Below are 72,089 nucleotides of genomic sequence, written 5' to 3' on the forward strand. Positions count from 1 at the left end.
TCTAAAAAGCACTTGGAGGGTCCCACAAAAAGTGTCAGGGGCACCATGCTGGGGAATCTTGGTATATGTCCTTGACTTCGGAGCATTAACTCTTGGAATGAGGAGTCTTTCCTCTTAACATCCGACCACTGATTTAATTGGTATCTTTTGCGAAGAATTAACTACTTCTACACTTTTGAGATTACATTTCATAGTAAGTAACTTTTTAGAGACTGCTAGGGTTCTAAATTCAGAGAACTTTTAGATATTTTGACAACTAGTCCTTTCTTAGTTCGCTGTAACCACCGCATATTGCATCTGGTTGTTTTTCCGTTACACGTTTTTAATAAACTGTGGCTTCCCACCCATTACTTAACTCTCTTCTGATTGGTCTTCACTCTCAGGGGTTTTCTAGGACAACTCTGGCTGCAAACTACAACCCATTTACTTTGGAGCCATGCTACTGGAATCAATGGTTCTGTTCCAGAAAGACAGAACTGTGGATTGTGGCCTTTGCAATTTTCAATATAAATCTACTATTAAATCCCCCAAATCCAGTAGCAGAAGATACTCATTATAGACACCCAAAAAATCTGCTGCGATGTTGTTTATATCACCACAATTTTTATTAAAACAAGCATCATACACAAACAAAACAGAACTGGAATGTTTGTTATTGGTTTCCAAATAAGCTTCCAGTAAGGTGGCTAAAATTTGATCATAAGCTAAGGGGGAAGTTCTTCTTACCATGCGAGTGTGTGTGTGTGTGTAAAAAGTATTGTTCATATAAAATGTGTCATCATCCAAACAAAGGGAATCATTGTATAGTTTCATAGACACAAAGGGTCCATTGTCCTTCTCATACTAGAATATCTTACTGTTTATTTCAAAAACATAAATGACCAAAAAAGACCTCCAGTGACTCTAAATCATATATACTGAGCCAAATAGCTTTTTCATGAACATTAATATCTTGCCTCCCTTTACCATCTAAACAGCTCTTAAATAAAATGTCTTCTTTACATGAGTTTGGATCCAGATTAAATTTTCAACCAGCAGAACAGAACTGTCATGTCTTCCCTCCTGTCTCCCCCAAATGTTGTTTCCTCAGAGGCCCCAAGGAACAACGTGAGGGAAGCAGGAATAGGTGGAAACTTCCAGTTTATCTGGATCCATCCCATGATCAGGATTACCTACCCTAGGCTGTTTCAAGCGTAGCAGGGCTCAAGGTTATTATCTCATAAAATTTATCCTCTCTAACCAGGCTGAGATATTAGAGACATTTCAGCTACAATCCTTTGGTTTCTTTCCTGGGAGGTACACCAAGACTGCTTTGTGTTTACAGAGGGGACATTTAAGATGGGACATACCAGAGATAACAGCTAACCCATGGTTTACATAGTCATTTCTAATATTTGGATTGAAAGATCAAGTTTCCAAATTTGCTGATTCTTTAAATCTCATTCAATTAACTTCACCCACTGTGAACACAGAATCACATTGGAGACTAAAGTAAATTCAGGAGTTGTTACACCCGGATAAATGACCATCCTGCTATTCTTCTTTGTCCTCAGGCCCGGTGTGTCCATGGAGGCAGTGCCGGCAGCCATCTCGAGCGCTGAACTGTAAAGGAGGCGCCATGCCAGCCCTCGATGACCCCCCCCCAACCCAGAAGCGGGCTATGTCCCCGCTCGCCTCTCTGACCCTTCGCTGTTGCCACCTGCCTCGGCTCAGCTCTCAGCGAGCCGGACACCCAGGCAGCACAGCAGCAAGCCAGAGCACGTGTGCACTTTGCACACACGCACAGGCAGGGGGCGCATCTCACCTCAGGCATCAGAAACCCTGGCACTAGCCCTGTTTGTCTTAATGCTGATTTCTTAAGTCACATCTGGTTCAACCCTCCAAACCCAGTTTCCCCTTGATGTAAATACTAATATTGCTTTTAAAGAAAGGTCTGCTGGAGTATAGATACAATTTTCCTTAACATTTGGGCACCAGCTGTTAATCATTGGTTTCCCATGTGAACTGCCCCTTGATAAGTGGTCATCTGCTTTCAGCCTCTGCCCTCAAAGCAACTGATAGCAAGCCAATCCTCCCTTCCTTTTTACAGGTGAGCAGATAGTGAATTGCTTCCAACTAGATTTTCCACTACTGAAAAAGGGACCACCAAAAAAGTTATGCTGATGTCTGTGACAACTGTATGGACAAATATCACACTGGGTTGAGAGGTCTGTACCAAGTAGGCAAATTAGGTGAGAAAAAGTGGAAGAAAAAATGGTTCTTTTAAACTCTGTGGCGCTTAAGAGATAGCATCTAAGGGCACATGCATCATACCAACAGATTAGGGTTGCCAGGTCCCCTTACCCTCATGGCGGGAGGAGGACCGGTGTTTACATTCTTCATTCTCCTGGGACTCTTTGCAAGTGTGATCCCATACTGGCGTGACGACATCACTTCCAGGAAGTGATGACATTGTGCAAGGTGGGGAGCACCAGCCCACTTCTCAGCGGACCAATTTGGGCCCCAAACACGCATGCTGTCAGGGCAACATGATGACGTCAGTAACATTGTCGCACCAACCTCGGGAGCATGCCCAGGGGGCCCATTCCCCGCCCTTTCTCCCTGCTGGCCAGGTAAGTGGTGGCGAGGGGCAAAAGGTGAGAGTGGACGATCCCTATACTAGGTCTCGTTTCTCTTTATGGGCATTTTCAGATCCTGAGAGAGATTGTGCTCTCAAAAAAAAATGAATCCTGTCTGTAGCTGCTCAGTTAGTTAATTGATATAGAATGTAACAAGCTTTATTCTTATGTTAAGGGGTGGAAACCATTGTTCAGACACTTTTTGAATACCTTGATGCCTTTCAGTTAATTCAGGGTGATGGTGCAATACAATGAGGATATAAAGAGTGTTCTCCCATCAGACAAAACTAGATTAATTGGATGACAACAGAGGGGGGAAACATGTAAATAAAATAAATGCTTTGTTACATGGACAATTTCACAAGCAGCGTGGTATGATTTTTTTAAACATAAGATTACTACCAAAATGGCTGTGTTCAAGATCAGGAAAGATAAACACTTTTTTCATTAAAAATAAAGCGGTAGAGTAATTTGATTATAGCTACAATCAGATACTACATTCTAGAGAAGAACAATGTCTTGGAAACGACACAAATCTCTGGCTACATAACCGTGATTTGCACATTTCGAATGATAAATTTAAAGCTATCAATAGTAAATCAATTGCAGGTATAGCAGATAAAACTGGAATAATTCATCATATCGCTATATTGAAAACACAAAGAGGACAGAGAGGTAATGGAAAGCTTTGACTGTAATTTGAAATCTGGTTTTAGGTTTTTCAAGGACAATCCTTTCTGCAAAAGTTTAACATATACATTAAAAGCCATCCATCAGCACATCTGATCCAAATATACTAATGATTTTTATTGGTCAGATCTTGAAAGAGAGGTTTATTTTAATGGAGTATGCATTAATTAACCCAGCATGTATTATCTCACAGCATATCTGGCCAAAAACTTTCATTTACACATGTTTATTGTGAAATGTTTGCATTCCCAACATTTGAAGCCCACACACAGATATTTCATACTTCTCTTCTGAGCACTTAACAAAAGTTAAAAGAAGTTATTGTTTTTGATTAATGCCTTTTTTTAAAAAAAAGTTTCAAAAACCAGATGCTCAGAAGAAATACATTCTTCATTAAAACATTGAAGCAGCATTCATATGAAAATGAAGTACTTAAAACAGAAGTTATGCAGGACTGATTTTTGATCACTCGAGGTATTCCATGGAGAATGAACTTCGTTAACTTCTCCACAGAACTCACATTAGTGTTTTCGTACTATTTTTTAAACAATATAGCAACTAATTTTACTTTATCAATTTAAGAAAAAGAAAACCACAGTAGAAATACAGATACGTGGGGTGGTGTGTTACAGATGGCAGTTCTAAGGCTGCGGTTGTCATCTTTTGATTAAGAAAAGGAAATGATTTCACTAAAAAGACATCCCTCTTGTGTTGTTTTGTTTTAACTGAGTTTGTACTTTCCACCGTACTGGACATATTTATTGAGTCTCATAAGTTACTTCACGGTTACCAACATCACTGTAATCTCAACAAACTATCTTTTTTCTTGCCAATTATCTAAATATCATAACTATAAAATATCTTAAAACATTCTCTGTCGTGTAAACATCTTAGCTACAAAGTCTTAAGTGTAAACAGTACACGGCATCAGAACAATTTTAAGTGATGTTATAAAAAAAAACTGCTCTTAAAAACTAAACAAAAATGTAAAGCTTCCATCTGGTTTATGATTTTTCCACTGCATAACTGCTGCTGTGTGCCAGTTTACTGAACCATGGCTTGCTAAAGAGATTGCTGGGGTCACAGAGAAAAAAAACCCACAAAGAACAAGACGTTAATGGCTGGATTTTCCTCCCTTTTTTCACTCTCGGTACCCTGATGTGGCTCAAACAGAATGAAGAGAACAGCATAGAAAAGACAGAACATTTTTTAAGAATGTTTTCAGGCAGCCCGTTCAAAGAAAAGCCATTTGCACAAAGATTAATGTTTTGCAAAAAGGTGTCATTTAAGCAATTACAGTCAGTTACTTTGCAACGTTATACCTGCACCACCACCACTACCAAACTAGAGCAACTTTATGCCCTTTTACAATCTCTATACACTTGCTGAAATATAGACAGTAAATTGCAGACTGGAGAAGGGGGGGAGAGTGAAGGGAGAGAAAGAAAGGAGAGGGGAGGAATAACTTTTCAGGCTCCCTTCACAGAACCTGACTCAAGTCTAAGGGGATATTAATTTAGAAATCCCACGGACTTTTCCACTGATCTGAAAGGCCAAGGGAAGCCACATTACACATTTAACTTTTCTGCAGGGAGCTGTTACGAGGAAACGTGACGTTTAACTCAGTTCGGGCAGCGAAACTGATTACCTAGTAGCCCAATCTTAAGACTGCTGCAATAGAGAATAAATGCATAGGTTGGAGACAAATCGAGGGCACAAAATCACAAACCATGACATGACACCACTGTTTGATGGATATGACCCAGCACTGTGAGCTACTATCCCAGTGCAAATATAGCAAACAGTGGAGCCAGGCACATCTGCCGTAACTGTGGAGATTTAAGGTATTAGGGAAATGATACCTTAGACTCTAGGAAGCAGACCCAGTCCCTACCGTTAGCGACACTACTATATTTGCCTAACTGAAAAGTGAGCCACTGGTTTATTCTCTTCTTTGTTTAGCCACCCCTACTGGGACTGGCCAAAAGGCAGTTCTATATAGTGTTGTGCACAAGGACATACTCGAGTCGAAATTAAACTTGAAATTAGCTGTTTTGGGTTAGTTCATGGATATCCAAAATTTCCCAAATTGCTCTCGGAATTCTGGGAGTAACAAAAGTTTATCTCCCAAAATTTCAGGAGCGTTTCGGTTTCAGGGAGACAGAGGAAGCTGGCCCACCAGACAGCTATTACTTGGCATCTCTGTCCCTTTAAAATGCAAAGGGACAGAGAAGCCCCAGCTAACAGCTGATGCAACTACCACTTGATGGTTGGTTAGACAGGTGGTCAGGTCTACTATCACTAGAAATAATAGGTCTGTTATTTCCTAAGTATGCAAAAGAGGTCAGCTCTACCCACAGAAAATAATGGGGCCATTCTTTACTCTGGGTAGACTTGGTTTCTAGACAGCCCATAAGAAATAATGGCTGCCATGATTTCCAACAGCAAGTAGAGCTGGCCTCTGGGTCCACCAACTTAACTGGCCAGCTTTGAAAAATAGTGGACGGGCAGCTGGGCGAGGAGGGGCTCTGCACTCCTATTAGGCTTCACTGCCTTCCAGATCTGCCAGGGGGTCCTGTATTCCCACAAGGCTAGGCTTTTCAGGCAAGGCTTCTTAATGTCCAAGAGTCTACCTGCTAATCCTGTGGAGCAGTGAAGACTCACAGGTGTTTGTCTGCCAGCCCAGCCATTTTACAATTCCCCCGAGGAAAGCACCCCTTTTACCTCTCTATCAACTGTGCCCAATCTCGAGAAAAGTGACTCGATCTACCATCCATTAGAAATAACGGGGATGTTATTTCCTATGGACTGTAGAGGCCAAGTCTACCTAACAGCCCCATTGCTGGTTCCCCATTTGTATCTTTCCATTTCCTCATCAAAAAGTTGAGAATCCGTGCGTGCCCCCAGAGTCTAGGAAATTCAGAACCCAAAACATGACACCAGGGCAAATCAAGGTAGCATCGTCTTACCTGGAGCATACAGAAAGTCGTGGTCTCAGTAGTCTGTACACATGATGAGAAGGGCCAGATGTCCTCTGAGAAAATCCTGGGTCAGAGAAGAACATAGAGCAGGTTACTTAATCACTCTGCCTCAGTTTTCCCCATCTGTGAAAACAGAGAAATAAATTCAGCGGAGACAAAGAGCTCTTGCACACCTATTAATGCAGGTTATCAGTTCCATTATGCTGACAACCTCCCAATGGTTATATGACTTTCCATACTTCAACACACCAATAAGAATATTCTTAAGGACAATCAATACAGAACAACACGGTGACTCCTGGGGATAGCCTCTGAGACATCTCTGTCAGGCCTGTACAACATAAGACCTCTGGGACAATGATGGTCTTTGCCCTCATTATTGGCAGTCCCCTGGCAGAATTTTTTTTAAAAAGTGTTGTCTTCAAGCCTTCGGTACCTCTCTGCCAAAACAAAGGGAGAGAATACCTGTACCATGTTTTGTGCCGCTTTTCCTCTCTCGGGATTCAGAGCTGTGCTATGCAATTTTTCTAGCTTGTGGCAGCCTGCCAACATCTGATAATCCCCCAGAGAAGCCTATTCACACATTATACTTTTTTGAGTGTAAACCTAAAACTGTATTGTGTGAATTCACAATATATACTTCATACCAGCACATTCAGAGACAGCTCGGACTGGCTGTATCTGCCAGAAGTACAATTGCTTACAAAACCCGAAAAAACATGTGGCCTTCATGTGTAAACTGCCTGTTCAGGTGTAGAAACCCATAGGCACGGGGAGCGGGGGAGAGAAGATAGGGATTGAAGAAAATAGGATGTGATAGAAATGGAAGGTAAGAGATTTGTGGAGTAGAGAAAGTGGGTATAATGAGTGGGGGTTCAGAGCTCTACAAAAGGGTGAGTTTTAGTAACAAGAGCTGACACAAAGGTCTGGCTTCTAAGGCACTGATAAAGGAGTAACAGAAATAGGGTTGCATAGAATTGTGGAGGAAAAAAGAGAGGGGTTACAAAGTGACTTCTGAAAAAGAGAGGCGGAGAGAGTTAGCACTAGAGAGGGGAACAAACTGGGAAAATTTCGAACCGTGCGGTTTGTGGCTCATCACATTTCATGAACCATGAACTTCCACAAACTTTCCCCAGTTCGCGAACCAGTTCATTTGATTCGTGAAAACGTCACTTCTGGGTCAGCAGGAAGTCTGCAGAGAGCCCATTCCCCCCCCCCCGTTGCCTAGGAAAGTGATTGATTGGCACCAGGCTGTCTGCAGTGACAAACCAAAATATGAACCAAACGAACCAGCCAAAAGTTCGTGGCGGTTTGTCAGAAATGGGCTCTGATGAACCAGTGGTTCGCGAACCACAAACTGGCCCAGATCATGACAAACTTTGGTTCATATTTCACTTCATCCCGGCCTCTAGTTAGCACAGATGTATATACAGAAAGAAAAGTGTACTGTAAGATGCAGAGAGAAAGGGGGTGTTGTTGTTGTTGTTTTAAGGCTAAAATGAAAACACCGGTTAACCATGTGGCAAATATTCTCTCTGTAACTGTTGTATGGTTAGATTCTATGATCTCCTCATGCAAAGTGAAGAGTCTTGTTCTAGAGGAAAAGAATGCTTCCTCTGGAAGGAGATTTCTCTTTTAATGGAAAGAAGTTGTAGGTTCCAACCTACAGTGTTGCAGTCTTCTTTAATTAATAAACATTTTAAAGTGGTCTTCAGAGAGATTTGAGTGTTTGCTCCGACTAACGTGTGCAATTGGCCCAATGTACCTGAATATTGTATACACAGGAGAGAGAGTGAGAGGATGTTGTTTGTAGGGGCAGAATAGGAAGCCGTAAATTACCTCCAGAAATGCAGAAGCAAACGCACCATATTAAGTTTTACCACATTACTTGTACTTCAGACAGTTTACACATCTTAAGTTTACATCACTTGATGAAGCCCCAGAAATCCTTGTTTGAGGCCAACCCAGGGCTTATTTCACAAGCAGCAAAAGTATCTTTTTTCCCCTTTTTAACTAGCTTGTGGAGCATGCAAGCAAGCTTTCCTTGCTGGCAGTAGATTTTAAGGTCATGTGCTTGGACATTTGCGAAAGTCACAATTCAAACAGTGTACTGCATTGCAATCTGCAGTTCACAGTCTTAGCTAATTGCACAAGCCATCCAGTCAGGGAACAAAAACAACACTTGACAGAATGGATCAAAATGTATATAGATGAATATACAATTCAGAATTTATGCTGTGTTTGTTACTTCTAAGAGTTATGTGCCATTGTTTTGTACTCGTGATTGGATGACTAACTGACCGACGCAGCAGAAATTCTGAATTGTATACTCAAGTTGTCGTTCATCTTGCTCTCTGCACGGCATTGGAGAGCTCCCCCATACACCCAATGGCGGGGTTGGGGGGGGGGGGAGATGCATGCAGTTCACATAACCAATCATTAAATAGGATCATTTGTCAAGTTTCTACAAAATTAAGAAGTATTCACTGCGGAAGATTTTGCAAGCAAGCAAGTAGAATGACAATCTCATGATCTGACTGTGGATGCGTAACCAATGTGTGGGGGGAAGTACTGTACAAATATTTATTTATTTATTTATTTATTTATTTAAACATTTAACCCTATCTTTCCATGTGGTGGTTCAAGGATGCTTAAACGTAAGGAATATTAAAAAATACCTACAGTTGAAATTAGAATAAAATAACCTCAAATCCCCACCCCCTCACCCCGCTCTTAAATGACACGTGCCATTCCGAGCCAGTCAAAGGCCCTGGCAAACAGGCAAGCCTTGCAGCACCTCCTGAAGATCTCCATGGTGCAGGATCCCTTCACCTCTTTATGGAGCCCATTCCACAGAGCAGGGGCCACAATGAAAAAGGTCCTGGCTTCTGGCCAATGCCAAACTGGCCACCTTAAGAAGAGGGATCGCTAACAACCATCTGCCTGAAGACAATAGTTGGTGCATAGGGTCATGTGGAAGGAGACAGCCCTCCAAATAATTGATTCTTTAGTATGATAAGGAAAAGAGGGCCCTCAGGCCTTACTAACAATCCCATCCTAAGCAGAGCAACAGCCTTCTCAGCTCATTGATTTCAATAGAAAATGGCCAGTTTACACATTACAGCTGGGTTTGGGGTCCCCGCCAAATCACAAAGCTTTGATTTATTAGGCATACATCTGGTCAAATACTGCAAACAGCTATGCATGTTATGTGGCTGCCCCTTCTCCCAAAGTCGACCAGAGTGCAAAATGACTTCTTTGAGTGATCCGAGCAGAACAGGAACATGTTAACACACAAATCTCAAGGAAACAAAAAATTAATTTGGCAGTTTTATAGTCTGATTTCTTATTCCAGGTATTAAAAGTGAGTTGCCTTGGGTATCCAAAACAATGCAGGAATGAGAGGGCAAGGGAGAAAAATTCACAGGCCGAAATCATAAGCCAAACTCATAAGCCGAAATCAGCGAACAAAAAACAAAAACACGTTCTGAAATAGTGTCAACTTAATATCCACAAGGAGACAAGTTTAAAGGTTTCAAAATCTGTACACTAGAAAAGCAAGCAGTTTCCTTCCTTGAGTGCAAATAATTTGTGTAAATCTAGCTGATACTCCTTTTTACTTAATTTGCTAATAAAGTTTGAGCGGGACTTTTTTGCCCTTCTTTTTGCAATGCCCCTTTCTATGTCGCTATTGTCACTTTCAGCTCTCAAACGCAATTGGGAGTTATAATTACATTTTTTTAAAATAGCATTAAAATGACATTAAGGGTCATAATTGGAGCTTCTTATACTCATGCACAGACCTTCTAAGATTAGCAGCAGGTCTCTCATATGGTTCATTTGGTAGATGCCTTATTAGATACCTAAATATTATACATTCGAATATTCATTCCAAACATTGGTAACTATCTTCATTCTTCAATTGGACTGAATTGGTCCACAGGCAAAAATAAGGAGACAAAGGGTTTTCATCTGGTGACTGGAGAAAAGCAGAAAAGCAAACTGCTCAACTTTTTCAGTTACATTCCTTCAAAAAAAGCCCTTAAAATACAGTCCTACCTTAGTATAACAGTCAAAATTTGGAATCCAAGCTGAAGCTTGAGGGAAAACAAAGCTGTCTTATTTATTTAGAACATTTTTATTCCAACTTTCCACCCAACTTACTGTCCTCAAGACAGCGAACAATCAGAAGCATTAAACAAGGTTTTAAGAATACACGTTATAAAACAAATTAAAAACAATTGAAAAACACATACACAGTTCAAATAGGAATGAGGGGTCAATGAAGGAATGCCAAACAAAACAGTTAAGTCTTTCACCCGCTGGCGGAAGACAATTATTGTCCCCCTCAATCTCCAAGAAACAACAAACTGATGTCTCTGAGAAGTGGTCCTTAATTATATAAGCTATTCTTGGCAACTTTCAAGAGACTGCTTATAAATATTAGTTGCCCAAAAAGGCAATGGTTGGTTGGTTTGTGCCTAATGCGTTTTTCACTTGGATTTACAAAAACTAATAACGTTTAGCAAAAGGATCAGAAGTACCTTACAAGATCGTGCCGGGTAGGCAGAAACTATCTTTAACAAGAGAAATAAACATTGCAACATCTAATCACTCAGCCAATATATGCACAGCGCAGACAAGGTGGAGCGATCCTAGTTGTCAATGGAAGCCAATAACCACTAACTTCAAAGCCCTTAATAGCACCAAAGCCCCACTTCGCATGCTATTCTTTATGGAAGGCCTTTGACATTGTCAGGTCCATAACCTCTGGCCCTTTCTTCCTCCGGCTGGCCTTGCCCACAAAAGAGATCTGGATCGAAAATTCTACACGCTTTGCAACTCAGCGCAAACTCACCCAAGATCTATGAACCACCCATATTTCAAAGAAAACATAATCAAACAGGATGTTAACATGTAGCCAGAGGGTATTGGGAAAGGAGTAAAGACCTGAGCTGATGGAGCGGAGGATTCATTCCACGCAGCATCTTCAGTTCTCTTAACCACTAGCCAGGATTTATGTGCAGTCTAAGTGACTTTTTCAGAAAATTAAAAACCCATACCTTTCCCTTGAGCATTGCACTTGCTCAATCCAGTGAAGTTAATAGTATTAGATACTATCTTTATGTAAAGGGATCAGAGTAGCTGCACACTGCATAACTCCGGAGTACAGAGTCAATTCAATAACGGACAGGGGAAATGTTCTTTCTTGCAAGAATTTAAAGGTCTTTCACATCACCTATTTCCAGAGTCTTTAAACTGGAAATGCCGGGAATTTAATCAGGACCTCCTGTATGCAAAACAAATACTGTGTCACCGTCCCGTCCCAACTGGAATTTGTAGATTACTAACTGTCCAGAAACAGTGAGAGTGCCTGGTTTGGACTCAGATCTGTTGCCTGAAATCTGTGCAGACAACTTACTATAAGCCTCTGCTTTACTCCCTTGCTCTACTTCGTTGGCTTTTTGCCTTCCCTTTCTTGAGTGATATACATTGCACTGTGCATGCTGAGAAAGCAGGCATTTGGAATATTTGAATGTGATTGTGGGCATACGAGAACGTGATATTGCGGCTGTATGGCTGATATTTTCATGATTGCTTGAGTATACCCAATCTATCTCTAATTCAAGCCTTTTCAAGGCTTTAGTACTTCTTCCGAACGTACGACAGGAGTTTCATCTCTTTGACAAAAGACCCCTTTCTGGGCATTAGCGCATATGATTGCCCAGACTGCGTGCATTTCTTTAATGAATTAATGAAACCCTGCCCCCAAGTCATAGTTGACTTATGACGACTCCTGGAGGGGTTTTCATGGCAAGAGACTAACAGAGGTGGTTTGCCCTTGCCTGCCTCTGCAGCCCTGGTCTTCACTGGAGGTCTTCCATTCAATTACTAACAAGCCAGGTGCAAAATCTAAGCCCAAAAGCTCCTAGAAGTGAAAGGCAGTGAATGGTCGGTTTTCCTCCTTATTCTCAATCTATTTCAGTGTGTCACTGGGACCAAACTGGAAGGTGGGCCTCATTCATATGGACACGTAAGTCGAGTTGCCAACCTCCAGGTGGTGGCTGGAGATCTCTCAGAATGAGAACAGATCTACAGGAAACAGAGATTAGTTCACCAGGAGAAAAATGGCTGTTTTGGAGAATGAATTGCATGACATTGTGCCCTGCTGAGGTCCCTCTCCTCCTCAAAGCCCACCTTCTTCAGGTTCTCCCCCCCCAAAAAAATCTCCAGGAATTTCCTAGCCTGAAGCTGGCAACTAGTAGGTTTGAGAACGTAAGAGCCTTGCTGGATCAGACCAGCGGTCCCGCATCCAGTTCCATGCAAGTGGTCAACCAGTTACTCTTGAGGGCCAATAACAGGGAATAGAGGCCAAGACCTTACCCTGATGGTGCCTTCTAGGACAGGTATTCAGAGGTTTTTTGTCTCTGAACATGGAGCGTCCCTTTAGTGACCATGGCCAGTATCCACTGATGGACCTAACCTCTGTGAATTTGGCTACGCTCGATGGTTAAAGTTTCCTACTTTGGTCCCTTTGGGGCAGGAAGCATCTTGAACCACGTTGGCTTTACCAGCCAGGCTTTAACATTAAAGGGCGCCCTGGGTGGAATGCAGACGGTGAGAGACTGGTTTTGAAAAGTTGGATGAAGGAACCTTGGGCTTTACAATCCCCGTCTAGCAGACAACTCCAAAACCTATTTTTAAAGGTCATAAATTAGGTAGTCTCTTAAATGTAATTCAATCGTCCACCGTGATAGTAGCTAGATTCTATTAGTTGTCCCATGCATTTGACAAAAACAGAGCTCCATTAACATTATTCACTTATAGCTTCCTTCTATAAGTAGATATTCTGCTCAACTGGCTTTAAATAGATTCCTTTTTTTCCTCCCCCCACCCCTAAAATTGCTATTAAGCATATTTTTACTGCAAGGACAAAGTAGGCATGGGATTATGCCTGACTCCATGCAAAGGATAGATTTTCAGCAAGCAGAACCGCATTCCTATGAAGTAAAAATACTCTATATAAGCCGATTGTTTCTATCTTTGCTCAGTAAGGGCTCTCCCCCGTCTGATCTTTAAGAAATTACACCGAGATAGCCTCAGCGGACGAACAGGGCTGTTCGGTTAGCTAGTGCACTCTGCATCCAGTGTCCTTGCCTTTGGAAAGTTTCAGTTACACCTCAAATTTAGGTGCCTTCCACATTTCCGTCTTAAGCCAGTTATCTGTTGCTGCCTCAACTGTGTGTAAAGCCATATGGGGGTGGCTTTTCCCGACAGTATTTATATATCTGTTTATGAACCAAATGTGAATTGCTGTAGCCATTTCAAGCACTGCTGCTTTTTCTGGCACTGCAAGTGGTTGCCCTCCATCCCAGGGCTAACACAGCTATTGCATTTTTTAAAAAATCAGCACAAAAATATTGCTAAAGCATTGTGATGATAGACACAGCAGGTTCTCTGATTTCCCAACTTTCATTTTTTTTAAAAAAAGTCTCTAGCAGAGGTAGGCAATGGCAAACTACCTCTGTTCATCTCTTGCCATGAAAACCCCTTGCCATGAAAACCCCAGTTTTCATGGCATACGTCAGCTGTGACTTGAGGGCACTCTCCACCAACAAATCTCTAGCATCTTCCATTGAAGAGATATAATGGAAAAGCCTTGTCTCCACAACGGAAGCTGCTAGAGGCTAACTTTTTTTAAAAAAATGAAAGCTGGGAATTCAGAGAACCTGCTGCACATTGTTACAATGCTATAACACTACAGCACTAACGTTAGGGTTGCTAGCCTCCAGGTAGTGGCTGGAGATCTCCCGGAATTACAACTGATCTCCAGGCCACAGAGATCAGTTCACCTGGAGAAAATGGCTACTTTTGGGGGTGGGCTCTACGGAATTATGCCATGCCAAGGTCCTTTCCCTCCCCAAACCCCACTTTCTCCAGGTTTCTCCAGGTTTCACCCCCCAGATCTCCAGGAATTTCCCAACTTGGAGCTGGCAACCCTAACTAACGTACATGCATTCAAAAAAAGACGCTGGAATTGGGTGGGAAAATTAAAAAGGCAGCACTGCCAGAAATGTTACAGACATTTCAAACAGTACTCCACATTGAATGGGAAGCGCATTGCAAACCTGAGAATGGGAAAAACAGGATTTTTTTTAAAAGGCTCAATCTTGCAAGTTTTACACAAGTGGCTTTGAATGAAAAGGTAAACAAAAATCACGTTTTGCTTGTGGCTCACTTCCTGACCCTGTGCCACACCTTCAACTGGGTCAAAGAAGAAAAATTTCCCGTGCGTTGACAATGTCTCCTCAGTCTCATTAGACAATCAACAATACATATGTTAATTAATTATATATTTCAACTTGCTTCTTATTATATAACCCAGAACCATACCACATATTAACGATGCAAAATTATACAGGCATCATATATACTTCCAAAATCAATCAATTAAAGTTTACCATTCCATGTTAGTTTCCAATTTGTCTTGGGAATTTCTGACAACTGTGTTCTTTGAAAAAGATCTTTGGAAACGGACCTTATGGGGATCTGGACCGTCCGTTAGAGAAATGTGGTCATAGAACTATCAATGTATACCAAAGGAATATAACAAAGGTCTACTTGTGATCTGTGACTTCAAAGTGTCTGGGATTACTCTTGGACTATACCCATATTGAATTGAACTGGAATATAAGGCGAATCAACTCCATATATGATAAATTGTGTCAGGTGGTGCCAATAAGCATTTGCACTTTAACAATAACTACAGCACTTGGAGCACGGGACACTTTAATTGATGTGAAAACCCCTCCAGGGGTCACCATAAGTCATCTATGACTTGAGAGCATTCTCCACCACCCCATTAATGACATCACATCCTCCCCAAACTGCCCTACCCCAGGCACCATCCCCCAAATTTCTCAGCATTTGCCAAGACAGTGTAGGGAACCCTACTTCTTGAATATCCTGAGATTGTTCCAAAGTGGACACAGCTGCTGATCTCACCGAAGGACTCTAATTCTCAGCCTTCCCTACTATGTTCCTATATATTTTACCAGTGCTTAATTTGGTGTTATGTTTTTTACATAGGTAGAAAACAGTCATATTCAACAACTCATTTTCAAAAAATATTAAAGAGCTATTTTCCCGTGGGTGAGTTGGAAGAGTACTGTTTTTCCATTATGGTTCCCATTGTTTTAATTTTATATATTGCGCACATGTGTTCTCGCAGAGACGCACACTTAGTGATCAGAAACATCTGGGGTGCCTATGCTGTGGAGAAGGTCAGCTCTGCTTCTGCTCCCGCTGCCTGTCTTTATGAATTTATTAAGAACTGATTTGCTGGTGGTATGCTCTTGGAACATTGTTGGAGGGCACAGGTTATATTCAGTAGCAATTCTCCCCAATTACTGGTACCGATCGCCCTGTAGATGCTATAGGGAATACCTCTCCTTTCTCTGCAGAACTACAACACGGGGAAAAGTTACAGAAATATGAATGCAAGATTGGAGTAAAAAGTGGCAAAGAGATACAAACTACAAGTTTAAAGAGATGCAAACTACAAGTATGCTGCTTTAAAAAAAACGGATTTTTGCTTAAACTATTGGAGTGGTAACCAACTCTGTGAAGTTTCCTTATTGTGACTAAGGGCCAAGCTAGAAGTGACGAGTTACACTTGAATGGCAGTGGAGTGCAAGTGGAGCGCAAGTGAACAGGGAGTTATACATGTGAGGGCCAAGCTACAAGTGACGAATGACACTTGAACGGTAAGTGTATTTCTCCCTGTTCACTTGCCCTCCACTTGCGCTCCACTCAATCCACTTGCCATTCAAGTGTCATTTGTCATTTGTAGCTTGGCCCTGAGTCTGTTCACTTGCCATTCAAGTGTAACTCGTCACTTCTAGCGTGGCCCTCAGACCATTGGCCCCTCAGTATTGTCTACTCAGCAGTCAGTCAGTCAGTATTGTCTACTCAGATGGGCAGTAGCTCTTTAGGGTCCCACGAGGAGGTCTTTCATATCAACTACTGCCAGATCCTTTAAACTGCACGTGCCAGATAGTGAACATGGGACCTTTGCCTCTTCCATTAGCCACAGGCCCTCCTCAACATGCCTTCATACTATCAGAACTCTTTCATTCCCACATTTTCGAAACAGCAGTTAGCTTACTCCTACATTATCTTCAGCAGTAGATTCCTTAGCTGCTGCGCGACTCACATTTTCATTTTGGTGGGGATTAAACTATTATTGTTCTCCTTTGCTTTGATCCATATTTGCAAACTAGTCCCTCTCCCATATTCTCTTGCGTAGAGAAAATGGAATGGGAGAATGCTGCTTTTCTATCCAACTGTTTCTTCCCAGAAGGATAAAAGTATCAGCAATCTGCCCTCCACACCGTATTTTTTTTCCCAGCAAATCAGGGAAATCAGCAGTAAACTACTGTTATAACTTCTGGCAGTAATTTAACACCGAACGATTGCAGGTCATATACAGATCCTACAGTGGGAGATGAGACATCCAGCAGTAAATCACACAAGTTGTGCATTAAAGCAAAATGCTACCATTCGACACAATACTCTGAAAACGTTAGAACAAGACTGTGCCAGAAGAACATGCACCCATTAGCTGAGCAGAGTGGTAGATACAGCCCACTGGAATAAACCACACTGGCATTCAGAGAGGCCCTATATTAAGAAGACAGTAAATATAATAATGTTTTGGAAACTGTTTGCATCAAATATCAACAGCACAACTGGCTAGCACACCACAGATTATTGTCTAAAAATTTTCAAAATGGAAAAGATTGATTGATGATGCCACTGATCAGAAAGGGAAATTTTATAAAGAATTACCCTGGGCACGAACAGAAATACAAACCAAAATTAAGCACGAACCAGGCCAGTTTGTGGTTCACAAACTACGGTTCGTCAGATCCCATTTCTGATGAACCACCACGAACTTTAGTCTGGTTCGTTTGGTTCATTTTTTGGTTCATCACTGCAGACAGCCTGGTGCCAATCAATTGGTTTCCTAGGCAACAGGGGATGGACTTCCTGCAGACCTTCTACTGACCTGGAAGTGAGCTTCTTCTGACCCAGAAGTGATGATTTTCTGACCTGGATGTGATGTTTTCATGAACCAAACAAACCGGTTCGCGAACCAGGGGCAGGTTTATGAAAGTTTGTGGTTCATGGTTTGTGAAATTTGATGAACCATGAACCATATGGTTCATTTTTTCCCCGGTTCGTGCCCATCTCTAGTCTTGGATCCAAACTTTTTCTTTTCTTTTAATTCCATCTTACCCAATTGCCCTCCTTTCTACAACTCCCAATCCATATGGCTTTTGTCCATGATCTCCAGCACTTTCGTGGTCAAAAGGATTTGCAACGTGATACAACGTCTACAGATACTAAAAAAGAACCTTCAAATTTGCTGCTTAAAAAGGAAAAAAAAGATCAGATTTTTGCTTAAGCTAAGGTTCCACAACAAGATACCCGTGGGCACCACCGACACATTACTTGGTGCCCACTCTTCCATCCTTTTTCACCAGTAGAATAGCTTGTTGGATCCAACCCACAATTACACCCTTCTAAGCCAATTTATTTCAATAGAAGCAGATGAATGAAACTCTGCTTACGATTGCACTATGAATGCAAGGCCCCATTTTATGTTTTAAATATCTACGGTGCTAAAGTTTTGGTATCAGAAAACCTGTCTACGGTAAACATGAATTGTGTAAGGTTAAGGGTTTCTTTCCTAGTCGGAGGACATATTCAGAAACATATAAATCAAGAAGAGTACGGGATGCTGGGGGATCTACAAGACTTCAGAGTTTTGAACTCCATAGCTTTCTTCCCTTTTTTAAAATCAAAAGGTGAAATTTCAATTTAAATTTGCTGCTTTCCAAAGATTTGGATTTTAAGGAGTTGCTATATCCACACAGACAGCAATGCAAAAACAAAAAGTTACACCAACTTCCCTATTTTGGAAACAATTTGTCTGTACATTAAAGAAAGAGAGAAGGGAAGGAATTAAGTCCTAAACACTGTAGGTATAAACACAAACAGCTTTATTGCAGGTTTTTCCAGAACTCCCCCAAAGACTCCCAGAGACTGATTCAGGGAACAATTAAAAGTATGGAAACGTCATGTGATTTTTGTCACTGATCTTTTCCATGCAAAGTCAGCGTGCATGTGTGTTCAATTCTAGGTTCAAAATTGAAGACTTATGTGGAGGAAATTCTAAGTGAAAAATTAAAAATAGCCATTGGGTAAACCCCATTTCCCATATAAAATGCTGGTCAACTAATCATAACAAGAGCAAGGGAAATTATGCAATTAGTCATTGGTAGCAAATCTTATTCAAGCCAAGGGGGGTGGCAATTCCTTTTCCTTTGTGTTGGCCCATTGCTTTCTAACTAGCTGCAGGGAAACAGCAGGGAGTCTTTGGGCCTTGCTGTACTTTGAAGGTAAACATGTGCAACAGTAGTCCAGTGGCCTTTTACAACAGGCACTGGAGCCTCGAGGTAGGTGAAATTGCCCACTTGGGGATAATTTAGATGTTAGTTTAAAACATAGAATCATAGAATCATAGGATTGGAAGGGACCTCCAGGGTCATCTAGTTGAACCCCCTGCACAAGGCAGGGAATTCACAACTACCTCCCCACACACACACACCCCAGTGACCCCTGCTCCATGCCCAGAAGATGGCAAAACACCACCAGGATCCCTAGCCAAACTAGCCTGGGGAAAATTGCTTCCTGACCTCAAAGTCAGGACTCTTGCTCTGTGCCCAAAAGACAGCAAAACACCATCAGGATCTCTAGCCAAACTGGCCTGGGGAAAATTTCTTCCGGACCCCAAAGTGGTGATCAGAATTACCCTGGGAGTTTGAGAAAGAGCCACAAGTACTAACATTGATGTAACCCTTTCTCCCTCCCTCTTGTGATCTGCCTGGGCTCACAGAATCAGCATTGCTGTCAGGTGGCCATCTAGCCTCTGCCTAAAAACCTCCAAAGAAGCAGAACAGAGCAAGCAGAGCATCACATGTCCTTTGGGTAACAGGGAGGGATACGGTCCCAGAAAAGCAATATTATGGCGCAGGTTGAGCTAGAAAACAAGAACATTGTGATACAGAACTTCAAATATGATTGGGCATCCTGGTTTGTTCTTCATTCTCTTAAACAATTTACCGGTGAACTTGAGCTTCATGGACTTCAAATCCAGTCAAAGCAGTATGCAACTGATAATGCCATCTCTACTTCACATAAGAAGCTATAGCTTACATCTAATTTTATCAGTGCCTCCCTCCTTCCCAAAGTTAAATTTGTAGATGATTTAGGAGAACGGGGGGAAGCCTTCAGCTTATTATGCATTCCCGGGGAGGTCTGTCTGGCCTCTACCAGAGCCAGGGCCTTTTCAGTCCTGGCTCCGACCTGGTGGAACTCTCTGTCTGAGGAGACTAGGGCCTGGCGGGATTTCTTATCTTTCCGCCGGGCCTGCAAGACGGAGATGTTCCGCCAGGCATTTGGTGGGGGCTAGGATGTCCTCTTGCTGGCCATACCACTGAAGATCCTCCACCACCCATGCAGGAGCTCATAAAGTGTGATGCAGGTCATTATGTAAGAGCCAAGCCCTGTGCCTAAAATGCTGAATTTTAATATTTATACCCACCATTTGAGAAATTTTATTGCACGTTGTTTTTAAATGTTTACTTATAATTTTTTTTGTCTTAAACTGTATGTTATAAATTGTATGTTGTTACACTGCCCTAAGCCCGTCCGACAGGGAGGGCGGTCTAGAAATGTAATAAATAAATAAATAAAATTCTAAAGTTCTAACTGTTGAGTGTGATTTAGCAAGAGAAATATGAAGCTAATATTAAAGAACACATATTGGCAATGAAGCAACGTTGCATGGCACGTGTTTTCACACCCAAATACACATATGGTGTTTGTTGGAGCTTGCATCGCAAGTAAATGAGTGATCCTCATATGCAAAACATGTGTTAGAGCAATTTATTAGCTCTGGCCATTAAAAGACACGATTCTCAAGCCCTGGTTGAATAATACTTCAGGGGTGGCACTTAAAGATTTTCCATTCTCTAAGAAGGAAATGCCCCACAAACAATAAAATATGGGACGATTTCTCTAATTAGATAGAAATTGTACCCATCAACAAAAGATGCCAATTTAATTCAGTAGCTCAAGAGTAAAGCTGAGAGAGGCAGTCAGCATATGACTTCTGGAGCATATTAGCTTCTCTCAAACCCCAGATGTTGAATGGAAATGGGAAATATGGTGCTTTTTCTCAGGCATGTGAGACGTGGTAAATTTAAAAAGCTCTCAAATCATGTAGCAGAATTTCAGCCCTAGTAAAGATGCATCTTTGGGTCACTTACACACAAGACATAATGGAATCATAGGCCACCAGAAACTATACTGGACAATGAATAGCTGTTCCTATTGGACCTGTATGAAGTAGAGATGGCACAAACTGGGGGAAAAATGAACCATGCAGTTCGTGGTTCATCACATTTCATGAACCACAAACCATGAATTTTCACGAACCTGCCCCCGTTCACAAAATGGTTCATTTGGTTTGTGAAAACATCACATCCAGGTCAGCAAATCATCACTTCCAGGTCAGCAGAAGGTCACTTCCGGGCCAGCAGAAGGTCTGCAGAAAGTCCATCCCGTGTTACCTAGGAAACTGACTGATCGGCGCCAGGCTATCTGCAGTGACGAATCAAAAAATGAACTAAACAAACCAGTCTAAAGTTTGTGGTGGTTTATCAGAAATGGGCTCTGATGAACCATGGGTTCGTGAACCACGAACCGGTCCGATTCGTGCCAAATTTTGGTTCGTATTTCGGTTCATGCCCATCTCTAGTATGAAGTAGTCTTCCCTCTGGTCCACTGGCTGGGTCCACATTCAGGAGCTGGCTGGTCCCCTCAACACTTGGCTCTTAGCCAGCTTCTCATCCATGCTTCCCTCTCTGCATTACTGGTGGCTCTTTTAATCTGGATGGAGTTGTATTCCTCAGCTAGTGGTTGTAGTTTCTGTAACTTGCACTGGGGTTTTGGGTTTGCTAATTGTTTTCTTGCTTTGTCACAACTTTAGGTAGGGGTGGTTGTGGCACTGGGTACAGATCCTTTGGGGGGGGGAATATCCTACAAGCCCAGTTTTCCCATTACTGGGGATCCCCTTAAGGGATCTTGGGGTTATGTGTGGCAGGGACATGCTCAGCTCGAGGGCGGTTGCAGGCATGCTCACTCCCAAGTGGCAGGGGATCCACACAGAAGCGTGCACCCATGTGGAGTTCTGTTTACTGTCATTCCTTGTCACCAGCAATGCAGATTCTGTGAACCTGGGCAGATCATGAGGGGGAGGGCAGATTGGGTTACATCAGTGCTTAGTTCTCATGGCCCCTTCTTACATGTCCAGGGTAATGCTGATCACCACCTTGGGGTCAGGCGTCAATTTTCCACAGGCCAGTTTGGCTAGAGATCCTGGAGGTGTTTTGCCATCTTCTAGGTATGGAGCAGGGGGTCACTGGGGCACTGCGGCAGTCGGGGGGGGGTAGTTGTGAATTTCCTGCACTGTGAAGGGTGTTTGACTAGATGACCCTAGAGATCCCTTCCAACCCTATGATTCTATGATTCTAAGTCTTGGATATATGTCCCATGCAGCACCAAGGCTCCATACGCTGTAAACCAATGAAGTTGTGGCTCTTGTAATTCCAACAAGTTGTCTTTTGTCTTCTGTCACCATGCTTCCCCCCCCCCCACCCTTGATGGTGGGCCTGCAATCGAAACTCTCTGGAGCAGCTGAAAATATCTCACACATTACAAGTTTCCACTCCACTTCCAGAGTTTGTGCTGGAAGCAAGAAAGAACAAGAGCAAGGAAGACCAATTTCTGCCATTTTTTCCCTTTCTTCCTCATATCACACCCCACTTCCTCAGGAGCAGTAGGCGGTGCATGGATTGCTGGAGGAAGAGAGCATCAGCAAAAAAAAAATCCACAAATTTGGTCACTTCATAGAAAGAGAACATCCAAACCAACATCTCCAGACATGACAGAAGAAGGCTAGAGATTCCATCCCTCACAGATAGCAATGTCAAACACTTCTTGAACAATCTATTCACAGTCCTTACAGCTTTTCATTGAAATTCTTACTATCTAGCCCATGGATACGTGAACCTATTACAGGTATCGATATATACAGCACTTCTAATATACAATTTACAGAACAACACGCAAGCAGAGGGTAAAAAGGAAACAAATTGGCTGAGATTAAGCATTCGTGCAGATGTTGACCCAGGCGTAGAAAGTTAAGGATTAAGGCTGACTTGCTCAAGAATCTGAACAACAACAGATTGGAGTATTTCAAATCCTTTAACACTGCCAGGGGTTGGTAAAGAATACCGGGGCAGACGGATAAGAGCAATATTTGATTACTAGACCCTTCCAAGAAGAGAAATATGCCTTAGTTCTTTACTGCTAAATCTTCCACATCCACCATACCATTTTCAGTTGTAACCATAGGTCATAAGAAATAAGGAAGAGGTTGCAAAGGTTTTAAATTTAAACTGGGCCTTGCTAGAGTTCGACATCATTTCACTGCTGAGCTACAACACTATGGACTGTCTGAAAGATAACGCTGAGTATTTCTGAGATTGCACAGACTGCCATTTTCTCTTAGGGTTCCCAACACTGCCTAGGGTGATGGACTTGAGGATGGTGCCTGGGGAGGGTGGACTTTGGAGGGGAGGGGATGTGACTTCTAGGTAAGATTCTAGGCTGTCTTCCAAAGTGTCTGTGGACTTTACCTTAGAAAACGGGGGGTGGGGCCTAAAGAATCACTATGCGGAGGGCATTTTTTCTGACACTTCTCAGTTCCTTGGGGTCAGGAAATTGAGACTGGGGTGGGTAAATCCGTGCCCCAGGCAGGTAGGTAAAGGTGCAAGCACCGAGTCATTACTGACCCATGGGGGATGTCACACCATGACATTTTCTTGGCAGACTTTTTATGGGGTGGTTTGCCATTGCCTTCCCCAGTCATCTACACTTTACCCCCACGAAACTGAGGGCCAAGCTACACTTGAACAGCAAGTGTATTTCTCCCTGTTCACTTGCCCTCCACTCAATCCACTTGCCGTTCAAGTGTCATTCGTCACTTGTAGCTTGGCCCTGACTACTCATTTTACCGACCTTGGAAGGATGGAAGGCTGATTCAACCTTGAGCCGGTTACCTGAACTCGGCTTCCGCCAGGCTCGAACTCAGGTCGTGAGCAGAGCTTGGGCTGCAGTACTGCAGCTTACCACTCTGCGCCACAGGGCTCTTGTCCCCAGGCAGGTAAACCGAAGCCGTATTTCCTCTACAACCTGTGTCCAGAATATAAATTATGGAACATGGCTTCTAGGTCATGGGATGAGGCTTCCATGCAGTAAAAAGGGGGGGGGAACCCTCTAGACTGCAGTTCTAAGTACATTTACTTGGGTCCCGAATCTTGTTGAGCCAGTGGGCACATTTAGAATTTTGTTAAATGAAATAGGTGTCACCACAAAATGATTGCCACAGGGACAGTCACAATATGCTGACATGCTTATCCAGGATAAGTTCAGCTACTCAGCTGGCTTATTAGAGCAATCTGAAGTTCCCTGTTTTATTTTGCTTCCATTTTGGATTTTACTATGCAGCTTCCATTGCGTCCGCTAGTTCTCGCCCAGCACAACTTTCCAGAGTGATTCGGTTTTTAACGTCCCTCACACATGGGACAAATAAAAATGTAAATATGGTAATAAGCTGTGAGGCTTTTGGAGACTATTTTGTGGACAAGATCTTGTCACTCTGCCGGCATCTGTCCACCACGGTCGATGCAGTACGTGTACCTCTAGGTCGTCCCCTTGGTCGTCCTCTGGGTTGATATTAGATCAATTCAGGCCACTCTCCCAGGAGTAGGTAGGCAGAGTCCTGCATGCTGTGAAACCTACCACATGCTCACTGGACCTGTGCCCATCATGGCTGGTGAAAACTGGTGGTGATGGGATTTGGGCACCATTAGCTGATATCATTAATCTTTCTCTGAGTTCTGGTTTTTTTCCAGACTCACTGAAGGAGGCAGTGGTGCAGCCCTTATTAAAGAAACCATCACTGGATCCTGTTGATCCAGCCAATTACCGCCCAGTTTCGAATCTTCCGTTCCTGGGTAAGGTAATTGAGAGAGCAGTAGCGGAACAGCTGCAGGTATACCTGGATGATGCCTCTATCCTGGATCCATTCTAGTCTGGCTTCGGGCCTGGCCATGGTACAGAGATGGCTCTGGTCGCTCTCACAGATGATCTGCGGTGACACCTGGACCGGGGCAGGTTGGCACTGCTGATACTTTTAGATCTTACGGCAGTGTTCAACACGGTCGAACATAATCTTCTGATCCACTGCCTTGCCGATGTGGAGATTCGTGGAACAGCCCTGCAATGGCTGAACTCCTTCCTTCGCAATCGGGGACAGAGGGTGGCACTTGGGGAAGAGATGTCCGTTCTTTGGTATGCGGCATCCCTCAGGGGGCGATTCTTTCCCCGATGCTATTTAACATCTTTATGCGCCCCCTTGCCCGGTTAGCCTGCAGCTTTGGGTTGGGTTGTCAACAGTATGCGGATGACACTCAGCTCTATCTGCTGATGGATGGCCAGTCTGATCTCGCTCTGAGGGTCTTGAGGCTGTGATGGTATGGTTACATCAGAGTCGCCTGAAATTGAATCCCCTGAAGACAGAGGTTCTGTGTCTGGGTCGTGGGGCGATCGAGCTGGGGACTCAGCTCCCAGCCCTCGATGGGGTACAATTGAAACCTTCGCCAACGGTGAGGAGCCTGGGTGTGACCTTGGATGCCACATTTTCAATGGAGGCCCAGGTCACAACTGTTGCCAGGTCTGCCTTTTTTCATCTTCGACAGACCAGGCAACTGGCGCCCTATCTTTTGCCCCAGGATCTGGCCACAGTAATCCATGCAACAGTCACCTCCAGGCTAGACTACTGCAACTCACTCTACGCTGGGCTGCCCTTGGGCCTGACCCAGAAGTTACAGCTGGTCCAGAATGCAGCAGCATGCATCCTTACCAGAACGCCAATCCAAGCGCACATTCATCCTGTGCTGTGCCAGCTGCACTGGCTTCCAGTGAAGTTCCGGATCTGGTTCAAGGTGTTAACCTTGGTGTTTAAAGCCCTTCACAGACTGGGACCTGCATACCTGCGGGATCGCCTCTTCCATTACGTCCCCTGCAGGGTGTTGCGCTCTGCAGACAAGCAACTCCTGATGGTCCCCAGCCTGAAGGACATCCGTCTGGCCTCAACCAGGGCCAGGCCTTTTTATGCCCTGGCCCCGGCCTGGTGGAATGCTCTCCCACTGGAGATCCAGGCCCTGCAGGACCTGTTGCAGTTCCGCAGGGCCTGTAAAATGGAGATGTTCCGCCAGGCCTTTGGCTGAGTGCCAGCGGGTGTCCTCCTTCCTCCACCTAAGACCACCACTTTTTCTGGGGCTGCCCTCAGCCATCTGCTATGCCTGTATACGGACTCCCAATATTTGTTTAAATAGCCTGGTCCTGGACTATTTTAATGACTTTTTAAAATGATTGATTTTATGGTTTTTTGACTTTTAATGTATTTTTTGAATGTTGTTAGCCGCCCTGAGCCCATCTGTGGGGACGGCAGGGTATAAATCAAATCAAATAAATAAATAATCCCCAAGACGCAAGAAGCAGGCAGGTACTAAGAAACAAGTGCGTTGGCAGATAGAGAAGAAGTGCATTTGAATTCTGCAGAGTGGAATAAACCTTGCATCATAAATACCCTGTTGTTCAAAACTGAGTGCAAGCCTAAGAAGAGTTACTCCAGTCTAAGCCTATTGATTTCAATGGGCTAAGACTGGAATAACTCTTCTAAGAATTGCACTCTAAATGTCTGGAAAACTATCAGATTCTAAAATTCATCTAGACAGCACAGCTGAAAACCTAGATCAATTCGAATCTTACTGGCAGATATCATATGACATATACAGAATGTGTCCAAAATATTCTTCAAGCTCAAGAGTCAAAGATATTTAATTAAAATTGACCAGAATCTATCTTCAGTCTTTCTGCCAAAAAAAGGAGGGAGGGAGAGAGACGGAAGTCAATTTTTCAGCTAAATTCAAAGATTAAATATGATTAAAATTTCTGTAGAACGTCTAGCATTTCTGGAATAGACTATCACGGTTATCAAAATATTGATAGTCATTGGTAAGTGACTTCTGGTGTTTAATCAATGTTATTTTTTTATCATCCAATTTTTTTTTCTTCAAGTCAGCTTTAAACACTAAACTACATTTCATCAAGGTTGGTAAAATGTTTAGAAAGGAACAGATGTCGGAATATGGGGATTGCCAATAACACTGACGGAATCCAGTAATTTCTTTCCTGTCCAAAGGCAAAAGAATGAAGAATAATCTCAACTGTATACAATAATAGAAGATTTACTGCAACATTAATGGCTATAAAAAATAAAAGTACATAAAAGCTATCTCCATTTTTTTCCCCAGCCATCACTAAGGGCAGTGTTTTTCAATTTAAGGCAATTTTCACATCAAAGCAAAAGGAGGCTATGTATTTTTAAGCCTTAAATATCTATAAAATGCAGCGGATGGTTCAGACTAATGTATTTGTTGTTTCCAACTGCACATTAGACAATTGTATGGGGTAGTAATTGGTGCTAAACCTCCAAACGTATAGATGCAATCTCTTCTTTAAGAACGCTCCTCTGTTAGTTCTTTGCAGATTGTAACATTTACATAAGAGTTGGGTTGAACAAGAGACATAAATATAGCCAAAACTCTTAGGACTACATTCTTTTTAAAACTGCCCTCTAAAAAAACTACCCTGCAATTTGCAAACCGAATTTTCTACAGACTATTCTTGGAGGCCTTTTGTGAATGAAGGAGAAAGTGACTCAAAGACTGAACTGGTTAATCACAATTTTGCAATCATCCTCATATTGTAAAATTCAGATTTCTAACGTGCTGATGGTTTTTTAAAGAAGAAACAAATATAATGTCAAGGAAAACTTCTTGAAAAGACCAGGGGAGGGATCAACAAACGACATCTTTACAACCTCGTTTTCCAAATAAACACCCATTTGGAAGAGTGGGAACAGATCATGGAGACAAACTACCGAGTTTTTGTGCATCCGTTACATCTGCTGTGTGTGTAAGATGCTGCTGGAGGAAGGGGGGGATATGTTAGACCTGGTTATATGTCTCATTCTGGTCACAATGTAGATGTGACAGGTTGCACATCCTCATAGTACTTGTGTAATGTCCTCCCCACAAAGAGGGGGGAGTCCATAACAGTAAACACTCCCCTCACCAGTAAGACATCCTTTCCATGGAGACAAGGAGAGGGGGGCCACAGAACACTGTGAGTCCTTCTACTCTTGAAGGAACAGGGCCAACGTTTATAAACCAAGAACTATTTCACACCAAGGTTCCAATACATAATGGCTCTACTATACATCCACAGTCCTTAGAAATGTTCACGGGAATGTTCTAATAAGGAAGATAACATTGTCTTATTTTGAAAGGAAGCAGTACAAAAGAGAGAGTCACGGCAGTGCAAGCCGATTCCAAAAAACAAACGCCGTGACCTATTAACTACTCCTATTTAAAGAGATATTAACATGAGTAATATATTTATCTCAAAATGTATGTATATATACAAATGAAGTGATATATTCAAGAGTTTATATCTGGTTACAATTTAAAGGCAAGCATCAATTGATTCATATCTAACTTTAAGGCTGATTCCGCACACATTGGATAATGCACTTTCAAAGCACTTTATCAATCGTTTGAGGTGGATTTTTTGTTCCGCACACAAAAAATCCGTCCCAAATGATCTATAAAGAGGATTGGAAGTGCATTATCCAACATGTGCGGAATCACCCCATCTTTACCAAAGTTAAAGTGCAGGGTACAGTGTAAACATATTTACAAAATCATTCCTATGTTGATTGACAAAGTGCTAGTGCCTATTATATAACAACCTAAGTTGTATACAATGTAACCATGACATACAATGTCACTCCAATAAACTATTTTTACAAATTTAAACAGATGGTGCAGAAGGTCCAATCAATGTGCAAAAAGCCTCATATAGAATCAAATAAGGTTCTTTCTAGGTTATTTCGTGGAAACCATCTTCTGAAGGGATCCAAAGATGAATATAAATGAAAGCTGATAATAACTGCAACGGGAAGCCAGCAGAAGAATAAGGCACTGCCACTGAATCACTTCTGGGATTACTCAGAAGGTGAACTTCTTTGTTCATGAGCTACACAGAGATCGGTTATGGCAGATGCGTAGAATGACTCCCCTAAAGATTTATAACTAATTAAGTGTAGCCACAGCTTTTGCCACCATCTTGCCTACGGTTGACAGAGACACAGTTAAGAGCACTGGCTGGAAACGACAAGCATGTGTATTAAATATCAGACGAATTTTCAAACTGAATGAACAGTTCAGCAATGGAGATCTGTGAGATCAATAACTCAAGTTTCTGGACAGGAAACTCTCAAGAAGATTTTAAATATAACTAAGGTCTCCTGTCTCATTACACTGCAATGTATTTATAGATCTATGAAGTTTTTCTAACTCTTATCTATGACGATAAGAGTTTTTCTAACTCTTATCTATGACGATATACCCCCAAGATTGGTTGAGGCTATGTGAAAGAAACCTCTCTCTTTGATTCAAAGTCGGATTAAATGTCGCTTGCCCCAATCCACTCCCACATAAAAATGTTGTGTCAGAATGTGACTTCAGAATGCATATCTTATTGGGACCAAAGCCTGCTCGTGCACATATGTTATTCCATACATATCAGGGCAACTATATACACTTTTAATCTTTACATCTGGAAGATCTGTTTTGTTTAAGAATGGAGTGCTCTGGTTAAAGTGCGTTGATTACCGGGTGTCATTTAGCGGCAGAATGTGTGGCATATAAATATTTAAATAAACAACTCAATAAATTAACTATGCAATAATGAACACATAATAAACATAAATTGACTGATGAATGCAAGTGGTCCCTGCAACTATAGGAAGCAAGTGACCAAGATACACCTTGCCCCTTTCTCACCATTTTGCAATGTGTTGCCAGTGTATGAAAATATTCTAAAACCGGGTTTGAGTTTACCTTAAATAGACTGCATAAACATCAGCTACGGTTGTCATCTTTTTTTTTTTTTAACCAAGTGAGAAATCAGATACATTATGCTAATACTGAATAAAATGCCATTCCATTGGAAATATGCACAACACAAGCATGCTACATCAAAAATGGGGGGGGGGAATTAAGTGTAATCCAGCAACACTTTTTGTATAGTAAGCCCAGCTGAATAGACCCGAGTAGATTCCTTAGGCTGGCTCGCGAATAGTGCCAACCCGAGCAAATCTATTCAGAATCCTGCTCAGGTTTAATCAGCAGAGATTACTCAGAGAAGAGTTCTTAGAATTGCACTGAAGATGTATAATTTTAGACCTGGATAAAAGTTATTTCAATTGCTGGGCATTTTATGCAAACAAGTTTGTGTGTAATATAACTTTGTTGCATTACAGGCTATAGGTGAATTAAAACTCTCCGTCCTTCCAGATGCGATAATGATGGCTAAAGCTTAGTACATCAATTTCTTTTGTCTTTTCATTTGCAGGAGCTACTTGCCAAAACTCTTCTGTTTCAAAGCTCATGAAGCTATGCTGAAATTCATGTAAAATATTTTCCTTTATCAACATAATTATAAATGACAAGAACTTTCCTTTGGAATTCAGAAGTAACAATGTAAGTCTTCATTACCAGCCTGCGCCATTCCGAGTCCTCTCAGTATAGACACAAGCTACAAACAGTGGAAACCCTGTTTTCATTATGCCAATCTTCACAAAGGTTGCGTTTTCTTACTTCAAACATTCCATTAGTTGCTTAGACTGCAAGTCAGGAATGCTTGCTACAAAGCAAATATTTATATTAGTAAATACCATTAAATTATTTCATGTATACCGGTAGTCTTTATTTTTAAAAAATGTGGTGCTTGCAGCTGGAATGGGTGGGGAGAGCAGGTGCGTCAGCAAAGCACACTGTCAACACACAACACTGACACTTTAAGCTAAAAAACAATTTAACAGATAATGCATTGCTAGGAAACTGTATACAAATTCAGGGTCACCGTCACTTCGAAATACATAACTGATACAAACAACCTTGGTTAGATGCTCAGTTTAACGGGAGTCTTTTGACTCCCGGTGAACAATGATTCTATATAGTATCTTTTCTTCTATAACAGGAATGGCAAAGAGATGACATTCAGAGCTGGGAGGTTTATTAGTTTTTCTGTCTAGGTACTACATAGTCAAATAATGTAAGAGTGGCCAATCTTTTAATCGGAAACAAGCAAGCTTCACTAAGTTGGGTTGGATTCAACCAACCTTTCTCTTGTAGAAGAAGAAATGACCACTCAAAAGATTCTGCTGGGGATCATATGCTACGTGGACAAAAGTCACGTAGGTTCTGAGTTATAGTAAGGAGGGACACTGGGCAAAAAAATTGGCTGGATCCCACTCAATAAATCTAATGACTTGGCTTACTCAACTTTTCACAGATTCCTATGTGTGAATGGGTGGAGCAGAGCACGGCAGGCCCCTGGAGAGACTAATGCAATCCCACCTCGCATGAGCGACACAAGCAGAAACTAAAAGGACAGGCAAGCAAATAGAAAACACTTCCATAACTTACACAGCAAGTAGTTTTCACAACAGATCCAACAGTGGCTCCCAGGGGCCATTTTGGGACTTGAAAACAGAGTGGAGGGTGGGAGGAGGCCAAAGCTTCTTCTTTTTAGATATCACAACCCTGATCAGAAATAGGACTGAACGTATTTGGGAGGCACAGAGCTCCCACATGGAATTTGTGGTGCAAATTCTTCAGGATAGCTGTGGGGAATTTGTAACATGCGACTTGGCCTAGAGTGGGTGAGAAAGCAGCAGTGGCGAGGCGAGGCCATACAACCTTCATTCTTATCATGATATAACAACAACAACATTCAATTTATATATGGCCCTTCAGGATGACTTAACACCCACTCAGAGTGGTTTACAAAGTATGTTATTATTATCCCCACAACAAAACACCCTGTGAGGTGCGTGGGGCTGAGAGAGGTCCTAAAAGCTGTGACTGACCCAAGGTCACCCAGCCAGCTTCAAGTGGAGGAGTGGGGAATCAAACCCGGCTCTCCAGATTAGAATCCTGCGCTCTTAACCACTACACCAAACTGGCTCTCTAAACGCTAAAGTAAGCGTTGCTCATGGAGTAAGAATTTGGCCTTCCACCACGTGATTTGGATCCATTTTTGTTGCTAAACTGTGAAGCCCGCTGAGAGAAATACACCCTGCTAACTTTTGCTTGGGCAGATGACACCTGGGAGACACTTAGAATAAAGTCTTTTTTTTCTATACACTCTGCTTCCTCCAGGCCTGACAGGAGTAAAACCCATCTTGTGAAGCAGTACCAGAGAGCATCTGGAGAACATCAGTTAGAATCTTTATTTACTTACTTATGACTTTTTAAAATCCACCCTTCCTCTTCCATTTTACCTTCCATTTTACTTTCATGACAACCTTGTTGAGTAAGTTAGGCTGAGAGAGAGCAGCTGGTGTGGGGATTCGAATGGAGGCCAGATCGTTGCGTGGCACTGTAACCACTACACCAAGCTGTACCCATATTTCCTGGTTAATATCTAGAGTTATATGAATAACAGCAACAATCCTTTGAGTGTTGCAGGAATCTATCAAACCCAGATCTTGTTCAGTTTACAGTCTAATTTCACTATACTATTTTTAGAGCAATATATTTCCTGAGAATGGGTGTAGGAGACCTGACTGTACAATAAGTCCCTGCACTAAAAAGGCAGGTGTCATTGACACAATAAACTCTAATAGCATCTTCCAAAGTGTGAAAGAATTTTTAATACATAGATTACTTCCCCAGTAGCTTGCAATGGCTCCTCTGGAACCATTATCGTCTGTTAGGTCGCTCTAGAGCCATATATGCACACTAAGTAGGCACGCAGAAAGTCATTTAAGAGATTGGTGATTAAAAAAATAGTAATAATTACTTCATACAAAGACAGGACCTTGGTAGAGAGGAAAAAATATAATTACAGGGACTTCTTGGTTCAAAATCTGGTAAAGTGAAAAGGAATTGCAATGCCAAACAGATACCATTTCTCTGCTACTCATTTACTGGCCACGGTGCAGTTAAAAGCCACATCACTTCATTCAACTGTGGTATGAAATCAAAGGTCATGAATGGGCAAAGGATAAAAATTAGTCTACCACAGCATCTAGCCATAATACTGGGATGGATTTTGGAAATCCTATGATGTGTAGTGTTTGGTTGTTACCATGGACCTCCATGGCCATATCCTCCATCAGTTATGAAGCTCTCTGAGGGCCAAGCTACACATGACGAATGACACTTGAACGGCAAGTGGATTGAGTGGAGGGCAAGTGAACAGGGCGAAATACACTTGCCGTTCAAGTGTCATTCGTCATGTGTAGCTTGGCCCTGAGTGACCTTGGGCCTAATCTACTGCACATGGGCCTCCACATGGTGGACTTTACATCAGGCTTTCTCCCATCCAACCTATGAGGACTGGATCCGCTTTATTCATCGGTTCTGGCCCCGTACCACTACAATTTTTTAATTCTACACTTTGAGGGAGTTGAACCCAAGTGGCATCTGGTTTTTTATTGCTGTACTAGAAAAATGCCCCAATTCTGATGTGGGCTCATCGGTTTCCTCAATCAATTGGCTGCGGACTGGTCAGTTTCCTCAGTGGATCAGCTGAGGACCCGTAAGTTTCCTCAGATGATGGCTGAGGAAACGTACGTTTTTTGTTCTGTTTCCTAATGGCACCAACGTTAATTTTTTTTCATATTCAGGAAAAAACTGGATTGGTTGCTGTTCAACCAATCAGGATGCTGGGGAATAAAAGGAAGAGTGAAAGGCAGAGCCAGGCCTCACTCCAAAAACACTTCACAAAAGCCCCATTTTGACATTGCTGGGGGGGAAAATGAGATATGTGTGCGGAGAGAAAAGCTGAAGAAACGCTGGGGAAAGATCGAATCTACAGCAGCTGCAGCCTTTCTCCGTGCGAGTCTGGAGACTGAATTGGGGTATTTGGACTCTGCGTGCAGAAGTCTGGAAATGAATCGATGCAGTACAGAGCCAGAACCAATGAAGAAGCCTGGTGTGGAAAAGCCCATGGCTGCCATGAGACTAAAAGGACAGGAATGGGAAATGTGAGATACGTGTGTGTGCAAGAATTATCTTATCAAGTCCCCATCAAACTACTGGAACTCTGAGAATGAAGATGTGTGCCAAACTACTGGTTGCCAAGCCCTCAAACAACCCAATATTCAGCTGCAGATTTCTTCTAGCAACACACTAGCTATACTGGATCTCAGGATTTATATCTGGAGATCTTTTTGAACAGTCAGGTCCTGGAAAGTACACAAGAACAGACTAACTCAAAGATGTGAAGCCCATGAGATTCCTTAACCTTGAGATGTGTCCTCAGGGCCACATCTTGCCTATAACCAATAAGGTCTTGCAAAGGATTCATGGCAGGGGTCATTTCATAGAAAAAGAACTGGAGGAACTCATTAGCGTAACTCATTAGCATATGCCATGCCTCTTGCCATCACCAGAAGTGTGTCATTAGTATAACTGATTTGCATATGCCACACCCCCTGACATCACCTATCCTGGCTGTTTTGGACCTAATCCTGGCCATTCAGGGCCGAAATTGGACCCAAAATGGCAAAAAGGGGCTGAAAATGGCCAAAAGGGGGCCCAAAGTGGTCAGGATCGGGCAGCTGATGAGCGGGAGAGTGATCCACCACCCATCAGAGGCACCCCAATCCAGGCTGAAATGGGCCCAAAATGGCCGAGAGTCAGGTGGGCGGGGCCACCTGACATGTGACCTCTTTGGGAAATGCTGGAACTGCATTCCTGTGCGTTCCCCCTCAAAATGAGCCCTGATTCATGGAAATCTCACTGAATAGCCATTGAAGAGGACAGGGCATGCATTCTTGGAACCTGACAGAAGCTATGCTAGTTTCTTCAAAAAGTTATACGTTGTACATGCAAAGTGGGGCTTCTTGGATCTAGAAGGATGTGCCCCCACTTCTTTCACTAGTTGATCAAAGTTAGCTGGAAAAGGAAGGATCTTCTACAGCTAAGACATATTCCGAAAGGCCTCCTGATACCCATTGCAACAAGCAGGCTTGGCAAGCAGCCAGTTTTGAATATCCTCTTGGAGAAAGAGTTGCAAGATGTAAACCACTTTTCCTAATAATCAATGAAGGAAGTTTTGGGAAGGGCAGAGACTCAGAATTTGCCTTTTCTCTTTTAAAGAAATCTTTACTCTGGATCTTGCACACCTCACAGGTGGGTTATCCATGAGGAATAAAGGATATCCAAAGATGGAAGCCGCTATTAGATTATTTAGGCGTAACATCTGTACCAATGCGGTGTAGCGATAGCCTCTCCACAGGAAAACTCTGGCCAAGTTGAGTGATGCCTGCAAGGACTTGCAGAGGATACCTCACTTTCCCCTGTATCCAATCCCCACACTATTTCATCTTTCTCTCCTCTTCCTGGAAGCCCCATATCCTCACCTTTCCCTGCTTCCTTTCTCCTTCCCAGCCACCTACCTTTCAACCACTCTTCCTGATCTTCAGCAATATTAATTGCTTATTTACTTCATTTATATCCTGCCTTTCTCCACAATGGAGACCCGAGACAGCTTACATCATTCTCCTCTCCTCCATTTTATCCTCACAACAACCCTGAAAAATAAATTAGGTTGAGAGACTGGCTTGAAGTAACCCAGTGCGCTTCCACAGCAGAGTGGAGATTTGAACTCCGGTCTCCCTGAGTTGCAGAATTGCTCCAGTCTAAGCCCAATGAAATCAATGGGCTTAGACCAGGGTTACCAGTCCCCCAGTTGTAGTAGGGGATCCCCTGCTCCCACTCTCCTCCACCACTCACCTGGCTTGGGGGGGGGAGGTGTGAGAACGAGCCTCCTAGGTGTGCTCCCGGGGTGACACAACAATGTCACTTCCTTGGAGTGGTGTCATTGTGCTGCCCCGAGAGCACTCCCACGCTTCACAGTGGGTTGGTTGGGGCCTGTTTGAGGCCCAAATTGGGCCACTCTAAACATGTGCACTCCCGCACTTGCACGATGACATTGCCCAGAAGTGACATCACTGGAAGTGGTGTCACCACACAGATGCAGGACTGCACATGCATGAGTACTGGGTACCTGCCCTCCCACCAGGAGGATAAGGGGACCTGGCAATCCTAGCTTAGACTGGAGTAACTCTGTTTAGGATTTCACTGATAGTTATATTTTATTCACTTTTTCTATTCCAATATATTGTTATGTTTTTTCTCCCCCTTTTTTGTTGTCATTGGGAGCAAGTGTAGCCATTGTGGGCTGCAGCTGGAACCCACCGAGATGAATTGGGGGCTGAGTACTTGCGTTCAATATTACAACAGAACAACCAAAGAGGCTATGCTGCGGATCCAGTATCCTGCATGAACAAAAAACACGAGGGTTGGGGGTTAGGGTAAAGAAGATCATTAGGTAAAACTGAACAAAAACTGGCTGGATCCAACCAGTTGAGGCCATTAGGGCCCTGGTACCCAATTCTAGGCATTTCAGCTTCAAAACACTTGACCATAAAACCCATTATGTTACTGTTCACACCATCCACAATTTACATGGGATAAAAGAACTAGCCATTGCATCCAAAATGGAAGCAGGGTTTATTTGATTTTCTGTCTCTGAACCATCTCTTGGTATCTTCCACCTCCATTTACAGTGCAATCCTAAACAGAGTTACCCCAGTTTAAGCCCATTGAAATCAAAGGGCTTATTTATTATTTATTTATTTTATTTGACTTGTATCCCACCCTCCCCATGAACGGGCTCAGGGCGGATCACATCATTAAATTGGCATAACTCTACTTAGGACTGTAGTGTTAGTTTATTTCATATCCTCTCCTCAAAAATCACTTTGAATGAAAGTAGCACACTTTTGCAAGGTATGGGAACTTCCGATTTCGAGTGGTGTTTTTTTTTGGGGGGGGGGAAGGTCAAGATCTATAAACCTTCAGCTAAATGAATGCAAAAAGACTATCATTGAAATCTTTAATTACATTGCAGCCCTAGCCTATATTCTTATTTGCAGTTTGGTTGAGGGGAAATTATAGATCTTTAGGGGTAATTTTTATGAAATCTACAAGGGGAAAAAATGGAACGTATCAGAGGCGTCATTCTGTATCAGATAATGAGAAATGTATTCCCCCCTCCCCAACCAGTTTTCAGCCACTGCAAACTGATGATATGACTGTTTTCTTCTGGCCCCATTATCTGCACACTTGAACCCCAGCTAACAATGAGTTCATACAGAAGGAAAAGTGCTCGGCTTTAATTGTATGTATTTAGTCACGCAAACCAGAAGCAATGGCCTGAGAATGGCTAGTTAGCCGGTGACAGCTTTTCGCTTTTAGAACCGTCTTCGAAAAGCTATTACAAATTGTACCGATCTATTCACGGCCGTGGCAGAGAAAAAAAACAAACACAAAAATGATTCCTCACTCCACCCCTTTTAACCCGGTTGCTGAAATAAGGGTTTTTGCTTTCTTCCCTTTCTATATCCATACGTACACATCTATATAAAAAACATATACACACAATTTCTACCACCTGCTAATTTTGTTCTAGTAAACATCATTAAAAATTTGAAGACACTGGAAGAATGTGCAGTTTATGTTAAAAAATTTCTCTCTGTCAATCAATTCTGCATGTCTGCTTGAAACTGATGATCGCATCATCATGTTAGCTTGCCTGACTTGCTCAGTACAAAGAAGGTGGGAACATTTTCTCAAGCAGGGATGTCAGCACTTGAGAAAATCAATCACCATCTGGGCTCATTTTCCAAAAGGGAGAGAAAAAAACAACCCCTGGTTAAGAATACCCTAGAACAAATAAGTTGAAAATGTTTGAAAATAAACTGTGGGGTCAGAGAAACTTTATCATAAAATTGAAAGGGAGAACTATTGAAGCTTTTTAAAAAGACATAATCATGTGGAGCTTACGTACATTTTCTGCATCACAACCTTGGTTCTAAAAATAAACAACAACACCTACAGACCGAAGGCATGTGAACTGCATGCAAACAAGTTTCTTTTAAAAACCTAGGAGATTCTCTTTTTTTTCTTCCTAGAGAAGGTTTCCAGATACTGTCTAGGTGATTGCCTCTTATTTGAAATGGATGATGCTCCTTATAGATCACTGCCACCCTGTACAATAAAATGAGGACGCTCTTTAATTTCGAACACTTAAAGTTCATTAAAACCCACAGAAGAAATGCATCTGACTTGTACAATGCCCCTTAGTTGTGATTTAACAACCTAACAGCAGCTTTACTCAACTTTTCTTGTGCTAGGGGAAGTTCCATTAACTTGCGTAATATAAATGTACAACAGCTGGTACAAATATTCTGTTCCACCTTGATTAAACTTACTCTTATTCCGTGCCGCCTTAAGCATTTTTAGGGTTCCTCCATCTCACCTCCTATTCTGCATCAGGTTGTACTCATATTGTTGGCAGGGTGGGAGGGGGGGGGTTCATTCCGTACATAACGTGCAGCAAAGGATAAAAGTTTTCAAGAATTCCCAAGAATTAGGCTCCACTCTTACAACTGCTATCCCACACAATGAACAACAATTAATCAAATCGTAAAACAGTACAAGAACTCACAATACACAAATAGCAGAGGAAAAGATAAATTGATTTTTGCGGCAGCTCTGCTCCTTTTCAGCCGCGTGGCTGTGTGAAAAATACCAGTTTAAAAAGGCTGCTGAGGCAGCAAAGGCATTTAATACTTCACAAACAGTTATCTAAGCCAATGTCCAATAGCTAGTCAGTACGGTAATGTGACCTACATACTAACAAAATCATTTTTTATACAGGGGTGGGAAGGGAAGACTAGACGTTTATCCCCTTGATGGTTAAAACAACTAGCATCTTGTTTGGAATGCTTTTCTGTTGTTCTTATTTTTTTATATAACAAGCAAAACTAAGTGCCATATTGAAATTAGGAATTGACCTAGGGTAGTTATTTGTTCCGTTATATAGTGATATATTTTACTGCCCGTGTTCTCAACCGGCTACTTGAGTTTTACTTCAAAATTTTCTTCTTTCTGTTAAAGCGTTTTAACTTTGCACTTCTTTGGTGTATAACTTTATGGCGATACTGTAGGCTGGGAACATCTTTCTTATCTCTAAAAGGTAGTAAAAAAAATATCCAATGCTTTAATGTCTAACCTTTGGGTACTATTCAAGTACAATTAAATCCTTGGACTGCAATGGGAGACCCGTGAAGAGCATTTGTTTAAACTTTTTAGTGGGATTCAAAGTGCTTAATGTAGGCTGAACTGCAGCAATTCCTTTTGGTAACTTATCCTCTTCAAATATTTAGGTTACCTAAAATATGCATAAAACTTGGTTTTTATTCAAACACTCTGTTATAGCAAAAAAAAAATATCTATAGTTTGTTTTAAAATTAAATAATGGCACTTTGTTTTCATGTTTTTAATAGCTGTCTATGTCATAAAAGTGGTTGTCCCAGAACAATTATACAAAGTAAATTGATCTTAGCATTGAAGAGAACTAGATTTTTAAAAATAACGCTGCTCAGCATTAAAAAAGAAACTCCTCCGTCTGGTACAATATCCTATGACAGGTCCTTTGTGACATCTGAAACACTGACCAATGGTTATAAAGGCTCAAACATGCTAAGTGGGTTGATTCAGAAAGTGGGGTGTTACAATTTTGATCCACGTGTGTGTCAGGGTCAAAAGACTAGAACTCGGAACCAAACAGCCTCATTGGACCATGGTGGCCCACAACCTACACCTGAACTTGATAAGGCCTTGCTCTCATGAATGAACACCACCTAAGAAACTCACTCCAGAAAAATCAACTTTCAGAAAAGCCTACGTAACTTAAAAACTGTTTCCAACTATATGGTCTATCATCATCTTTAGGACAACCAAGAACGCTGGGTTGACTGCACCAACCATATTCCACAGCTCAAAACAAGTACATAGAGGGGGACTCTTAGTGGTTTATACCACCATGACAGCGTCTACTTCCCTTACAGGAGAGGTACTAAACTGACCAATTTTACATTTTTGTCACTTGAGGAGAGTGGAGTTGAGTCATAACTACAGATTTTTGTTGCGGTTTTGACTCGTGATTTTCTTTTTAACCCAATCTTTGCTGATGATTCCCCATCCTGCATTCTGAAGGCTGGCCAGGTCGAGGCTCCTCTGGAGTAGGGCGACCAGCTTGGCCAGCTAGACTTGGGAGCTGGAACACAAGGCTTGCACCTAGTGGACCAGTTGTTCCAGCAATGCAGCCCTCTCAAGCCTCAGCCTAAAGAGGCCACGAGCTCATCTGGCTCAGCTGCCTTTGCAGGTCGGTGCTGACGGTTCCTGAAACTGGGCTGTGCTTTGGCCGGGATCCAGTGAAGAAAACAGGATTGTACATACCTGTAACTAATCTTCATCGAGTTCTTCTGTACAGTCCCACATTCGCTAGGCCTGCGCATGCGCAGTCCCAATGTAGGACTACACAGAAGAACGATGATGAAGTACAGCTCTCAGGATTTGTTCTGGATCCAGGCTGGTAGTGCATGCTGTTGGCCTGGCACTGCCTCAGCCTGTGCCTTCTTGAGGACGCTGTTCTTCTCTCTATGCCTCTCTTTCTTCCCACCATTTATCTTTGGGTCTCTCTGAACCCCTCTCAATTACCTCTTCTTTACTGAACAGCACTGCCTTCTTCCCATACGCCTAAATAAAAATAGAGCCACAGCATTGTTCCGTCTGAAGCAGATTCTGGTGCTGAGCTATTACGTTTTTTGTGATCAACGTTTTATATGATTTAACATGGCCGGTGAACAAGTGGCTATACAAAACGGGAATTGGGAATGTCGCTGGCTATAGACCCGTCCGGCTGTACATTGGAAGCACCTATCAGCCTTTGTGTTCTCTAGCCCTTTGTGCTTATCCGTTTCTCGATGAGGGTCACTTGCATCATTTGTTCCACGAGAATTTGCATATAATGGAGTAAAAAGAAAAACAGAGAATTAAGGACACCAAATACTCCACCAGTTCCAGATGAGTTTCTGCAAACAGTTCGATAAGAAAATTTACATGGACTAACTGTTTTTTGTAGTTTATAATATGACTACCTAGTGGCTTTTATATATGATATTCAGTCAATTGTTTACATTGTTGGTTATTTGATTGTTATTGCACATATTTAGCACTGAGCACGTAGCACTTTGATATAGCAATAAATATATTCAATGTAATTAAGTCATTGATTTGATCAACCCCAGAGACCTTGGTGGTTCTATTGTTGTAGATTCTTCCCATATGCCAGCAAAGATCCAATGCACTTTTTCTTCCTTACCCCAAATATCTCTTAAAGTCCCACCTCTGAGTTCTTCTTTTATTCCTTTAATTTATATATCTGTGTGTGGGGAGGAGGCATTTCTGCGCTCACTGTTTTTGCCCCTCCTGACCAAACTCAGTGGGAATATGGATTTCCCACATCAGTGTTGGCTGTGCAATGGCTGGCGGGCTGCAAGAAGAGGTGATGCCTGCTCCACTGTACACTTCTGAAATTACAGAGGTAGGCCTTCTCCCATCCCCACCTGAACTGTTGGTAGGTTTGGGTGGCTCTTCAGTTTCAGTTTATTCAGCTTAACAGCTCATAGGCCACACACTCTAACAACGTTTAAGAATTAAAGATAACAGTTAAAGAAAAGGTTGTCATGTCTACAGTGCAGTTTTTACAAAGGCTACTCAGTAATAGTCTTAATTTTGAGGCATCAGAGATGTTCGAATGCCTCAGTAGCCATTTTTTTTAAAGGATCTCTCTGGCTAGTTCATTCCTTGGACAGTGAAAGGAGGTATGGGATAGCAAGTCAACTTCAGTCAAAGGGCAGTTGCAGAAGTGTTGATTTGATGGTATCCTGAGGAAGCGGCCCTTCATCTGGGCTGTCGGCAATGCGTTGCAACGTGCAACCATGTATTTATTTATTAATTTAATAATTACATTACATTTCTAGACCGCCCTGCCCATCAGACGGGCTCAGGGCGGTGCAACAACCAACAATTTACAACATATAATTTAAAACAATAAAAACATCATGAATAAACAATTAAAACATTTAAAACATTTAAATACAACAAAATTTCTCAGTGGCGGATATAAATATTAAAATTCAGGGCCTAGGTCTTACAAAATGCCCTGCATCAGACTTTGTGAGCTCCTGCATGGGTGGTGGACGTATGGCCGTGTCAGTTTCGGGATGACTAGCACACTGAGGTCATGAGGGTGGTCGAACTGGGTAGAATATTTAATTCCCACATAGAGCAGGGAGTATTTTCATGCCGTGTCTTTTAGAATGGAGTCCCAGTCCTGCTTTAGCAGCTTCCCTATAAGTAGTTCTTGTCTTTTTCCAGTTAAAGCTCCTGGGTCCCATGAACCTAATTTGTTCATATCCGTGTCCCCAGTTTTGTTCCACCTTAACCAGCAGCGCTCTTGGACTGCTGATTTAGTGAAGACTGGAAGATCTTCGGAGTTTTGCAGTCTGTATTGGAAATTGACTATGGCTTTCCAGATCAGTGTTGAGATTTTTAGAAGGTCCAATTCAAGTTGTATGACTGTGGAGGCGATACATGGAGGTGAAGCAAGTATTTTCCGGAAGAAGGTTAACGGGAGCTTGTCAAGTTGTTCTATTCAGCCCAGGAACCAGATTGGGTAACCATATTGTTTGTGTGGTATTACACGAGGTTTGGGTGGCTCTTAGATGTTCCCATAGAAAGAAGAGGGTATACATTTATGTATAGTGGGGATTTCCCCATGTATTCAACAGGCTGGAGGCCTCAGTTAGACCACTGTCTTATATCATGCTGGCCTGCAGTCATCTAAAGAATCTGGAAGAAAAATCTATTGAGTAGGGTGACTTTTAAGGCCGAACTAGACATGCTGTTTTACCATGAGTTGGGTCTGGGGGGAGGGGTCTGGGGGGGGAGAAGGGACATACAAGCAGTATTCAGGGTATGTGCAGTCCCCTCCCCATGAAGCATATAACTCCCCCAAATCTGTTTCAGGTAAGGAAAATGACACAGGGAAAATAATGTCTCTTCTCTCCTCATACCATGATCCTGATTCGAATGGGATGCTATCTCCAAGAGGTACCATTGGATTGAGATTTGAAGGTCAAGCCAGGGGAACCCAGACCTGATTTCTGGGAAAACAGCATATCAAGTTTGGATGTGCCTTCCATGAGAAAGAAAGACATACAGCAACTTTAGACAGGAAGGATGATGCTAGGGCTCATGTCTGATCAAGAAGCCCTCCCTGTAACCCGGTATGTGGGGTTCTCTGGGGTTCTCAGTAGTTACTCAGGGCCAAACTAGATGACACCATATTCCCGAATCCACCAGGGGGATACAGTGACATTTTAGAGCCCTCTTTCAAATTAAACGAGAGAAAGAATTCCCCTCTTAGGAAAACTCTGAAGGCCCATCATATTGCAAAAAAAGCATACACCTAATAGCCAGAATACTGAATTTCAAACTCATCTTTACAGCGAAAACTAGGGGGGGAATATGAATGATTTTAATGTACTTATGAAATTTAATGAACACGCTTTCAAAGATCACTAAATTCTCATAGCACGCAGATACAAATGAAGCCAGCTGATGAGAAATGATGGCTTTAAACAGGAATGTTGCAAATGCAGATGATCTGGAAGAACAATAGCTTGTAAATCCATTGATGACAAAGAGACTTGGGATTTCAGTCATCAAACTCACTTATGAAGTTGGTTGTAACTTACAAGAATACCCCTCAAGTGCTCCTTGCTGTGTACATTCATTCTCATTGCTTCAGTGCTGTTCTGTTCTCCTGCTTTGATTTTCAATACTTGCCTACTTGTTCTACTCAGACCCTTCTAAGCTCTAAACATGTACAGGAGAGTACCAAAGTCTAGGCTATACCACATAATAAAACCTTAGCAAAGCTGAGTCTAAATGGTAAGTAAAAACACTTTTTAAAAAAACCCTACCTTTTTAAAGAGCTGAAACCGCTTTAGATATTACATTTTATTTACTACTACTACTACTACTACTACTACTAGTACTACTACTACTACTACTACTACTTCCATTTATAAACTTTAATACTTCGATTTTGTAGTAATGATGTTTTACTGATCTCAGGGATTTTTTTTAAACTGTTATTGTATGTCGGTTGTTGTTATAAACCACTTTTGGAATGTCATCACAAAAATAGTTATATAATTTAGAAACAAAATTAAACTGTGCTGCCAATAAGGGGAGAGACTGTGATTCTGTGGTACGGCAGACATGTTGGGAAAGGCCTCTATCCACTATCAAAGAACCACTGCCAATTACTTTAAGCAAAACTGAACTAGATGGATTCAAGTGGTTCAGCTTCAGTATCCAGTACTACATTCTATATTTCTGTCCCACGTCACAGTGTCCAATCCATGTTAAAATGATGGGCCCAAAGTTAAATTTCTTTTCTAGGTGATTGTATAACTGGGCTGTTTTCCAAAGTATGACTCAATCAACGAGCTTCCAACATGAAGTAAGAAAATAAATCTTACAATCCACTGGATCACGAAATTTGTACATCAGCTCATCAGCATGCTGCCAAGTGGTATAAGACACCTATAGGTAGAGTTGCCAGCCAGCACTGCTTCAGCAAATGCCCAGAAATTTTTTGGGCAGTGCCTACGAAAGGTGGAGTTTGGGGTATGTGCAGTCCCTTCTGGGTGATGCTCTAGGATTTGCCTCATCTCTATGGTAAAGACTCTTTCTTTGGCGCATTTGGGAGTCTGCACCTACTTCCCAAACATCCTTGCCAACTTTTCCCCATTTCTCCTGTTGGCACTAAAATTGTTCTCCATTAGGACTTTGTCTACCATCTCTTCACATTCAATTCTTCTCTCCGCTAGGACTGAAACAGATCCTCCCCTTTCCAGCTCATGCTACCCAATCAGATCCCTTAGAGTAGTCAGTCACTCAATGCTGTCTGATTCAGTGAGGGACAAACCCTTAATAGTCCTGCAGCTGTATGCACTGCACTTTCAGGCTTTTTAAAATGTGCAGTCCATCATGCCTGTACTCATAGTCTTCCACTCCCTGTTTGTGAGTGTTTTGTCTCCTCTGTTGCCAGCTGCATATGCTGCCTGGTGCTGCTAGAGAAGGGCATGTGGGTGGGGCACAAAGCATCAGCATTCCTGGTGACTGTGGCAGTGGCAATTCTAGCACCACGGAGAAAGTGTGTACGGGTAGTGTGAGCAGCTGTGATTGTAGGTGGTGGGAGAGCTTGTGAGTGGGCACAGGAAAGATGCACCGGTATATGGGGACACATGAGAGGGATGAGGACTGACCGCCCAGGGCCCCCCGAAACCTGGAACTGGCCCTGGCATGACATAAATGTTGTGAATTAAGACTGAATTTCAAGTCAGGAAGAAGAATATCTGTATGGGAGGGGAAAAAACTGTTCACCCTCTCAGTTGCAACAGGGTAGACTGTGCCGTCCTCTTTCATTATCCCCCTCAGTAACAACAGATTTAAATGTACTATAGTCAGTCAGCAAAACTGCATACAATTTATCACAGTTCTTTCTAACCCGGAATATTTTTGGATTTGATATTTAAATTATTAGTAATAAAGGAAGGGGGAGTACAAAGAAAAAATACATTTTCAATCCCACCTTCACATTTCTTTAGATCTTAACCTGACATTAATGAGGAAATACACATTGAAATGACGTTCGGCCTGCAGGATAAAATGGCTCATATACTATGTTGATGTTAAGATGAAAGGAACCCCAGAACAAAGACGCTACAGTATTGCAGAGATACGTTGAAATTTCAAAATATTTGTATTTGTTACCAAAGTAAGAAATGCCCATGACAAAAATATATTAAAAATACCTTCTTATTTGACTGTATAACAAGCATACTGCATATATTAATGCATCAACCTGCTAGGATTCCAAGCGCTCATTTACTGTACAAGATTTGTGTATGCTACAATACATACTTTTCTCCATCTGGCCCCCATACATGCTTTTAGTTCCCACCAATAATCATCCACACACAGCCTCACTGAAAAAGACAAGGATTGGCTTATATAGAATCCCAAGAAGAGATTCAAGCAAAGCTATCCAAGGTCAACACAGCAGTGAAATACGGGGTGTCAGGTAAGAAACCCCAAAGATTGTGAATATCCCCTTCAAGGAAGAGGCTGAATTTCAGCAGAACTATTACTACCAAATCTTTGAAGGTCTTTCATTCATAGGGTCGCAAACAGTCAGAGGCAACTTGACGGCACATAACACACACACTTGGCTATACATCCAAAGCTCATTCACCCTTATTCGTTCATGCCCTCTACCCTTATGTTACGGCTGCATTTCTATATGCACTTACTTAGAAGTAAGCCCCAGTGAATGCAGTAAGTAAATATGCCTGGAATTGTGCTGTAAGTCTATGAAATAACACATTTTATTTATTTAAAGTTCCCAAGAGCACCAGGGGCCATTCATAATTAAAAACAAAAAAGTAAACAAAAAAGAGAGGCCTCGCATCAGGTTCTTCTGGAATGTGAAATATGATTACGTGGAACTAAATCAAAGAAAAGATAGGTGGGCCACGAACTCTAGAAGAAGCTTAGCAGTACCCAAGTCATACTTAGATTTCTTGATATGCACAATCAACACTCAAAAAAAGTTTGATTTTCAAATGTGGGAATATTTGAGAGTCCATCCTATAAAGGAACTTTGAAGCCAGAAGCACAGCTACAGGCTTCCATAAATCAGTCATTTGTTATTAACAGAACTTACAATACTCTTTCAAGGTGAACTAACTCACAAATGCCAAGAAGATCAAGCAAACTTAGCCATCTTCTATGACTCCTCTGCTGACTGAATGATCAAGGAAGGGATTCACACACATTAACTATACTGAGACCATAAAATCTCCAGTAGACATGTATGGAAGACAAAACTTCCACTTTATGCCCCCCCCATGTTATGCACACCCCACCCAATGAGGTCAAGAAGGCCCTTACTCTCCTGATATTCCTCAAACTATGCAAAAATGAAGTATTCAGGAGAGCATTGTTACACAGGTAACAGAGATCCAGTATAATGGAATGGTTCAGAAAGATGTGTCTATTCTACTGTGCATAGTATGCATTATCAGTTGCTGTATGTATTTACCTACTGCATCATTTCTGCATCATTGATAACTTGTGCTTTGTTTCAACCCTCTCTCCAGTTTCTGCAGTTCTAGTCCTAGAGTCAGTATGGTGCAGTGGTAGAGATGGGCACGAACAGCAATATGAACCAAAAAAAGCCATAAACAGCCCAATCTGCTGTTCGCGAACAAGCTGTTCGTGAGGCCCCATTATAAACGAACAAGTGGTCGTTGCAAGCCTCGTTCGTTGCTGTTTATTGCTGTTCATCAAGCCAGACAGTCTGGCACCTGTAATCAATTCCTTTGGCAACTTAGGCAGGGATTGTCTGATCTCTGTCTGAACTCCTGCTGTTGCCCTGGAAACCCCAATCTAAGCCCAATTTAGCTTGATAGGCTGGTCTTCCTTTCAAGTGTGGAGCTCCACATTTGTTACAACAAGGGAGCAAAGACCAGGGGGGAGGGAGGCTCCCAGCTCTGACTTTACAGACCGTGGAGAGACAGTTGCTGTTGGCATTTTGATAGAGAGAGAGTACATTGGAGCTTGAATGTTCTTTGTGTGTGGTGGGATAGGGATCTACTCCTTCAAGTTCCAGGGCTGCTGCAAGGCTCTGGGCCAAGCTATTATTTATTATTGGTACCTTTCCTCCTCCCTTCTCAGGTAAGGTTTCTGGGAGTGGTGCAATAGGGATCTTGACTTGGATGATGACTGGAGGAGAGCCTGCTGGCCCATACAAACAGCCAACCATGAACATGTTCATGAATAGGGCCATGTTCGTGGTTGTTTGTGAGTCCCTGTTTGTGGATGGCAACAAACAACAAACATCATGTTTGCTTGTTTTTTCTGTTCATGCCCATCTCTAGATAAAAGCGGGCAGGACTCTAATCTGGAGAGTCAGGTTTGATTCCCTACTCTTCCATTTGAAGCTAGCTGGGGGACCTTGGGTCAGTCACAGCTCTTTGAGAGCTCTCTCAGCCCCACCCACCTCACAGGGTGACTGTTGTGAGGATAATAACAACACACTTTGCAAACCATTCTGAGTGGTTGCTACGTTGTCCTGAAGGGCGGTATATAAATTGAATGTTGTTATTGCTTATGGGATGCCCCATCCTGTTGATTGCATTGACTTACACTCTCTACTCTCAGCAAGAAAGGAAGGCTATAAATAGCATAAATAATATTTTTTTAGAAATCCAGGAGTCAGGTCAAAGAAAGGTGGTTCAAAGGTTAAGTAAAGTCACATGCCTCCACCGCAAATGAGTGAAATGTTCCTAGGGCAAAACTAAAGATTTACTTATTAGACTCCTACTCTTCAGATGCAACACAACACCATAGTGCCCCAGTCTGATGAGCTGATATTTCCTCATAACCCAATCAAGATCCACAGTAAGAAAGAAACCTTATCCCACAGTCCTGGCATGATCCGCATCTCACCTCTGGAACTTCTGCAATGGCCTTTGGTTGCCTATTTCCCCCCACCCAAGATGGCCCTGCTCACCAATGTTCAAGTCTGAGACGTTAGCTTCTATTTTTATCCCTTCTCTGGAAATGCTATTGGTATTGAGAGCTACAATGGCCCAGTATAGGAAGTGCAGGGGGATTTCCACTAGCAGACAGAAGTACATATGAATTCCATTTCTGCCTTTTCTTCCACTTTGAATAAGCTCAGCTTTTGACACAGAAGGTGTCAGACACTGTAATCAAATTTAAAGAGGCAAGTGATGCTATGTATTCTCTGCTCCGAGAAGAGGGAGGAGGGGAAGGGTATTCACAATATAATCACAATGCCCGTAAACCCATTGTAGTTTAGTACCTTGTCCTAGAATTCAGCTCCGACTGGCCCACATTGGAGGAAAATGGCATTCTGAATTATACCTCCTCAATTATATGGTGCACACGTGTAATTGACACCCATTTCTATCTTTCCACAATTCAAATTTCCAAATCAGCCTTCTAAATAAACTCAATGACAATTTCAGAAATATCCTCATCTTGAAGCGTGGTAAAGTAGAAACTTATAGAGGGGAAAAGATGAAGGTTTGGCTCTGCTTCCCTTATAATTGCAGCCGAAAAATGATTTACAAAAGAGAATGAGTGATGCTGACATGCCATCAATCCTGCCGCTTCCCCTTCTAATCCTCAGACAAGCTCAGTTTGCCAAATTCAAATGACCCGTGATGCCATTTTGTAACCAAGAAGCCATGAAAGTTGCAGTTGTGTAAAGAACTCCCCACAGAAAACAGCAGCGGATATTAATTTTATTTTAAACTGCAAACATTTTTTTCCCTGCAAGAGTTATAAGCATGGTCAACAGAAATGTAGGCTGCGTGGCAGATTCCTGTATCTGAGGCAGCTCAGTCTCTGCAGTTGAGATACCTGATATCCCATATCAGAAGTCTTCAGAAAGACCTAAGATGGCATACTCTGGTCAATAAACTATGATTTGGGTCAGTACCATTTTGTGTCGGCCGCTAAAGCCACCCCAGTTGGAAGGCTTTTTTCTAAACCTGGAGTCCTCAACTTTGTTGAGTCTGTGGGCATAACCGAAATGCTGAGAAAGGCTAGCAGGACTCCACCACAAAATGGCCACAACAGGAGTTGCAGCTAATCACATGATGGCTGCCATGAAGGGGACAATTAGAAAATATTGGGAAGTTCTGAGGTCAGCATCCTTCTATGATGGAGGCAGCTATTTCTGAATGGGTATGCTTCATAGACCCAAGGTGACACCTCCTGGTTTCTTCTGAAACCAGGATTGGCCTTGAAGGAGAGATGTTTTGAGGAAGGGGGCATTTGGGAAATGGATGGTGGGCACATAGGCATCTACGGCAGCCATGTCAAGGATCACAGCTTCAGCCAAAATCTGTATCATATCAAGACTGTAGGTGGGATATAACTATCCAAAACTGAAGTATGTGTACACCTGATATCTGTTGCTGGTGCTTGGAGCGGGCAGGCATTTGGGGTGAACAAACAATTTCAGGCTCCAAGAATTTATTCTAAGCCTGACCAATCCCAGGTTAATTCATTAGGCTAGTATCCAGCTTCAAGCCACAAGATTCCCAGGTAGGGGAATTCAAGTCCCTGACACTTAAGAATCCGCCCTTGAATGAAGAACGGCATCAGAAAAGTGGACTTCATCTAATCACATCACCTGAAGACCCATTCACAGGTGAACATATAGCTTACCAACTCACACTTTTAGCCACAATGCCATGTCAATTCACAACACTCATTGAAGCCAACAGGATGACCCTGGGTCAGTCACAGCTCTCCAGAGCTCTCTCAGCCCCACCCACCTCACAGGGTGATTGTAGCGGGGATAATAACAACATACTTTGTTAACCACTTTGAGTGGGTGTTAAGTTGTCCTGAAGGGCAGTATATAAATCGAATGTTGTTATTTTTGTTGTGATGATGATGATGATGATGACGATGACGATGATGTAGCAGCAGTTTTAACACAGGAACCTGAAAACAGTGATTCACAATGGAGCTGAAAGCTTTCTGACACAACTCCAGCATGAGCAGTCACCTAAGGTGACTCAACTTACACTCATGTCGAGAGAAACTGAAAGAAAATATGAAAGCTGAGACCACAGATGAAAAGAACTAATTCATGTGCAGGTTTAAGAAATGGGCTGGGGCTTTATTTAGCGTATTTCTCAAGGACAGATTACTTCCAGTGCCTCTTCTGTGTAAGAATTCCCACCCCTTGATTGTTCATTATGGCAGTTCTGTGCTAATATTCTTCACCGTTGCCTGGTATTTCACATGACTCTGTTTATTTGCATTTAAAACTTGCTGACAATACACACGGAGTTCTCTCGTTCTTTTTAATACTGGCACCTGTCAATCAAAGTTTAAAGCACCAAATTAAAAAAAGAAAGCTGCACAAATTAAAATTATTTGGGGTTAACAGAGTGGGAGGGAACCACGTTTGAGAGAGAATTCCCTGTTCCTTGAGGACGCACAACCCGTGCAGGATTCAGCCCTGAGCCATTAACGGCTGGAAACGTTGCAATTACTGAGTATGTAATAGAGGGAATGTAACAAGCCTCTTTTGTGAGCTGCCCTGGGCCTGTTCTCTGAGCCACATCGAGCACTAAGTTTAAACGAAACTGCTCCCAAGTTTCCTAAATGGTTTAATAAAACATATACTGACTGTAATATTCAGTTTATAGTAGAAAACTATCGCCCCTTGGTTTGAAAAATGACCTCCAGTTGGCAATTTTGCTCTCAGCTTCATAGATTATGGTCCACTGTTGGTCATTTACTCAGTCCACAGAGCAATACTTTTCCATAACAAGCTCAAACGGCAATCAGTATTTGTAGTCTCCGCAAGCTGAGGATAATGTGCCGCAACACATTCTATTATGCAACTAAACAAAAGGAATAACAACCTGGTGACATTGACACAGAGAAAAAAGGAATGCTTATTCCCCTAATGCCGAGACATTGGGAGGGGGGGGAGCTATACATTTCTCTGCATTTCCTTTTTTTTTTTTTTGCAGATTTCTGTTGCCTTTAATGTGTTCAGTGCAAAATAAAAAACTCTCTCTAATTCAATTCTCTTTCACTAATGACATTTGGCTTTGTATTGCCTTTAAGTCCATTCTTATTTTAATGCACTATAGCAAAAGCTAGATCCTATTAGAGCTGATCAAATTTAAGGAAATTAGCGAATACCCTAAAGTTATAAAATCTTGATCATCATAATGGATTCCAGGATTAATGTCACAAAGGCACTTCTCAGAGCCTGCTCAGCTGCCCCTGGACATAAACTGTAAGTTTTACATCGTAAGATTTGAGGGCATGGAGTAGATGTGACAGATGGGATCCTAAATGGTTCCGCATTGAAATATCAACATCCAATCCAGTTTAGAAAAGACATCTAGAGTGTAACTCATTCTCACACATGCAATGTTACGCATGCAGCCCTCACGCATACAATGTTACAGAGTGATATCAACTCGCATCTCTCCCTTTTTTATGTTTAGTGAAGAGTGAAGGGGGCCCCATTTCGGGATGTTGGAATTTATATCTGTTGGGATTTTCAAGTACTGAAAGTTATGCTCTTTTGAGATTTCTGATTTTATTGTTTTATTCCTTGTAACCTGTCCTGAGCCCAATCGTGGGGAGGGCGGGCTAAAAATCAAATAGATAAATAAAATCAATTAGTTTGGAAGATTTGAATTCTTTCTCTAGCTGCAATGCACTCTTTAAAGAAGTTTTGTGCAATCAAGACTCATTAGACAATCTTATGAAATACAAACCTTTGCTGTCTTTGTTCCAATTCTGAGAAGCCTTCACTGGCTGCTGATTAGTTTTTGGGTCCAATTTAAGGTACTCTTTTTTAAAGCCTTTCATGACCTATTTGAAAGACTGTCTCTCCCTGCATCTTACTGTGTGGTAGCCTTATTCTGCCCACCAAGTTCTACTGTCAGTATCCTCCTTGCCTAAGGCATGTGCAGCAAAAATCCAGGTTTGGGACTTTTCAGAAATTGCCCCAAGGGAACAGGGCAGCTCCTACCATCTGGGTTTTCCAACAAGGTTGCAAAATAAGAGTTATCCCAGACAGCCTGAATATCTCTGGAGGAAACCCTGAATAATTCTGGGGGCAACCTGAATATGTGCAAAAGAGGAATACGTTGTTGGTGGGCACATAAGACATATTTGATTTTTTAAAAAATATGTTTGTATCCATTTTAAGGTTTCTATTATCAAATTGTTTCTATATTGTTGTTACCCACCCTGGATCTTGAGATGCTTGGAAACAGCTGATACAGTCTTGGGGTTCCAGAGACACTGGGTCTCTCTAGACATTCAGGTTTTTAAAGAGTTGGGTCTGGGTTAGACATGGGCACGAACAGGAAAAAACCCAAACATGGTGTTCGTTGTTCGTTGCCATCTACGAACAACAAACATTGACTAACATGACCTGTGCACGAACATGTTCGTTGGGGCCAGCAGGTTCTCCTCCAGCCATCAAGATCCCTACCACACCACTCCCAGAAACCCTACCTGAGCAGGCAGCAGGAAAGGTACCAGTAATAAATAATAGCTTGGCCCAGAGCCTGACAGCAGCCCTGGAACTTGAAGAGGTAGATCCCTATCCCACCACACACAAAGAAAATTCAAGCTCCAATTCACTCTCCCTCTCTCTCTCTCAAAATGCCAACAGCAACTGTCTCTCCCTCACGGTCTGCAAAACCAGAGCTGGAAGCCCCTCTCCCCCCTGCTCTTTGCTTCCTTGTAACAAACTTGGAGCTCCACACTTGAAAGGAAGACCTGCCTATCAAGCTAAATTGGGCTTAGATTGGGGTTTCCAGGGCAACAGCAGGAGTTCAGACAGAGCGAAGGCAGTCCCTGCCTCCGGTTGCCAAGAGAATTGATTGCAGGTGCCAGATTGTCTAGCTTGACGAAAAGCAACAAACGAGGCTTGCAATGACCACCTTTTCGTTTAGAATGAGGCCTCACGAACAGCTTGTTCATGAACAGCTGATTGGGCTGTTTGTGGCTTTTTTTTAGTTTGTGTTGCTGTTCATGCTCATCTCTAGTCTGGGTTCCCCAGACCCAACTCTGGTTTCCACAGTCATCGAGCAGTTAAAAAGTAAATGGCTGGTAAAAAATAAAAGAGAATCAAAACGGCCTCAGAATTCCTCTGCGGGAGAAGGAGGAGCTCCTCCTTCCCACCTCAAGCCATTTCACCATGTCACAATAGCACGGGAGGAGTTTTTCCATCCTGTTTTTACTGCTCTACATACACAAATACTCCATGTGGAGCAGAAAAAACAGGGGGGGGGGACCTCCCTCCCCTGCTATTTTGACATGAAGGAATGGTTTGAGGGGGGAGAGAGAAGCTCCTCCTCCCACCCATGGAGGCATTCTGAGGCCATTTAGGGGCTCCTTTATTTTTAACTATTCCCCAAAGCTGCTGTGTAGCTGCAAGAATTCGAGTTCCCCAGACCCAACTCTTTAAAACCTGCATGTCTAGCTTGGCCCACTGCTGTAGCAGAAAACTATGTTGCACTTACATGTAACTGTTGTTCATTAAGTGTCTTCTTGTGCAGACACATATTGGGACTGTGCCTGCGCAGGCCTGCCTCAGAGAGAGATTTCTAGCTATAAGACTTCTGAGAGGGTGTTTCCGCCGGTCTGCGCATGCGTGGCGTTTTTGCATCTGATCGCTGCACAGAGACGCAGAGCATCTCCTCATCTCTCAGTTCTCCTAGGCCACCAGAGGGAGAGCTGAGTTTTCTCTCCTCACAGCAGGGTAAGTGAATGTGTGTCTGCACAGAAGACACCCGATGAACAACAGTTACAGGTAAGTGCAACACTGTTTTTGTTGTTCGTTCTTCTGTGCAGCCCCACATAGGGAGTATAACAAGCTACTCACCAATAGAGGCAGCTGTGAGGAGATTCTAAGCAAATAAAAACTGAAGTACTGCATTCCCCACAGCTGCATCTGATCTGGAATTTGTGTCAACTATCAACTATCAAATGTAAAGGTAAGTAGAGTGAAGAGACAGAGCAAGAAGACCTCTCTCACCAGCAGCTAAAAAAAGAACTGAGGAATGAGGGGGCACTCTGTGTCTCTGTGCAGCGATCAGGCGGGAAAATGCCACACACACGTGGACCGGTGGAAACGCCCCCTCAGAAGTCTTAGAGCTAGAAATCTCTGTCCAAGGCAGGCCTGCACTGGCGCAGTCCCAATGTGGGGCTGCACAGAAGAACAAAGATGAACTCCTGGTACCATTGGAAGGGAGCCAGAAACAACCAAACCAATCTTCCTCACTTCTGCCACCACTGCTACTCTGCAGGCAAATAAGTGGCTAAGGAGCTGGCAAAGACACATCTCATATTGAAGGTGACCATCTCAAGTCAGCAAGGCTCATCTCTAAAATCAAGGATCAACAGCATCACTGTAAAAGGCACTGTACAGAACACATAAGTGACCCTCTACAGAGGAAGTGTCATGTACTCAGAGGCAGAGCACAAGCTTTGAGTTCAGAAGGTCCCAGATTCAATCACCGGCATCTCTGATTAAAAGATCTCAGGGAACAAGAGCTGGGAAAGACACTTCTTTACCGGACTCTCTGGCAACAGACAATACTGAGCGGATATACCAGTTGTGAGATTTGGCATAAGCTGGTTCCATATGACCTAATCTCTTCCCAATGGAAAATGAACAATGGTGTAATAGGAGAACAATGCCTTTTAATAAAGGTATTAAAAACTTAATAACTCACACTGCTGCTTTCTGATACGGAATTCTATTTGCAGTTTGTTTGTTTTCACTCTGCCGTGCAGGGCCTCCATGGGTGGTGGGGTCAAGAACGTTAAAATTGTCCTAGCTAAAAAACCTAACCTGAGCCTTCAGTTTAAAGCCTTGTATTTGTCTTGCAGACCTGCTTCGATTTCATCTCTAAGTCAATTTAGAAGTTTGGATGAAAGAACGATTCAATTTTTCCAGCAGAGGAGGATGACCCTTTATGTGAAAATTCGGCACTGGATTTACATGCTTGTCTCATTAATACTATTGGGCAAATGAGATGATACAATTTTATGATTTAGGAAAAAAGCCTTTTAGTTTGAGAAGTAGCCATTTCCTTTTTAAAAAACATCTTTCATTTTTAAAGCAATAAAAAGTGGCACATATGTCCTATACCATAATGGATTAATTAAGGAATATTATGTTTATCCTAAGTCCTGACCAAGTTGTACATCTTCATAACTCACTCATAAAAATTAATGCATTCTCCAACACTCCATAATGATAGATCACCTATTTTTTGCCATACCTGTTCAGAATAAATTGTTCCAAATTGGATTATTCTCAAGCACAGCGAGAAGTGTTCAAAAATTACGTTGTTATTTTAGGAATTTACAGAGCTATGCACCAAACTCTTAATCTTCTCACCGTGCATTTGAACTGTCATGTTACTCCTACAGTTTTAATATCATGCTGCTATTGCCACACCTATTTGTTCCAAATATAATGCAATGAACACTTCTGTCCTCTTTTTTTTGCCTTGGTCACAAAATATTTTTAAAAGATTTCTTTGTAGGCCGTACAAAAATATTCACACTCATCAAACGGGCCCCCTCCCAAATTTCTAAATCAACACACTGACAAAAAAATACCAAATAATAACATACAGGTGTTCCTTATTTAAATTAGCTAGGTAAAGGTAAAGGTAGTCCCCTGTGCAAGCACCGAGTCATTACTGACCCATGGGGGGACGTCGCATCATGACTTTTTTTGGCAGACTTTTTATGGGGTGGTTTGCCATTGCCTTCCCCAGTCATCTACACTTTACTCCCAGGAAACTGGGTACTCATTTTACCGACCTCGGAAGGATGGAAGGCTAAGGGCCAAGCTACACATGACGAATGACACTTGAACAGCAAGTGTATTTCTCCCTGTTCACTTGCCCTCCACTCAATCCACTTGCCGTTCAAGTGTCATTCGTCATGTGTAGCTTGGCCCTCAGTCAACCTTGAGCCGGCTACCTGAACCCGGCTTCTGCTAGGATTGAACTCAGGTCGTGAGCAGAGCTTGGGCTGCAGTACTGCCGCTTACCACTCTGTGCCACGGGCTCCCTGTTTAAATTGGCCAATGGCATTTAATTGAACATATAACCAATGTGTTCAAGCTTCTGAAATTTCCAGGTATTCCACATTTTACAATGTGCTTATTCTCCAGTAGGATGACAGTTTCATATTATAGATAATTGTTCACTAAATATCAAGTGGTAGGTGGTTGAGGTTATTCAAGGGCTCAAAATAGCTGGTTTTGTTTTTAGTATTCATTAACGGGATCTCCGTCTCCTGCTGGCAATATTGGCTGGTTCTTTTGTACTTTAATCTACTGTATCTCAAAAATAATGTGTTTTCTGTGATCATCTGCAAAATAATCCCATTCTTAAATATAAAACAGGCACAATTTCTAGCAACCTCACAATGTTGTATTTTACGCGTACCAGGGACACGTTCACTTTGCATATGTTTTGCCTTGCTTCTGAACCAAGTGGGAACAGGTGGCTTGCTTATCCAGCGGTGACAATCTATGGTAAGCACTGCCCTAAAACACACAGTGTGAATGCAAGGGTATAGGGGTTTGGGGAGGGGAGGGGCCTCAATGTGGTATAATACCATAGAGTTCACCCTTCAGAGCAGCCATTTTCTCCAGGGGAACTTGTCTCTGTTGCCTGGAGATCAGTTGTAATTCCAGGAGATCTCTAGCTACTACCTGGAGGATGGCAACCCTGAAACCACTTTAGGCCGATTCTTAAAAATATAGCCATTACTGAAACAAGAAATAACATCCTGCAATTTAAAACTGAGGTGCGTCTTTGTGGGGCTTTTTTAAAATATATACATATTTGATCTTTACCATTTTACCCTTCATCAAGTTTGACATGATTAATTGGAATGCTCACCGAAGGAAATAAAATTCCCTTAAAAAGCACACGGGCTATTCACATGAATTTGAGAGTGCAGCTGAAAAAGGGAATGGCAGAGATCTACTAAGACTGGTCAATACTTCTATACTAACAAGAAAAAGCTAACCTTAAAATGTGAGAATCATTGGGAAAAAATACATTTTAATGCTTTATTGTGTGTACTTCTCCCTGTCAACTCTCTCCTTATCGCTACTTTTCTAAGCCAGGTGCAGGCAGTTTTTTTTTTCCTTAGAGCTTTCTAAAATGTTGTTGATACATTATTTTCTAATCCCGTCTTGCTGCATTGTTATATATCTATTAAACTGTTTCATGGAATTTTTTAAAAAATTATAATCCGCCTTGTGTCTCAGCAAGAAAGAAGGACTAGAAATAAAGAATTCAGCTCATTCTTAGAAGGTGATTAGAACTCCAGACAGACTCAGAAATGCAAGTAATCTGGTAATAGAGACTTCTGAGGGCCAAGCTACAAGTGACGAATGACACTTGAACGGCAAGTGGATTGAGTGGAGGGTAAGTGAACAGGGAGAAATACACTTGCCGTTCAAGTGTCATTCGTCACTTGTAGCTTCACCCTGAGACCTGGAGGACCCCATAAGGGATCTTGGACCAGGCATAGCAATGGCAGGCCCAGCTCGGGGGCTGTCGGGGCATGCCTGCTTCCAGGTGACGGGGGACCCACACAGAGGCTGCCGCCCAGTGTGGACCCCTCAACCGTCATCCAGCGGGGTCCCCCTTCGGCAGGAGGGCTGAAGGGGTTTGAGGGTCATTGGCGGGCAGACGGTTCTCCCGATGCTGGGATCCGTGCCCTATGCAGCCAATGCTCCATTTTCATCTGTGTAACCAATAAAGTTGTGGCCTGTTTTCATCCAACAAAGTTGTATGCGTATTTCTTCTGCTCTGGACCCCTTGCCTTTAAGCTTGCCCTGCAAATGCAAGTAATCAGGTAATAGAGACTTCTGAGAACTGGAGGACAAACACTTTAATCAGGAAATCGTGAGAACAGATATAGCTACAGATAAGCAAAACCCTCAAGAAATTTCTCTGTTCTTATCAAAGCTCCTTCCCCAATTCTCACAATGGTATTCCCTCATCAAGTCCCATCAAGCGTGACTTGATTTTCCTCTTCACAGAAAATCGGGTGGCAGAGAATAGGTAGATAAGATTGATATCTCTTGCAAACAGCTTCCTTTGGATGTAAAAATGGCTGCTGAAGAGAACAGAAGTTCTATAATATGGAATTATTCCTCTAAATTCAGAACCGATCTCCTTAATAAACAGTAGGGGGGGGCGGGAATTAAAAAGGGTAATAACACTAGCGGTAGGCAGCATCTTACCCTATAGTCAAGTGCTTCATTTAAAAATCTCTCTATTACAGTACCTGTTCCATTTTGTGTCAAGGAGGTAACAATTAGCTAAAGCTTCTCTCTACAATTCTTTTCATACAAGGTAGTACACAAGCAGGTGACGAACATTCCCCTTTTGTTTGATGTATCACACTGTAACAAGAAGGTTCTTCACATCTGCTCAGGTAATACGATTAAACCTCATGAGAATAATACGGAAACTGCAACATCTACAATACGATAAAGCGAGTGCCTTCGTGGATCTGAGAACTGAACACGGTGAATGTGTGACTCTTTCCAATGAAGCCTTCTGAGAGGGTCACTAATTCCGAGTTGATGAGGTCCCATGTGGTGTTTAAAAGTTCAGTGAAAGAGCAGTGAAGTGGTAGGCGGCTGAGCCCAATTACCTACCTCACAGGATAGTTGTGAGCATAAAATAGAGGGGGAAAAGAATGACGTGAAACCACTTTGGTCCCTATTGGGGAGAAAAGTAGGGTATCAATGAAATTAATTAATTAATTAATCAACGTGTAAAGCTGATAAGGGGCTAGAAGGTATATGCCTGAGACAGAAAAACCAGAAGTGGCCGCTTCCACACACGTGGAAGCGCAGATACTGGCCGCTTCCACACACGTTGGATAATGCACTTGCAATGCTCTTTAGTGATCATTTGGAACTGGGTTTTCATGTGTGAAACAAAAAATCCACTTCCAAAGGATTTCTAAAGTGTATTGAAAGTGCATTATTCAATGTGTGTGGAAATGGCCACTGTTTTGTTGAGGGATGCTTTTGAAGGTTTCCAACCATGAGTAGAGAGGAAACAGGGACAAAAAGAAGATGAAATATGTCTTGAACATGTAGTTCTAATTGTGAAAGTCACTGGGGGATTTTTTTAAAAACCACTTTTGATACCATTAACTATAATCCAGCAGTTTATTTAGATAAAAAGTTTTTACAATAAAAAGTAGAAATACATATACATTATTAGAAATTTTTGTAGCATTTTGAACATGCCAAGTATTTAATTCCTCCCCAAGTATTTAATTCCTCCTCACAAAAGCTCGGTGAAAATAAGTTGAGGTTGTTCCTATGATCTTTAAGAGGGAAAGTAACAAAATCATGTAATACCCTTTACAAAGGCCAACTCAGATGACACCAATGGTCCAATATGGCTGCTTACAACTTTTTCTGTCAGGGAAAGCCATGTTTGAGAGAAGTCGTGGTTTGTTCAAGGTAACCCAATGAATTCACAGCCAGAGATTTTGAACCAGATCTTGGTGCGCTGCCTTTTAGACTTCTGGTTCCCAATCACTTTCCTAATATTTTGAAATCTATGAAATATTTGCAAATAAAATTACAGTCTCAAATAGCTCTTCCCATAACATGCACCGTAGAACTGAAACGGAGATAGTGAGATACTTCTAGCTATCAATTTCTGCTCTTTTTGCAACTTAAAATGCCTCATTTGTTTCATCTGCATAAAGGACTAGACATCTCCTACTTAGACCCCTCTGCCAATGGTATGCAGCGGCCCAATTACACCAATATTTGAGTATAGTCATACTGGGAGCTCACCAGCACGTTTGCTGAATATTCGAGGACATCCAATCCTCCTATTCATACTTCAGCCCTAAGCATATGGTGCATTCAATCAACATGGGGAAAGGGAGAGTAAACGCAAGTGCATCTGCCACACCTCCGCACAACTGCTGGCTCATAATTCCTATTCCTCTGTGTGGTCTATATGCATACAAACCATCCCTGTGATCAGAGACTTGGCTTTCCAAACATTCGTCATCACAGAGAGGAAACATACATGTGCACACACCTCCTCGCAACATAGATTAGCCAACAATCACAGAGAGAGAAGGGTTAGCACAAACATTTTCACTCTTCCTCTCCTCGCACTGACTGGACACCCAGAAGGGTTATATGCTCAGGGCCTGAAAGCCAACCACGACAAGGAATCTTACTTTACAGGCTTACCCCAGCACACTTCAGTAAATCCCAAGCTGCCGTGTAAAGTTCCTAGATATTTTTCTACATAAGCATGCACTCATTTGAACATGCTCCCCACAGCCACATTGCAGCTGCAAGGAAGAGCTTCTAAAAAAGAGAAAGAGCCCAAGCGGGCTCAGAATGGTGCTGTAGGGGAGAAAAGACTCCTTTTCCGGGTTTTCTCACATGAAAATCATGCAGGAGTGAAGCAGCAAGATCAATGAAATAACTCCTTTTACAAAAAAGGCTGAGTGCATGGACTCACGCTTATTTTTCTTGAAGTCGTACACACAGGAACAGTGTGCCTTTGTATAAATATTCTACTACACAGAAGCCATGTAGGCCATCAGTTTGGCGTAGTGGTTAAGAGCGGCAGGACTCTAATCAGGAGAACTGGGTTTAATTCCCCACTCCTCTGCTTGAAGCCAGCGGGTCAGTCACAGCTCTCTCAGAGCTCTCTCAGCCCCACCCACCTCACAGGATGATAGTTGTGAGGATGATAATAACACACTTTGTAAACTGCTCTGAGTGTGGCGTTAAGTTGTCCTGAAGGGTGGTATACAAATTGTTGTTGTTGTTGTTATCCAGTGTTATTAGGAGTGCCTGCACAGCCTTTGAAAATGCCAAGGGATTTTGAGGGTGGTGCCTGGGGAGGGTTGAGTTTGGGGTGAACGTAGCATTACTTTCAGGCGATGCTCTAGGAACTTCCCCTCACTGCTACGGTAAAGACCGTATAGATGTACGAAAATTCTTAGAGTGTCACTAAAGAGGCCATTTTTTCACCTGTTTCTCAGCTTCCCAACAGCAAAGGGTTGAGGCCAAGCACAGGCAGGCAAATTGCAAGCTTAAACACCATACTAGACACTGCCCGAGCAACTCAGTCGGTCTTGGCAGTGGAAGCCATTGTGCATCTTAGCCCAACTTGGCTTGGCTCCAGCCACCATGCAGCCAGAGTGAGCTTTTCTTTGGAAAGAGGCTGTCACGTGTAGGGAAGGAGGGAATGCTGAAAATACAGGTGCAAGATAATGGTAGGCTGGCTATTGGGTAGGAAGAAGACAAGGAAGCAAGAAATGGGGAGCAGCTAGGTTTGCCCTCAACTCTCCCTGGGGACAGGGGGGACCTGGCATGTATCTTTATTTTTTTCTTGTGCATGGGGGAAAAGACAAGGAAACAGGCCTGCAGGGGTGCACTCCCAGCACAATGTGATGACATCACTTCTGGGAGTGACATCATCGCACAGGCCTTAGTAATGCTCCCAGCCCACAAGCCAGGCCAATTTGGGTCCCCAATTGGGATGACTCGGCCCAGAGTATAGCCCAGGAACACTCCTGGGGCCTACATGATGATGTCACTCCTGGGAGGCCCGGTGAGTGGTGGCAGAGGCAGGGGGCCCAGGTGAGTGGTGGCAGGGCAGAGGAAGCTGGGAGCAGGGGATCCCCCACCACTACTAGGAGAATGGCAACCCTAGGAGAGGCTTTGTGGCTGCCAGGGAAGGTAAAGAGGGGCAGGATATACCAGAAAATGTGATGACCCTCCCCCCCGCCCCCATACACAACGTCCTTGTGGGAGTCTCTCTTTTGTTTTTTATATTTTGAAACTTCCATTTGGCAACTAGATTGAATAACTTCTCTCTAAGCTATGTAATAGCTATGGAGAAATAAAGGTAATGTTTCAACTCCTAATATTTTACCCTAAGAAATACAGTATGTTAAACAAAAGGATGCTTTAATTAAAGAAAAAACAGGATAGCTGTTCTCTCTCTCTCTGTACGTGCGTGTGTGTGTGTGTGCTAAAGAATTTGCCTAATCCACAATGATACAACCTTCCCCCATCGAGGCAAAATGCATACACAAAAAAAAAAAGGATTGCTATGGCAAAGAATTGTGAATTTCATTAAATATGTTAACAGGGGAAAAATTCAGCTTTGAAAAATAGTAATCCTGTCTTTCAACAAAAATATTATAGGAAGCTATGAATTTGGTAGATCTGAATAGGCTGTTGGTACATGTTTTACTAAGGTAATATAATGGCACACTATTATTAGATCACATTAATCATTACTATGCCAAAGGCAGTGACAGCCCCACTGAAAAGGATTGAAAGGGTTGGTAATGGATATAAATTACCCATTGTGTGATAAAAGGATTTTTACTAAGAAGGTAAGAATAAAACAGCAAATTTCTAATATAACTGTTGTGGGGGGGAAAACACACACACACCCCAAAATAAAAGTAATCCTCTGTTAGTTAATATCCACAAAAATCAAAAAGTAAGCACTTCTGAAACAAGATAAAGTTGAATTTCAAAAAAAGAAGAACCATAACGTATACAGTGTGAAATTAATTTCTTGGCACCTAATATTGCTATCAGTTTAAATGGTTTATGGGATGACCTCTAACGAATATGGTCAACAGGAAAGGTAGGTTTTGCTAATTAGAAGTGAAGACGTTTTTATGTAGATGCGTTTAAGCCCTTCAGCAGGATCAAATATAGGATGCCAGGACTCCGAATATTATGCGCTGTTTTGTGGCATCTGGTTCAATCACTCTTTCCATGTTCTTTGTGCACAAAAGCTATCGTTTCAGCTATTGAATCCCTTTACACAATAGAGAAAATCTTTCCGAAACAAATTCTATTTTCTTTTTATTTTAATCGTCGCTGAAGATGGACAACACGAAACATGAGGTCTGTGGCTCATATGCATATTTAGGTTGTTTATAATTAACCGAATTTACATATTATTTACATGTTCATGATGGATTGCAAGCCACAGCTAGAATACATTTTGACCTCATTCTGCAATAATTCCAGAATAAATCTAGATTAGAAAAACCTTGAGCCAGCACCTTAAAGGCCTTAAAATGCATAATACTAGAGAGGGGCAAAACTTTCTGGGATGTTATCATTTCTGAAATTATCATTTTTAATTAATTATGGTTCCAACTCATACTTAGCCCAGGCACTAAAATGAATTAATTAAATATAACCCGTGGCATGCCAACAATGTTATGCGTGTTTAGAGGTTCCTAAGCATCATGGGAAATGGGGCCAACTAGACTGAGCCTTTGATCCAGTTTGCGCTGAATGTTGGGTATTACCTGGAATGGGCGGCCCCAATCTCTGCATCTCAGGTCAAACCTACTTCAGGCTCTGACACGGATCTTGGCTTTAACACTAACAGTGCTATCCTATGCTGAGTTACTCCATTCTAAACCCATCAATTTCAATGGGCTTAGACTGGAGTAACTCAGCATAGGATTGCACTATAAGAGATCCAAGAAGTCCAGTATATTCCAGATCTTAAAGCAGCCTATAGCCTGAATGACAAACATCGGGGTCTTCTAGCTTCCAGTTGACTTCTCCGTTGGATAATTGTACAGGAAGCAGAAGTTGTGGTTCCAATCCCCAGCATCAAGGTAAATTAAATTTAGTCCAAGGTATGGGATGCCTCTTTGCACACAGAAACTATGAGATGATAAGAGGGCCAGGAAAATCCAGAAGAACTAAGGGCCATATTGTCCACGTACTTAAAAGAGCTGTGCTATAAACGTACCACTGAAAAAGAAGCACTGTGCAAGATAACAACCCAATCATAGCTTCTGGTATGGTATGGCAAACACAAGTTTGGATCTCTAACACTCTTCTGACACAGGCACATGCTCATGAAACAATCTCACTGTAGAAAAGTAATGTCAACAAGAGACCATCAGAGGCATTCATTAAAACGCTCATCTGTTTTCATAAGTGTTAAGAATCAAATTGGAAAGTCAAGTCTGAGAACAGAAAGACCTTAACGTTTTATAATTGTATAGATGGAGCATGCAATTTTTTCCATCTATAATATACATACACCATGAGATGGATTTAGAACTCCAATGCCAGACCAATCAGCAGACATTGGATTGCATTATGTGGATCTGTTCTACTAACAACAGCATTATTTCCTGACTTAAACAGCCTTCCCCAACACAAGGGGTTCCTCCACTGATGGAAGAGCCTCTTGCATTACGAGAGGCTCCCTACACTAGGAGAAAGCACTGCCATTAATGGAGTGTATCCAAGGGATCCGACTCATTCATTGATAAAGACAATATTAAAAGCATTCCAGTTCTTACCAGGTCAGACCAGCATCAACAACTTTTTCTTCTGGGCATGGGATCTTCTCAGAGACATGGGATAAGTACTGAAGATCAGGAACTGCAAAGACAACGTCTGTGAGAAACAGCAAAGCAACTGTGATTCAATCCAAGCCAATTCTAAAACAGCAACAGTGTGTATAGTGTATCCTGACCGGGATAGCCCAGGAGAGCCTGATTTTGTCAGATCTCAGAAGCTAAGCAAGGTCAGCCTTGGTTAGTAATTGGGTGGGAGACCACCAAAGAAGAACAGGGTAGCAGAGGCAGGCAATGGCAAACCACCTCTATTACAGTGAAATCATAAACAGAGTTACTCCAATGGGCTTAGACTGAAATCAATGGGCTAGAAATCAATAGACTGGAGTAACTTTTTTTAGGATTTAACTATTAGTCTCTTGGTTTGAAAACACCAGGAGGGGGTCCCCATAAGTCAGCTATGACTTGACAGCACTCTCTACCACCATGTTTAGAAGACTATGCTGAATTTCAGAAGCTGATACTCCTGGATTTCTGGAATAGGAATTACATCCTGTTTGGAATATATCAAATGAGGAAGGAAGAAGAAGTACTCCCAGACTGTGTCAAGGAACAGGGAGATTTCTTTCTGATCTTGCTTCCATACTAAAAATGACGGGGGGGGTATAAGAAAACCCACTTATTTGACACTTCTACTGCAGTCTCCCGGACAACCTTTTCTTTCTCAGAATTCTATTATATAAGTAGTCCTTCACACTTGGGTTCGACTAACAAATGCCATTCAAAGGAGATAGCAGTGTCTGATATTAAAGCTGAGATACAGCTCTTCTGAGTCTAGGCAATTTAAGACTATTGCACGAGAAAGCAAGACCATAAATAAATCAATCAATCAATCAATCAATCAATCAATCAATCCCAGAGTTCATCCTTAGCTGTAAGTGCATTGTGTACATAGAAGAAGATGCTTTTCTGTGCCAAATACAAAATAAAAATAATTTTTATCAAATCTACTATGACTAAAGTCAAGAATTTTCATTATGTTACACTAGTGGTCTCCACGTGATCCTGTCCTACCTGACATCAAGTTAGATGGCTCATTTAAGTATCTAGTTTTTTTATAGGTTCACCATCAACTTGGGACCTCACCTCACAAAAGCCTGCAAACAACTTATTAAAGGATCAGTGATGCCAACGATTTACACTCAAAAGAAAGTTATACATACAACAATGCTCTTTGAAAAGAATCCACTAATTTTCTCAAGAACTGAACCAGATGTTTCAATCCTTGCTCCAGAAAGACTGCAGAACTTAGTTACTGAAAGTTGTAAATTAGAAACTCAACAGCTGAAGGGCAGCACAAGATACAGAAGGGATAAAAGCCCTGAGATCATCAGTTAAACTGTAATTTTTTCCTTTGCAAGTAGACTTCCTCCTGGTAGTTTCTCACAGTTATACATCTCTAGAAGCTGCTAGAAAGTATGTGCGTGCATATGTGTTTGTGTTTATGTGCATAAAATGAACTTCAATACAGTAACTAAATACATTACACTCACAAATGGCATACATTTATTGGTGGAACGACATCTGTTTTTTTCCCTATCTTATAATTCTTATGAAAGTCCCCCCCCCAAATCCTTTAAATTTAAAAGACTGCATGCAGAGTCGTTCCGTGTTAAATCATCATCATCCGCCTGGGTTAGATCCAGCCCGTTATTTCATTCGATCTTGCCCAATTCCCCCAGCTTACTACAGCTGCCATCCCATATGGCTCTTGTCCATACAGGTCCCAAGTTCTCCAGCATAGCCTCTTTGCATGGTCAAAGGGGACCCCTCCTCCCCTTTTCACTAGTTGAAAAGCTAGCTGGATCCAACCCACTACGTTTCATATATTTTACAATCTTCAAGAAAACTATCAAAGGCCATGTCATCTGCTATGTTTTCCCTCCATCCATACTAACTAATAAAGAAAGAAAATAGCTGTGGGGTAAGGAGGGCCAAAAATCCACCATTTTGAGCCACCTTATTTATACAAGAGAAAAGTAGGGTACACATATTATAACTGAGACTAATTGAAACTATGCCCATAACCGTTACAACTGGTCCTGACTTACAGACGCACTTAATATGAAAAACGTCAAAATGCCGACTTTCTATAAAGGATGTCTCCTCAAATCCCTGAAAGACTTTTTGCAAACGGCAAGACGCCAGGCCTTGTCTTGCCAAGTCTCCAAGTGAATTATCTCCTCTCTTCTGAGCTCCTCTTTATTCCTGGCCAGACTGGTGACACACAGCAATTAAGCAGGGTTTGGTTTATTCTTTTTTTTAATCACAATTTTACAGTTGACCTAAAAGGCCATTTTGGCGCTAGACCTACCACTCCATTTAGAAACACGAGAACACCCCTGCTGGATTGGAACAAAGACACATCTCATCCAATAACCAGATACATATAGTGGCCAACCAGGCATCTCCAGGACAGGGCTGGTATCACCACATGGAGAGATGAGGCAGCTGCGAGGGCCCATGGCATCTGGTGAGAACCTCTGCTGCCCTCTCTACTCATGCGTCTCCTTTGAGACTTGCACTCAGGCACTCTTCCATTTCCTGCTTGTGAGTGTTTTGTCCCCTGTACTGCATAAGCTGCCAAGCACTGCTGGAGAAGGACATGTGGGTGATGCACAAAGGATCAGCATTCCAGATGTCCATGGTAGTGGCCTCGCTATCCAGCAGCATCAGGGAAAGGACGTGCCGGCAGTGTGAGCATCTGTGATGGCAAGTCTTGGGAAAGCTTGCGAGTGAGCAAAGGAAGGATTCACAGGCAGGTGGGATCATGTGGGTGGGAGGATGTGTAACAGAATTCACTTTAATGAAAGGTTTCCACAGTGCAGCACTCAGAAAGTGGAAAGGGAGGAGTTAATAACTGCCAGAAAGAGACTGATTGACAGGCTGCTCCCCCCTCTCTCTGATTGGCTAGTCAGAATGACAGTGCTGAAAGGATTTTTTATGGTTCAATTAGGATTTGAGTTGAGTTGAGTGTGTAGAGTCTGACAAGGAGAGTTAGACTGGTACCCCTCTGAAGGGAGGGAAAAGAGAACATTTGCTCTAACTGTGACGACATTGTCTTAAGGAGGACTTTCTGTTAATCAGACCAAGTATAAAAGCAAGCACAAATTGAAATCGGTTTATACAGTTGAGATAGAACTGAGGGCAGAGTGAGTGGGTAGCAATGGAGACTCCCATTCAGCCAAGTGAACTAGATTATATCTTATGAAGAAGAAGAATTCCTGCCCAGTGTCTAGAAAAGGGGGTTGGCTCTAAGGAGGACCCAGGGTCTGTTGTAAAGGGAAAACTGTGTTGAACTAAGGTCTGGAAACCTAAGTTTAAAAGCAGAACTCTGTGAAGAAACATTGTAACCAAAGTAGTAAACAAAACACCTCTCACTATCAAGGTCTAAGAATAATAAACTGAGCTAAAAGGAACTTATTTTGCCTGTTATTTTAAGTATTCTATTGTATCAACAAATTTTACCTCAGCAATTTCATCCCGACTGCCCTTATTTTATCCCTGCTTGTTCAATAAAGTAGCTGTTTCTTTTAAGAGTTATTCAACCTCTAGTGCCATTTCATATAAAGAGGAAGAGGGCTCCTGCTCCCCACCCCAATCAAGTTTTTAGGCTGGGCTAAAAAGCCTAAAATATAATCACTTATCTGGGTGGGAAAAAAGGAACTTTATGACTTTAAAATCACTAACAGAGACAAGTTACTTGGGGCTGCTCAGCCAAAGCAGGTAAACTTAGATTTTGATAGGAAAATCTGCCTCAGAGCAGGGGTGTGAAAGGGGGTTCGTCATAGAGGGCAAAAAGAGGAGTCTAGTAGTGAGCAAAATGGGAATCCCTGAGCATTCTTTAGCCAGGGAATATGGAACTGGCCCCACATCGGTGCAAAATAGCAATTGCTCTCCCTCACTGCTACCATCCAGAAATCGGTATTCAGTAACATACTGTTCCTTAACCTGGAGGCTCTATTTGGCTGTCGAGGCCTATTTGTCATAAATTTGTGAAATCAATCTAAGTCAAAGGCTGCCACCACAACCATATCTTATAACAGCTAATTCCATACATTAATCACACACTGTATGAAGATGTACTTCCTTTTGTACATCTCGGCTGACCACCCATCAATTTATCTGGGTGACCTGGAGTTCTAGTATCAGACATCTAATTCTGAACCTGTCCCCCACATACAGACAGAAGCACCAAGAGCAAGGCACCAAGTTCAGATAACGGTATTCTTATGCTAACCTAGGGGACTCCACCCTCTCCTTGAAGTTTGCTGAAAAATGTGAAAAAATGAGGAGGGTTAAATCCCTGCAAACAGAAGAATGTTCTCTGCACATGAAGATAAAGGTGTATTCCCTTTGAGCAGCTATGGGGAGGGTAGAGGAGCAGGAGCCACTGCTGCCACCACCTAAGCCAAAGAGGAGATATTGGAACTGTACCTGCCACGTGTCAGCAAGCCTGGAGTAGGAAGGTGAGAAACAGGACTGGTGCCACATATGCCAGGCAGGCAAAGGAGGTGGCTTTGCAGGTGGGCAGCTGGCAGAGGAGGGGGAGATGAAGTCACCCACACACCCACTGCCAACATCCTACACATGAACCAAACAGCCATGGGCAGCAGCTCTGTAGGCAGCTGGGTTAGCCAGAAAGTGGGCATCCCTTCGAGTTGGACCTCAAAAAGGATGAGATTACCCCTGCAAGTCCTGTAGATGCCCAGCTTGTTACTATTCTAATATGTTTTGTCCAAAAACCCCAGCATATAAAATGAAATGAATATAGTATGAATAAGGGACACAAATTTACCACTCATTGCTTTCTTCACACTATGCACCATTTTATATACTTCTGTGATACCTCCCCCCTTGAGAGTATAATCCTAAACAGAATTATTCCAGTCTAGAACCATTGATTTCAGTGGGCTTATTCTGAAGTAACTCTGCTTAGAATTGCACTGTGAATCATTTCTTTTTCTAGAACATGACCCAACTGGTGGGTTTCCTCAGGACACCAGAAGGTCCCAGCCCGTGAGTTGAAGACCGCTGGACTGAAATACGGGTGTGTTCTAGCTCTTTTTCTTTTGTTTTCTGAAGAAAAATTAATTCCAAAAATCTTTTTTTAAAGCAGCAAATAATGATCAGTCATAAGCAGCCATAAAAACAAACCAGGATATAGCCTAAAACAAATATTCATAAAACAGAAGCAGGCCATAAAAATGGTTTTAAAAGCTGAGACCCATTAATTAACAGCCTGAGTAAAAAGAAAGAGAGAGGTAGGAGCCAGGCAAGCCTTATGAGGGAGGGGACATGAAAGGAAAGGTGTCCCCACTGTAGCCTATTGTATCTCTTTCTGTGATGGTTAGGGGTTGCCAGCTCCAGGTTGGGAAATTCCTGGAGAATTTGGAGGTGGGGCCTGGAGAGGGCGGGATTTGAGGAGGGGAGTGACCTCAGCAAGTTATAATGCCATAGAGTCCACCCTCCTAACATTTGTTCATTATTGTACTTTGCTTAGGGAATGTCCTAGTTGTTCGATTATATTTTATTTTCACTCACACTGTGTAATCTGTGTTGCATCTCAGTGAAAAGGGCAGACTATAAACAAACAAATAAATATATAAATACTACTAAAAAGAGGAAAAAGTTTTATCTGGTCGCTGCCTTCATCACCTCTGCAAGTGGGGGCACAGAGAACAGTGCCTGAGAAGAAGATCCTAACTAGGGGTGTGCAAGCCAAAAATTTTCGGCTATAGCCGAAAGTAGAAAGCCGAAAGAAGATTCTCTATCGTTAAAGCCGAAAGCCGAAACAAGAATCTCTTTCGGCTTTCGACTTTCGGGATTCTTTCGGCATTATTTCGGCATTCTTTCGGCTTTTTTCTAAGGGAAAATGCCTCCGTCTTCCAGGACGCCTGGAGGAGGCATTTTCCCACCGAATAAGCCCAAAATTGGTGGGGACCTTCCTCTAACCCTTCTCTAACAACCACCCAAGTTTCAGACAGATTGGACTTTGGGGGGCCATGTTATGGCCCCCCAAAGCAGGTCCCCCCATCCTCCCATAAGAAAGAGAAGGAGCAGCATATTGTTAGCATGCTGCTGCTGATCTTTCTTCATTATTTCCTATGGGGAAAAAATGAAGAGGCAGGCTTCCTTTGCCAGGGGTGGCATTTTGCACGCAAAATGCCCCCCAGCCCTCAGGGGCCCTTCTCCCACCCCTCCTCCCACCCCCCACCAAGGCTCAGCCTGCTCCCACTTGGGGGGGGCATTTCATGGCCTCCCCAAGTAGGTGCTCTAATCTCTACCACTGACAGCTGGGGGAGGCTTCCTTTGCCAGGGGTGGCATTTTGCATGCAAAATGCCCCCCAGCCCTCAGGGGCCCTTCTCCCACCCCTCCTCCCACCCCCCACCAAGGCTCAGCCTGCTCCCACTTGGGGGGGGCATTTCATGGCCTCCCCAAGTAGGTGCTCTCATCTCTACCACTGACAGCTGGGGGAGGCTTGTGTTGCCAGGGGTGGCATTTTGCATGCAAAATGCCCCCCAGCCCTCTGGGGCCCTTCTCCCACCCTTCCTCCCACCCCCCACCAAGGCTCAGACTGCTCCCACTTGGGGGGGGCATTTCATGGCATCCCCAAGTAGGTCCTCTCAGCCCCTAAAGTCCACCCCTTACAGCCCCACACAAACCCAATTCCCCCCCAGCTGCCACACACAGACCCAAATCCCCACATTAGCCCCTCACAGACCCAAATCCACCCCCACCTGCCCTACACCCATAACCCCAGGAACAGGCTGGCAAAGGCCAGCCCTCTCCCTTAGTTCCCTATGCTGGGAACTTCTAAACTCTCTTTCCCTGGGCAATTCTGCACAGCCCAGGGGTGCCACAATGGTGGGCACACTTCTGAGTGCCAGCTGGTCCCTGTGAAAGAGCACCTGAACCACAGACACCCTCCCTCAAATTCCCCCACCACCTACAGAGATGGCTGGCCAGCCAGCCCCATTGTTCCCTATGATGGGAACCAACTGCACAACAAAGAATAAAACAAGAACAACACAAAATAAAGTTTTAAAAAAATTATTTTCTCCCTTCCAAAGTACAAGTAGGCAAAGCATTATGACACATTACACCAGCAGTCCCCCACACAGAAAAATTAAAACAAAACTCACTTAACATCAGAGAATCACAAAGCATGATTCCTGTCAAAAACACTTTATTTCTTGAACAGCTTTAGGTTACACAGCAGGGGGGAACACCAAAGGGCATGGCAGCACTATCTTACACAAAAATAACACAACTCACTTAACATCAGAGAATCATAAAGCATGATTCCTGTCAAAAACACTTTATTTCTTGAACAGCTTTAGGT

The sequence above is a fragment of the Eublepharis macularius genome, chromosome 16 (assembly GCF_028583425.1).
Source record: "Eublepharis macularius isolate TG4126 chromosome 16, MPM_Emac_v1.0, whole genome shotgun sequence".
Lineage (NCBI taxonomy): Eukaryota > Metazoa > Chordata > Lepidosauria > Squamata > Eublepharidae > Eublepharis > Eublepharis macularius.